Genomic DNA, 72,089 nt, shown 5'->3' with positions numbered 1-72,089 from the left:
GGGGATCAATACAATATTAATAGAACGCTGGCAAAGATCAAGGCATTCTCAGAGTTAGGAGGGTATAAAATTAACCATTCTAAATCAGAGGCTTTGCTGTATAATATGGAATCATCGGTCCTGCCGCAAGGTATTCGTGTTGCATCCCCATTGTCCCATCCCATTAGATATCTGGGTATATACGTGTCCCCGAGCTTGGCAGATTTGTTCCAGTTGAATTACATGAATGTTTTCAAAACACTTAAAGGATTACTACGTAAGTGGCAGGAGACTACCATTACTATAATTGGGAGGGTAACATTGATTCAAATGACGATCCTTCCCTTACTAGTATTTGTTTTTTCATGCGTGATTTTACAAGTTCCAAAAAAGTTATTTGACAACCTGGACGCATTAATTAGACAATTCATTTGGAATCGCAAGAAGCCCAGGTTTCAGCTGGCAAAGTTATCTTTGGCAGTGGAAGATGGGGAATTATCTCTCCCCAATATATTGGGGTACTATGAAGCAGCAGTGCTGGATTGGGCGTTAAGAGCAGCGCAAAAGCCAAAACATAATTTCTATTTCAATCAGATGCTGCTAGAATTCAACATTCAATTTTCACGCTTCTTGAAATTCCCTCACTTACCGAAAAGGGTCAGATATAAACTACCGGTTATGATTCAATTAACCATATTACAGATAAAGGACAAGTACCAAATTGACAAAGCACATCCGTTTTTAAGAGTAAGGGATTTTTGGCTTTTAGGAGTGGAATTAACTCAAAGTAACATACAGCAATGGAAAGCGCTGGGCTTTATGACTTTAGAGGATTTTTATCTGGCAGATCGGCTGAAAACATGGGCACAGTGTGTAAAAGGGGTGTGCAATATTACAGTTTATTTAACATTTTTATATTGTCAAATTATGCAATCCCTATATTCAGTGAAACAACCATCGAACGGCGCGAATAAAGCTATAGCTCAAGCTTTTTATGAGAACCAACTAGGTATTGGTATGAACTACTTCTGGATGCCAAGTCGAGCAAGGTAACTTCCCAGCTTTTGAAGCAAATAGCCAAAATGACAGGATATAAGATAGAGATGCAGCAAGAAAATTACAAAAATTTTAAAAAAATTGTGCAATGCATGCATTACGCCACTTTGTAACCCTTTGCACTACATTGTTTACAATGGGCCTCAATGGTCTTTGCAGGATTAGGGTCACCATTTGTTAGGCTAATCCTGCAAAGCTCCGAACTAGTGTCACAAATGTTGACGCTAATTCCTTAACTACCACCATGGTGCGCTGTATCTTAGATGCCCAGATTCACAGGATATTGAACGGACACCATGGGGCATATTTATACTTTCTTTGCTCCGCATTAGCGTCTTTTTTTAACACTAATTAATCATAACCGTAACCCCATATTTATATTTTGATGCCAGACCCGTCTAGCTTCAAAATATAAGAGTTAACGTCATTTTTTGGTTGCATAAAACCACCTTGTGTCAATGAGATGCAAGATAGGCGTTCCCGTCCAAAAAAGGACTTTAAGGGGCATATTTATACTCTGTTTGTGCTGAATTTGCGTCAAAATGTTTGACGCAAATTCGGCGCAAATCTAACACCATATTTATACTTTGACGCCCGACCCGGCGAAAGTCAAAATTCTGCAGTGTGCGTCATTTTCTGGATGCGTGAAACCACCTTGCGTTAATGACTTGCAAGGTAGGAGTTCCCATCCAATAAATGACTGTAAGGTATGTGCGCCTTATTTATACTCCAGCGTCATCTTGATGCACAGGAGGGGGCAGGCCTTAAAAAATGGTGCCCAGCCTGATTTGCGCCTTTTTTTAACGACTGGGTGAGGGCAGGTGTTAAGGGACCTGTGGGCTCATTTCCATGGTCTCTGACCATGGAAGCAGTGCACAGGTGCCCTTCCCTGCCCCCAGGGACACGCCCTGCCAGCCTCGCCCACCCCTGGAGGACACCCATGGATGGGGGGACCCATCCCAGGTAAGTACAGGTAAGTAGAGGTAAGTATTTTTTTAATTGTTTTTTAAGTTCTAACTTGGGCCCCCCTACATGCCACTGTGCCCAGTGACCATGCCCATGGGACAGAAGTCCCCTGGGCTTGGCCATTGGCCATTGGGCAGAGGGGCATGACTCCTGTCTTTCCTAAGACAGGAGTAATTTCAATGAGGGTTGTGCGTCACAAAATGGCCCAAGTCTGGTTAGAGCCATGATTTTTTACTCTAACCTGACTTGCACCATTTTTGGACGCACAATCCCCATTCTTCCCTATGCCTGTGTTGCCCGGTTAGAGTCATTGTTTTTTACTCTGACCAGGCCGCAGCACAGGCTAACGTAAATCCATTAATAAGGCGTCTGCTGGCATGTTGGAATGGCTTTAGCGGGTGGTAAAGTTCTTGACGCAAACCAGCGCTGGCGCTGATTTATATCAAAAAGTATAAATATGGGCCTAAGTCCCTAGCACCATGTTTATCCACCCGTGCCAAAGTTACGCACAGGTGGGAGCAGACACAAAAAATTATGTTAACCCCATTTTGCGTCAAATTTTAACACCTGGGTCAGACCAGGCATTAAAATGAGGCCCACAAACCACTACTTAAGGAAAACTCACAGAAGCAACATTGGCAACCCACAGGACAAGATGGAAGTGTTACTGCTCCAGCTTGGGACACAACTGTAGGAGGCTGGCCTGGCTTATAGTGGGTTCCAATGGCACTTACACCTTGTGCCTGGTCCAGTTATCCCTTATTAGTAGAGTGTGGTAGTGTTCTAGCAGCTTAGGCTGATAGAGGTAGCTATAGCAGAGCAGCCAAGGCTGAACTAGGAGACATGCAAAGCTCATGCAATACCACTTATATCATATAGGTACTATATCATAAGAAAGACAATACTCAGAGTTACTAAAAATAAAGGTACTTTATTTTAGTGATAATGTGCCAAAAATATCTCAGAGGATATACTCCCTTAGGAGGTAAGTAACATACACAAAATATACACAAACCAAATCAAGTAAGTAAAACAGTCAGAAAGTATTGCAAACACTGTAGAACACTATAGGATGCAATAGGCCTAGGGGCAACACAATCCATATGCTAAGAAAGTGGAATGCGAACCACGAATGGACCCCTAGGCTAGTGTAGTGTGTAGAGCAGAGGTCTTCAAACTGGGGGGCCTCAGGTGATCCCAGGGGGGGCCCCCAGACTCTGGCCAAAATAAATATTATACAGATAACAGGCCTTTGTTTTAAGCAGAAGCATGTTATTGTAGTTTTAAAAAGGTAACAGTACTTAACTGCAATGTTTAAATAGGTTTAGACATATTTAAACATTGCCATGTTTATAAAATAATTGTGAATAAATCTGAGGGGGGGGCCCAATGATTTTTATTTTTCAACTGGGGGGATGCGGCATTAAAAAGTTTGGAGACCCCTGGTGTAGAGGGTCACTGGGAGTGTAAGAAAACACTAAGGGTGTAAAAGATACCCCACCCAAGACCCTGGAAAGTAGGAGTAAAGTACTACTATTTCCCCAGAAATACACTAAAGTTGTGAAAAAGGATTTCACAAGGACCATAACAGACTGCAAAGCACTGAAGACAGAACCCTGGACCTGAAGGCCTGCAAAGTAAGGGGACCAAGTCTAAGAGTCGCTAAAATGTCCAGGGGGGGGCAGGAACCCACTAAACCCCGGATGAAGGTGCAAATGGCTGCCTCTGGTTGGAAGAAGCTGCAGGTTTTGCAACAACGAAAAGAGTTAGGAAGATCTTCACACAGAAGATGCCCCATGGTGTTCTGGAGGACGCAGAGTTGTTTCCTTGGCAAAATACCACAAAAAACCCATGGAAGCTGCAAGAGTCACGGATGGAGAAAAAGGGTGCTGCTCGGGCCCAGGAAGGACAAGGATGTGACCACTTGAGAGAGGAGACAAAGGGGGCCCCCAGCAATGTAGAGAGCCCTGGGACAAAAAGTAAGCTCAGGCAGAAGTCCTTGAACACGGGTTCAAGAAGTCTGAACACAGTGGTCGGCTCAACACTGCAAAGGGAGGTCCCACGACACCGGAGATCAACTCAGGGAGCTGAGCATCGCAGGACAGAGTGCTGGGGACCTAGGCTCAGCTGTGCATGCAGGATTTCGTGGATGGAAATGTGCATAGAAGCTCTTGTAGCTGCAGTTCATGTGGTGCACAGGATTACTGTCTGGAGAGTGGAGGCTAGGACTTGCCTCCTCCAAATTTGGACAGTTGGACCACTGGACAGTCTGGGTCACTTGGGTCCACCACCTGTGTTCCAGGGGCCATTCTCGTCAGGATGAGAGGGGATCCAGAGTACTGGTGAAGCTGAAGTTAGGTGCCTGCTGAAGCAGGGGAAAGATTCCAGCAACAGACTGGAGATTTCTTCGTGGCGTCCCGTGCAGGGTGAAGGCAGACAGCCCCCAGAGCATGCACCACCAGGAAACAGTTGAGAAAGCTGGCAGGATTAGGCGCTACAATGTCGCTCGTGGTCTTCTGGCTACTTTGTTGCACTTTTCAGGCGTCCTGGAGCAGTCAGCGGTCGATCCTTGGCAGAAGTCGAAGAGAGAAGTGCAGAGGAATCCTTCTGGATTCTTTCAAGTCGTTATCTGAGGAAAAGCCCACTGGAGAGACGCAAAATAGCCCTCAGAGGAGGATTGGCCACCTAGTCAGGAAAGCACCTATCAGGAGGGGTCTCTGACGTCACGTGCTGGCACTGGCCACTCAGAAGCCTCCAGAGTGCACTCACACCTCTGGAAACAAGATGCCAGAGGTCTGGGACACACTGGATGTGCTCTGGGCACCACCCCTGGGGTGGTGATGAGCAGGGGAGTGGTCACTCCCCTTTCCTTTGTCCAGTTTCGCGCCAGAGCAGGGGCTGGGGGTTCCCCAAACCGGTGTGGACTGGCTTATGCAAGGAGGGCACCATCTGTGCCCTTCAAAGCATTTCCAGATGCTGGGAGAGGCCACCCCTCCCCAGCCTTTAATGCCTATTTCCAAAGAGAGAGGGTGTAACACCCTGCTCTCAGAGGAAATGCTTTGTTCTGCCTTCCTGGGACTGGACTGCCCAGACCCCAGGAGGGCAGAACCCTGTCTGTGGGGTAGCAGCAGCAGTAGCTGCAGAGAAAACCCCAGAGAGCTGGTTTGGCAGTACCGGGGGTCCATAGTGGAGTCCCTGGGATGCATGGAATTGGCTCCCCAATACCAGATTTGGCATGGGGGACAATTCCATGATCTTAGACATGTTACATGGCCATATTCGGAGTTACCATTGTGAAGGTACATATAGGTATTGATCTATATGTGGTGCATGCGTGTAATGGTGTCCCTGCACTCACAAAGTCCGGGGAAATGGCCCTGAACTATGTGGGGGCACCTTTGCTAGTGCAAGGGTGCCCTCACACTTAGTAACTTTGCACCTAACCTTCAGCAAGTGAAGGTTAGACATATAGGCGACTTATAAGTTACTTAAGTGCAGTGAACATCGCTGTGAAATAATGTGTGCATTATTTCACTCAGGCTGCAATGGCAGTCCTGTATAAAGGTTTGTCTGAGCTCCATGGGTGGCAAACGAAATGCTGCAGCCCATAGGGATCTCCTAGAACCCCAATACCCCGGGTACCTAGGTACCATATACTAGGGAATTATAAGGGTGTTCCAGTATGCCAATTGAAATTGGTAAAAGTGGTTACTAGCCTATAGTGACAAATTTAAAGGCAGAGGGAGCATGAGCACTGAGGTTCTGATTAGCACAGCCTAAGTGACACAGTTAGTCACTACACAGGTATACACATTCAGGCCACAAACTATGAGCACTGGGGTCCTGGCTAGCAGGATCCCAGTGAGACAGGCAAACACATACTGACATACATGTAAAAATGGGGGTAACATGCCAAGAAAGATGGTACTGTCCTATAACGACGCAGAGGACAACAACCCCCACCACTACCGCATTAACCACAACCACCACTACGAAACCCGCAAAGGCAATGCAGAAGGCAGGAGAGGATATTCCGGAACAGGAAAACCCTCCTTGGTCTCTGGGAACAAGACCTCATTAGGATTACCTCTCAACCGGCAATCCACGCTATGTCTGCTGCACCACATTGAGCCATAGATTACAGCGAGCCTGCAGACACCACATAACATACCACCTATCTCAAAGCTGCCAGCTGTCCTGCATATGGTGGCAAATGGCTCATTCCAGACAACGGGTGCACTGGCTGCTGGTGTGTCACAGTCGTCTTTCTCAATCTTCCTGCCAAAGGTATTAGATACAATCATCTCCTTGACACCCCGCCACATCTGCTTCCCCAACACCCAGCAAATGCAGCAGGAGAGAAAACAAGGCCTTTACCAATTTTCTGGCTTTCCACATGTGCTGGGTGCAATGGACTGCACCCATGTCCGACTTGTTCCACCTGCAGCAACAGAACATTTATACAGGAACCGGAAACAGACGCATTCCGTAAATGTGCAGCCAATAGTGGGCCACCATGGACTATTTACGAACACTGTAGCCAAGTATCCTGGTAGTGTCCATGACGCCTACATATTCAGGCACAGAAGGATCAACGAACACACAGCCCCCTTAAATTATGATGTGTAAGTTTCTGCCAAAACATACATCAAGTGCCAGACAACTGGTGCCAATACCAACTACATCTCAACAAAACATACTGTAGTGTGCATGTACATCTGCCTGATACATTGGGTCTCACACATGGAACACCAAATTAACAGCCATTACATACCATGTGCAAATTTGTGAGAAGTGGCACTACACCTACTGTAGTGCCAACTCACATGCACCATTTACTGACCCCCTGCACCATCATGTCTGTACTGTAAACAATAAATAGCCCACCACAAATGGAAGAGTCACTGTTAGACAGTGCAGATCATGGATGCCATAGTGGGACCCTGTAGGAGTATTTAGGACATCACTGACCTTACCTGCACTGTGCTAAGGGACACATTTGTAAAGTAGCTGTGCCCCTTCCCATAGTCTGCACTGTGCATGTGTTGACAGTATAAATGCTGATTCATGTATTGGAAAATAGGAGTAACACTGGTAGTAATATTGATCATCCTGAAACAATGGGATACACACCCTTGGACACTTAATGGCTGGCATAAACATCAGCTGCCACTCAAGATCACTAAGGCACATATGTAAGAGCCCCTAGTGCCATCATCATGCCCTGCACTGTATGACAAGTTGGCGGATCATCACTCTTTTGTGACTTGATGCCACATTGTAAAAAGGGCTCCCTCCTTCGCAGCAGTTTGCGTGGAAGGAGCGTGCAATGTGTATTGCCGTAGGTGTGCCACCGCAAGACACATAGCATGATGACGCTGACTCAGATGTAGGTGTCACCTAAATCCTGAGGCAGTGCCAATATCAAACAGCACTCCAGAGGTGGCGTTGGCAATAAGGAAATAGACTGTGATTTGACTTCATATGAATGTGCCACCTAGCGTACTGCTGCACACACAGAAAGAGCAAATTGCCCATTAAAATAGTATAGGTATAGGAAGGTGTCCCTTCCTGCACAGATGTATCCACCTCCATAGGGCAGCCCTCCAAGCACCCTGGTGCCAGGTTGGCAGTGTTGGTGCACGGCTGGATATTTGGCCCAGGCTCATGGGACAACAAAGGGTTGCCTTGCAATATATTACACATTGTGCATTCCTTTAAAATGAGCCTAAGTGTTACACTTCATCTGTACTGCCACAAGTCAAAATGGCTGGGATGTCCAGGCTTTGTATGGCTACCATGTTTCACAACATCTGACCCCATTGTGTTGCAAGGATGTGTCATATCCCCTCTAGTAATAGCACACTGCTACAAAGATGCACTACACAACAGATGGTACATACATACTGAGCATCAATTAGGAATCCAAATTATTGCCCTTATTACTCCGGCGATGGTGGTAGTACCAACACCGGGCTGGTGGTAAACACCACCAAACTATGACCATGGTGGTGATCCCTCTCATAGACAGCCAAAGTATCACTTGAACCGCCAGTGCAGTCCGCCCATGGCCACGGCGGTTGCCATCTACGGGCTGGCGGAACACCATTCCCCACCCACCATATTATGACATAGCAGACTGGCAGGATTTCCAGGGCGGGACCACCACCATGAAAAGCCTGGTGGAAACGAATCATATAAAAGGAGACACGTCCAGGGACACAGTGGAGTCCGCGGCCGCCATGGGCCCCGAATTTGAAGCTCTGCCGATGCTGTACCACGCAATGGCAGTCCAAGAGCAGCAACGCCGGTGACGATGGTGAGTACAGCCGCCTGGCACACAAGGAAGTGAGGGGAGAGTGACACACCCCCACGCACAAAACACGCCATACACACATACCACACACAGATAACAATCGGCTGAGAAATCCAACAACAACATAAGCCAGACGTAAATTATTTTAAGTATATAGATGTAAGTATATATTCTTGTGGGAATAGCAACCACATTAAAAAAATATATAAACAAAGGGCCATTGGCCAGTCCAATGTTCTGTTCAACCCACAAGACAACATACAAGGCCCAACTTGACTCCTGACAGCCCAAGACACTCCACTGGGAAGGGGCATCATGATGGAAGGCAGGCACCTCAGGGGCTGGGGGGGTTCTTGAAGGGGGTCTTTGGACTTGTGTTTGGAAGGGGGTGGCTCCTTGCTCTTCTGTTTAGGGGGTGGAAGATTGGGCTTGTAGCAGGGAGTCGGAGTGGTAGACTTGTCCCACTTACTGTTAGGTTTTGTTGCAGGGGAAGGGATATAAAAGGACTGGGAGCTGGAGGTACTGGGCTGGGGGAGCGGGACCTTCCTTTTCCAGGCGGAACGGGGGGAGAAGGAGGGAAGAGGTCAAGGCGGGCAAAAATGTGTGATTAAAGCATATTCTGGGTGAAATGTAGGCAGCGTGTGTCACACACACTATGTACCAAAAATGTACACATGTCAGACAAATATGCTGTCTTCAAAAGTCTCCAGAAAATCTGCATCTAAATACGGAGACAGATGTGTGTTTTTATTTCCTATGTAGCAACAGTTTGCCCATCATCAACAACGACAGACCTGTGTATGCGGCTTTAAATAGTATGCTTTGTATGACAACATCACACATCACATATCAAAACACAATACAGAATCACAATGTAGCACAATTGCATTGTACCAAATGTTAAATTGTGTCCCATACATGTTACGGACTCCAAAAGCACAATCCGGAGTGGGTGCGCTACTATGTGTTGCAATGTCTAATACGATCAGATATGCAACATCACACTGAGTCGGAGTACACCTAGCCAGGTAGGTAGGTTGTTCCAAGAGAAGAATACAGACCTGAGATTAATTCTAACCGTTACATCATACGGTCATGGTTAGAGTCATCTAGGTTGTGGGATGCCGGAAGAATTGCATGACCATGTTCCATGGAGGGTGTAGATGGACAGTTCAGAGATTCCCACTGATAGTTCAAAATAGTACAGGCCATGTCAACTGGAGACTACACAAGTGCTGTGTCATAAGTCATGATATGTGTGCGTGACACTCATTACATCTCACAAATACCACTAATGGTATGGGAACTAACAAGTTGTCTATAGGAGGAGGCAAGATCCTAACATCACCCAAGTCATATGTTGTATTCTGTCCCCACTTCACCAACCAATGTAGTTGTAGAAGATGCATACAAAGCAGTAGCTGCCAAATATCTGTGATTGATGGAGGACATAATATATAACTTAACAGTAATGCCAGAAAATAAGAGGGAAATGAACAGAGATACTCCATAACAGACAGTGCAACGCATCAATGATTTGAGGTCTATCCTTCACATTTGTATATTGAGGCTCGCCAGGTACGTACGTCACCCAGACATCTTTGGCACTCCCATAACATGACAATTGGCCTACATGTGCAAGGATCCAAGCTCTGTACCTGATAGGGGAAGGCCTGATATCAAGTTCTGCATAGCAAAGCAGCACATCCTGATACGTATGAACACATTTGTGCATGTGCAGAACCACTGGGGAGTCATTATAGGCTGCTGAGTTCCAATCATTAATGGCCGTGACCCCAGCTTTCTTAAACCATGGCAACTGTCCTGACTACATCAACATATGACATAGTCAGGTGCCTGTTATAGCTGCACAGGGGCAAGAACAAAGTAGAGCAACAGGAACCTGCTGCCTCCCAAACAAACATGTGTTTCTGTTGCCATTCATACCCACACAGTGATGAGGAGAGTAGCCCTGCAAACTGTGCATACTGCAACAGTGGTACCCCATGGTACAACAGAGTATGTGACAGTAATGACAAACGTGAACGAGACAAATCTGATAGTCCATTGGAGGCTAGCACACATATACAACATATCACTGCACACTTTCAACCACAATGGCCCTGGCATTGTAATATGTCAGGAATCAGGACAGTAAACAACCTAGAAGTACAATGATGGCATTGGTAGCAAAACACCTGTGACATCCATATATGATCTCCACATGTGTACTCACATGCATATTGAATAGCTGCCAGTGATGTGACTGCATGTGCAATAGTCAAATTCCAATATCTGCCTATGCTGTAAGATTGTATTGTGACCGTGAACATCCCCTTCAGACACCAATCTCACAATGTGTTACCAAAATGCACTTACACTTATTTCTACACACACAGGGCTTATAACATATATCACAAACACTGGTGTACATGACATCACAAGCAACTGAGATGCATGGGTAACCACATGACACATGTGTACCTGAGCAACAAGACAGAACATACAACTACAAACCACAGAGTCAACACACAATGCCACGTAACTCATTAGTGGGAATGTGATGTTAAAACAGCTCAAGTACACTGCATACTCTGAGACAAATTCTAATGGGTGGCACGTGACAGAGCATGTGTTGGAGTCAGGCCATTTCATATCATCAGTCATGGGTATGTCTAAACACTATTGTTACAGAGTTTACTATGTGGTACATCCACACATTCAGATACCTACACATATCTACACATAGGGGACACACGTGCCAAACATATGTGGTCACACCGTGTTGGTACACATGCATATATATGCACAACGTGCAAATGATTGCATGCTGTTGACTCCATAACACACTTATTGGTGAAACCGACCAATCACACCCTTACCACATGGCTGCATGGACTTCCACATGTGGCCATACCCCATATTCCACTTTGCAGCACAGCCCATTTCACATGTATGGTGAATCAGGGTGCACACAAGCACAATGCAAAAAAAGACGCAAACAGGAACTAAGTCAACAAATATGACGCAAATGCGTCAAAAACATCCTTAAACGTGAAGAAAATGACATAGTGGCCCTTAGCATAAATTCTACGTTCATACACCTCTTAATGCAGCCTTCTGTGAAATTGATGCGGAACCGTTGTGCATTACTGTAATCAATGCATGTGCATTGTGCGTCTAATAAAACTACGCATAAGCCTAATGCATCAAATAAAAACATGCATAACTGAAAAAAGTGACGCCCAGGAAGTGATGTAATAGGAAATCCTGCCTACAAGCATGGTACAGTGGTTGTAGTTTCCCTTTCTCTTTACTGTCTATTCCTTTGTGACTGTGTGTGGTTGTGTATTGGAGCTGGTGGTCGATTGCTGAGTGTGATTGCAAGTTTGTGGTGTCATTTGTGCTGTGTCCTGTTATTTTGTGTGCATTTAGTCCTAGAAGTTGTAATTTTGTGTTCTTAGCGTCCAGTTTTGTAATTGTACTGTGGGGTGTCTGTCCGGAGTTGAAAATTAGTTGGGATATGTGGGTTAAGTTAGTGGGATTAAGTTTACTTTGATTTCGTATAAAAATGTATTGGTGTGAACTCAACACATCTATCGACAATAGAGCAATAGAGACAATGAGCAGAATGTCTGCGGATGAGCTGGGAGGATTCATGAGAGGTTAGCACCACACTTGCATCATTGTGTGACGCATGAGCAGCACAAAATTAACATCAAAAACATGATTTTAAATTTAGCTTTGCTTTTGCGTTGGAAAATGATGCAAAGGCTGCGCTCACTTTTCATTACTCACATCCCAGGTGCTGCCCCACTGTTGTCCTATTGGCCCCATTGTGTCAATAGGCAAGGCCATGTAATGGAGATTAAACATGAATTGGGAAGAGAATACTGGCAGTTCCATGTTCCAGTTCATATTCGCTCACAGACAGCCTCTACCACCCCCATACCACACACATGTACAGAGTCTGTTCCACTGGCCTACAACTCCTCACTGACAGTATGAGGCTGCACTGCATCAGCTCCATCTCTGCCACATCACTCACTAACCTGCAACACCAGATGTATCCTCTGACCACAGAGCAAATGTGTCTGTGTTGAGCGCTAATTCTATGCCCACGTACTTCTACCTCACTGGATTGACAATAGTGTACAATGGCAGGCCACCCACTATTTGCAATACATGTGTCACAAAACAGTCAATATGCAGATAGGTAAACCAACTACACATGAGCCCGCAGCCATAGCAATTCCTTAAGTGTGTCTCCTTGTGAGGGTACACAAATTTAACACTGTTCATTGCAGGGTGTGTAATACCCACACAATCCAAGGGTAGTAGCATGTCTGTGAGCTATTATGATGACATAGGTGTTTCCTACACCTGCTTCAGGCAGAAAGGCCATGGGTGTGACAATGGTCCTGTGTAGTAGGCTGGCCTGGTTTGTAGTGGGTACCTTGGGTACTTACACCAGGTCCAGTTATCCTTTGTTAGTGAATGTAGTAGTGTTCTAGCAGCTTAGGCTGATAGAGGTAGCTAAGGCAGAGCAGCTTAGGCTGAACTAGGAGCCATGCAAAGCTCAGGCAATACCACTTATAGTTACGCATAACTTCTACACAAGTAAAGACAATACTCAGTGTTACCAAAAATAAAGGTATATATTTGGGTGACACAATACCAAAAATATCTTAGAGACAATACTCCTTCTGGAGGTAAGGATTATACACAATATATACACTAGACACCAAACTTAGACAAGTAAATAGTCATACAACAATGCAAACAGTAGGACATCCTATGGATTGCAATGGGAGAAAATAGGTCTAGGGGCAACACAAACCATATACTAAAAAAGTGCAATTTGGACCTGATGTATTGCATTTCATGATCTTTAATTGTAATCTTATTTCTCAAGCCCCTTGATGGACCAACTTAGGGGCTCATTATGAACCCGGCGGTTCAGACCGCCATACCTGCGGCAGAGGAAAAGACCAGCATGGCGGTCTGAACCGACATATAATAAACACAGGGAGGGCTGCCTGTGGCGACCCTTTGTTACTGACAGGCTACCACCCACAGGCAGCCTGACGATGGCGGATTACATTATCCGACAGGGCAGCGCTGCCCTTCGGATAATGAACCCTGTTTCCCCCACCAGAACCCTTCAGGGAAAGGCTGGCAGAAGGGGTGCTCCAGGGCCCCTCTGGGGGCCCCTGAACTGCCCAAGCACTTGGCATGGGCAGTGCAGGGACCCCTGTGCAGTGCCCGTCGCACACGGCAGTGATCTAAACAACGGGTGCTCCTGCACCAGCCGCACTGAGGCATTGACGACGGCTCCCATGTGGAGCCGTGGCATTGTCCTGGCCCAGCAGAATGTTTGTAATGCGGCCGGCGGGGTCTCAAGGGGGCTGGTGGTCTATGGAAAGACTGCCAGCATGAACACAGCAGGGTTTCCCGACGTGTTCATAATGCGCCCCTCAGGCTCCCTTTTTTTGTAAGCATGCATACTCACTTCACTGTGAAATTGCTTGGGATAGCATGAGGTGCATAAAGTCATAGGGAACTCTAACTCACTGATATCAGTAATTCACTTTGGAGACAGGAGGACAGAGAAGTTGGCATTGCAAAGGCTTCTTAAATAATCAGCCAAAGCAAGTGCCTACCTTCGAGTATGATGATGTAGCACCGAGCACTGGCCTAGCTCTGACTGGATCACATAATAAATAATAATCATAATGTAAACTAAACGTAACTTATCTCTGAGTGGGTGCTGCATGTTATTCGAAAAAAAAGTTAGCACTGTAGAACACAAACACAATAAAAATATAATACACACACCAAGCCCCGGGATCTCGATGCCTAGCTGGTCGAGCAGGTCCTGATTGTGGTCGATTATATCTGCCCAGCGGTGCGTCAGCTGCTGGGTGGTGCGCTGGACCGGGGTGGCAGCCCTGAACAACTGGCTCACCCTTGCCCAGCGCTGCTGACGCTCCTGCATGGGTAACTACTCCCATGCTTTCCACATGCTGCCAGCATGGAGGGGAGGTGGCGCTGAATATAAAAAAATAAGCTGCCACCTCCTCCTTTCTGAAGATCATCTGAGGCTGTATCCCTTGTCGGCGGCACTGCCCACAGGCGGCTGTTGTTCCCCTGCTCTGCCATGGTGCTAGGTGGGGTACTGGGGTAGGGTGCAGAAGAGAAGAAAAGAAACAGGAGGAAAAGGAAGTATAAAATAAGGGAAAAATAAACAAAAATAAAAAAGTCACAAAAAATTAAAACAACCTAAAAATATGATCATACGCAAAAAGGCTCGCTAATGCAATAGATAAAAAATAGGGGTAGATCAAGTGTAAGGGTGGCGCTTTACAAAGATTGGGGTCAAAATGAAATTTGAAGGCCCAGAACCATAAACAGAGTGAAAAATTAAGATGGCCGTGCCCATGCGCATGATTTTGAACAGGATTACACACTTTGCGTTACATTTGGTGCCAAATGCAATGCAAACAGGTGCAACAGAGAACTCCACCTGCTTGCGGAACTCCTTTAAGCATGGTGGAGTTTTTTAAGCCACTTCTTGGAGTTTCACATAGCACAACTCCATCCACTCTGTCCAGGCCAATTCATGTGTCAACAAATCCTATTCTGCTGTATATGCTTATTGATCTCCAGATCTCAAACCGAGAACAAACTGCAAAATTAAAAATCTCATATCATTTTGCTCAAGATGAGTTTACCTGCATGTTGCTGAAATGTCTTTAACAACTTCTCATAATATTCATGCACAGATTCCTTTATCTCTTGCTGGATCCTATTCAGTCAAACATAATCCAAATCTTTAAGAAGAAGTCTGCATTTCAGAAAGGTAATCACTTCATTATGTTTTTCCTTTACACTTGGTGAAGGTGCACCAGTGGGAGAATCTCTTGGCGGTTCTGTATGTAGCCAATGGACAGTAAGTTTACACTCAGACCAAACACTGTATGGGCCACAATGTCAAGGAACGTATTCAAATCAATGCACACCATTGAAATCTTCACAAACCTTTTGTACACACCAATGCATAGATTTTTACCTTAATTTTGGAAAATTGTCAGTAAATGATACAAGGTCTCCCCTACTTCATAGTACATGTACGTATCCTTCACCTTTTATTTCTCTGAATGGAAAAGCCCAAGCTTCTCTTTCTTCCAGATTATCTTAAGGTGGCTTTCATTTTACTTCAGACACCTCTATCGGTTTCTTTTTCTTTTCATGTTTCTTTCCCTACTTACATTCTCATTTTTTTAAATCACCCCATCTGCAAACACATTTCAATAATTCAATAATATGAAGTTGCATTCCCAAAGAATGCCTCATTTCAATTGATTCATAATCTATCTGTGTTCTAAAACGTTGCTTCAATGGTATTATTCTTGAAATATCAACATCATATGTATTTGCCAATTCAGTTAGGGGCATATTTACACAAAAGTGGTGCAGTATGGCGCTGTGACAAAAATGGCAGCACCCTTGAAAAACAGGAAAGCACCATGTTTGCCCAAATATGGTGCACACCTGGTTTCCCCTAACACTGACACTAAATTTAGCTGCCAGTGCCAACACAGGCATCATTGTATCATAATACAAGGGTGTCTGCGTTGAAGGGAACGATTGTTTATCTGCAGGACGGTGTCTCTATAATAAACAGTCTACAGTGGTGATTTGTTACTTCTATGTGTGTTGCAAAAATGCAGCACACATAGAAGTAGCAAATCGTCATTACTGGATGTTTGCAGGAAGGAGCACATAAACAATCATTCATAGCGATGCAGGATGCAGCAGACACGATGCAGCACACAAAGAAAAAACAAAAACAAGGAGAAAGGAAAGTATTTTTCCTTGTTGCAGAATGCTAATACCAACCCTGGGGAGGCATATGTTTTTAGCGCTGCCACAGATTTACAATTCCTTGTAAATTTGGGGCAGTGGCAAAAGCAATGGGTGCCACCCCTCTGCCACAGAAAACTACATCGGAGAGGCCCATATTTACAAGGAAAAAAAAGTAGCTTAGCGCTGCCCTGTAAATATGGTGCAGGGCACACCACCACGGGAGCGTCATAAAAAGTGACGCTACAGTGGCGCTAGGGGCATGTAAATATGCACCTTAATCTTTCATGCATAGTAACAGCTTGTCTTGTAATTTATTTGAATAAATAAATGAGTGTTTTTTCTTGATACTGATTTACATGTTCCAAATCCATTAATTATTTCTTCCAATTCCACGTTTAGTTTTGTAATATTTGATGGTTTTTCCCTTTCTACACCTCGACTGGTACCTGGACTCCGCCCTTTCTGTTTTAGCATTTTCCCTGACAGTCTCAATATGTACTGATAACCCAATTCAAATTTGTCCCACCTTACATTGGTTATGTCATAAAGACAATTCTCCATCCTCCCTCAAGTGCCTGAATAGTCTGTGGTGGTATCCTTACAGCAACCTCAGAATATAGTGAAGTCGGAAAAAATCTGGTCACTGTTGCTCTTTCAGCTGTTCCTTGAGCTACTATATGTGTCACAATAGAAGCGCACACCTCTACTGGTTGTGCCTTTACAACCCTAGAAATAAGTGCTGGTACAGCCACAATGGATGCAGTCACATTTGCAAGCATGACTGTTTGTACAGCATCAACTAGAACATGTATGCTGTTTGGAATAACAGAGTGAATGACAGGGTATGTCATAACAGGATGCCCTACACTGGATTGAGCTACAACAGGCTGTGCTGTTTGTTCTGGTCTCTCAATTTGATATGCATTTGGATGGACAGGAGTTGTAGCTACTATTACATTACCAGCTGTCATCCCACTAGTATTTGTCTCACCCATATCCGTGCCAGGTCATACTTACGGTGGTGGACATGCTATCAATAATTCTTCTAAAATATCATTACCCGAATCAGTGTCAGTATCTGATTTTGTTTCATCCTTTACCTCTGATTCCCCTTTTATCTTTTTCTTTGTAGACTTTTTGGGTTTCTCAGTGTTAGAAATGGGGTCTTTGGTTGACAGTCAGGTTACCCCCTGTTCAAGCAAGGACCCTCACTCTAGTCAGGGTAAAAGAGAATCACCCTCAGCTAACCCCTGCTTACCCCCTTGGTAGCTTGGCAGAGCAGTAGGCTTAACTTCAGAGCGCTAGGTGTAAAGTATTTGTACCAACACACAGAAACTTAATGAAAACACTACAAAATGACACAACACCAGTTTAGAAAAATAGGAAATATTTATCTAAACAAAACAAGACCAGAAACGACAAAAATCCGACATACACAAGTCAAGTTATGAATTTTTAGAGATTAAACTCAAAAATAGCGCTTAGAAACAAAAATGCTTCGATGAGATGTTAACACGGTGTCGTGACGGAGTCATTCCCAACAAGCCGACACCAGCGGCGCCGGACACGGAGTAGTGTAGACCCCCAAGTACAGTACCTTTTGGTGAAGAGTGAAAACAAGCCGATGCGCGAAGTCGGGGATCGCGGCATCTGTGCGAAACGTTGAATCCGTGCACTTCGAGCGGCGTCGGTCACGACGTGGTGCGGCGACTTCCACGGAGTTGCGGACTTCAGCGGGGCTGCTGCGTTGTCGGGCCTGCAAAGAGCATCGCGTTCCAGCGAAGGTCACGGCGTCGGGTGCAGACGGCGATACCGGATTCAGCAGCGGCATCGGACCGGAGTCATCCGAAGTCGATTTTCTTGGATTTCCACCAGTTTTCCTTTCAAGGGCCCAGGGACTGGATAGGGCACCACTTGTCAGAGCAGGAGTCTCTCCAGAGACTCCAGGTGCTGGCAGAGAGAAGTCTTTGCTGTCCCTGAGACTTCAAACAACAGGAGGCAAGCTCTAACTCAAGCCCTTGGAGATTTCTTCACAAGGTGGAAGGCACACAAAGTCCAGTCTTTGCCCTCTTACTCTGGCAGAAGCAGCACTGCAGGAAAGCTCCACAAAGCACAGTCACAGGCAGGGCAGCACTTCTTCCTCAGCTATCAGCTCTTCTCCAGGCAGAGGTTCCTCTTGGTTCCAGAAGTGTTTCTAAAGTCTGTGGTTTTGGGTGCCCTTCTTATACCAAATTTCTCCTTTGAAGTAGGCCTACTTCAAAGTAAAGTCTCTTGTGAATGTGAAATCCTGCCTTGCCCAGGCCAGGCCCCAGACACTCACCAGGGGGTCGGAGACTGCATTGTGTGAGGACAGGCACAGCCCTTTCAGGTGTAAGTGACCACTCCTCCCCTCCCTCCTAACACAGATGGCTCATCAGGAAATGCAGACTACACCCCAGCTCCTTTTGTGTCACTGTCTAGTATTAGGTGCAACCAGCCCAACTGTCAAACTGACCCAGACAGGAAATCCACAAACAGGCAGAGTCACAGAAATGGTATAAGCAAGAAAATGTTCACTTTCTAAAAGTGGCATTTTCAAACGCACAATCTTAAAATCAACTTTACTAAAAGATGTATTTTTAAATTGTGAGCTCAGAGACCCCAAACTCCACATGTCCATCCACTCCCAAAGGGAATCTACACTTTAATCAGATTTAAAGGTAGCCCCCATGTTAACCTATGAGAGGGACAGGCCTTGCAACAGTGAAAAACAAATTTTGCAATCTTTCACTGTCAGGACATATAAAACACACTACTATATGTCCTACCTTAACCATACACTACACCCTGCCCTTTGGGCTACCTAGGGCCTACCTTAGGGGTGTCTGACATGTATGAAAAGGGAAGGTTTGGGCCTGGCAAGTGGGTACACTTGCCAAGACGAATTTACAGGTAAAACTGCACACACAGACACTGCAGTGGCAGGTCTGAGACATGATTACAGAGCTACTTATGTGGGTGGCACAACCAGTGCTGCAGACCCACTAGTAGCATTTGATTTACAGGCCCTGGCACCTCTAGTGCACTTTTCTAGGGACTTACTAATAAATCAAATATGCCAATCATGGATAAACCAATCAACAATACAATTTACACAGAGAACATATGCACTTTAGCACTGGTTAGCAGTGGTAAAGTGCTCAGAGTACAAAATCCAACAGCAACAGATCAGAAAAAATAGGAGGCAGGAGGCAAAAAGATTGGGGATGACCCTGCATGAGCAAAAAAGTCCAACACGACCCCCTACCAGCCTAAAGCCAGGGGAGAACAATCAATACCTTGGTGTACTTCCCTAATTGGGGCGATAGAACAAGGACCCAGGCCCACAACAGCAGGGGCATGTTCCAGTTCTACGCCTTCCTGACTCCAGTTGGATCCCTCTGTCCATACTCTCTGGGCCCACTAAGCTAACCCATGGGGAACCCTTCTCCACATCTGCAGATACCATCTGTGCAGCACCTAACTTTACTTTGCTCACAGATGTATCCCAGTGGGCAGATAGCACCACCAGGGCCAACACAGTGGTGTTGCCCACTCCACCCCTGGGGTGTGACTCTCGTTCCCCCCCCCCCCCCAGAGGCAACTCTGTCCACCAGGACAGCAAGTCACAGTGACCCCTGACGACTGTCCGGGATGAGAGCCTGACCTCAGGCCTCTCCAACCACTGTGACTGTGGAGAGTGGGGGGCATTAGCCCCAGGTGCCTGACACCCTTTGACCACTCTCCCTTCGACCAGGTCAGGGACGACAACCTGACCCTGGTCCTCCCCTCTGGGGCTCTGTACCCTCCCTGCAGGAGCGGCACCCCCAGAGTCCAAAATGGTCAGGGTGCTTGTAGAAGCAGTCCGGCACAATTCTTCTACCAGTGCAGGGATGTTAACCTGCAACTGGTCCTCCAACCTGGGGTCTGTACCTTCAGGTTGGACCAGGGCCATGGGTGAGGCTTCCCTCACCCTGCCCTCTCTTCTGGGGTCCTGCCACCCCCAACTAGGAGTGGCACCCTCAGAAGACAACATGGGATGGGCACTGTTAGCAGTAGCCCCTTCCTCCAGGTCAGGGGGGACACCCTGAACCTGATCCTCCAGTCCAGGGTCTGTACCCACAGACTGAACCACCGCCTGCAACCCAGGACTTTCTGGGGGCATACCTACCCCCCACCAGGTCAGAGTTTACCCTCTGAACCTGGTCATCCAACCTAGAGTCACCACCCTGCAGTTGAACCACTGCCTGGCGCACCAGGACGTCCTTGGGAGCACACCTTCCCCCCATCAGGTCAGAGTTTACCCCTGAACCTGATCATTCAACCCAGAGTCACCACCCTGCAGTTGAACCATTGCCTGGCACACCAGGACTTCTAGGGCGCACACTTACCCCCCTTAAGGGACACACCGTCCTCAAGGGCCACACAAGAGTCTGGCTGGCGCAGGTCTCCTGACCTCTGCCCATCTGACAGAGTCTGGATTCCCCCCAACCCAGAAATGGTCGCACCAAGGTCATTCATGGGGGCTCTGCTCTCAGAGCTGACCCCTGACCCTCCAGGTTCTCCACTGGGGTCCGCAACCCCCTCTCAACCCTCTGTCTGGACTTCTGCACCCCCTCACTAGGAGTGGTACTGCCAGACACCTGAACTGGTGGGACTCTGGCTACAGCCGCTCCCCCAAGTTCTCCTGACACTGTGGGGTCTCTGTCAACAGATGGCCCTATGGTACAGGCTAGGCTCCCCTCCTGGTGTTCCCTCATGGAACCCTCCAGGACCTGGGACCGGATCTCGGGCACCTTGGGCCTCAACCCACCCCCATTCCCTCTCCTCTGAGACTGGACATGGGGTCCCTCACCCATCCCACTACACTGGGACCTACCTGGGACACTACAATCCTTCACTACCTCACCTGGTTGGGAACTACCCAGACCACTCCTCTCAGGAGCACCCCCAAATGCCTCTTCAGACTCTCTGGTACTCACCCAGAAGTCTGCCTCCATTGTAAGCTCCCTGGGGTCAGAGAACTCACACTCCACCTGGTGTTGGTGTAGCTCTGGAAAATAAGGACTAGACATATGCTCTCCAGCAATTACATCACTCAGCCCCTCACATGAATTAACCAAAGCACCCTTCACCCAACCATCCAGTGACTCTGCTTTGAAAAAGCACCACACATCACCCTCCTGAGACTGGTGAGACGGTACCTGACTGTCCCTGACACTCAACCCACACTCTTCTGGGATGTCTTCACACTCCATAACCAGGACTTCTACCTGGGGGGAACCCCTCTCCCTGTCACTCTCACCTACAGTCAGTAGAGTGTCCCTCCCACCAGTAGGAATATGACTCCCCATGCCAGTTCCCCAATCCACCTCAGGGACCCTGTGCATCACTGGAGCTACCTCATACCCCTGAACCTCCTGGTGTGTGTTAACTCCCTCCTTCAAGTAGGGCACCACATATCTGGGCATGTGCACTTCTTCAGCAGCACTAGATATGAAATTGTTGCTGCCACCATTCCAGCTGGAATCAGCCCTTATGACTTCCAGCTCCTTCATTTTGAGCTCATAAGCCCAAATCCTCTTTTTGATCTCTAAGTCCCTTCTCCTTTCTTCCCACTCCTTCTCCTTTTGCATCCTCAACTCCTTGAACTTCAACAGGCGAGCCCTCTCTGCCTGTCTGTCCTGTAACTCTTCAGGAGTCAGACCCTTGGATGACACCCTGCTACCCCTGCTGGGGACCCTCCCCCAGGTGTAACTGGTACCTCCACTACACCACTGTGTATCCTCTGCACTTCCCCACCCACATTCTCCTCCTCTGTGTGCCCTCCAGCCTTCTTGACTATCACCCAGGCCGTCTGTGCCTTTTGCAGCTCCCCCTCCCTGGTGGAGCTCTCAGTGGGACAGTCAAGATCTTTAAGGAACTGTTTCAATTGAGCAACTGAGTATTCCTTCAGTTTCTCTATTTCAAACACAGCTCCAGCTGTTGCATCTCCAGATTGAGACATGATGGTCACAAGTGCAAAGTTCCAAAGGCAGAAAATAAGTTCCCAATGAAGTAAAAATAATCAGTCAAGGGATCAGCAAAATCATGGAAGTAGAACAAAAAGGAGTCCTTAAGAGAAAAAGCAAAAGATCACCAAACAAGTAGTATGTGGTCACGTAGTGGTCTGAACTCAAACAGTAGTGTACACTTAATCACTGTATGTCAAGTACAAATACAAGTCCAAATCCCAACCGCTGATCACCAATGTTAGAAATGGGGTCTTTGGTTGACAGTCAGGTTACCCCCTGTTCAAGCAAGGACCCTCACTCTAGTCAGGGTAAAAGAGAATCACCCTCAGCTAACCCCTGCTTACCCCCTTGGTAGCTTGGCAGAGCAGTAGGCTTAACTTCAGAGCGCTAGGTGTAAAGTATTTGTACCAACACACACAGTAACTTAATGACAACACTACAAAATGACACAACACCAGTTTAGAAAAATAGGAAATATTTATCTAAACAAAACAAGACCAAAACGACAAAAATCCGACATGCACAAGTCAAGTTATGAATTTTTAGAGATTAAACTCAAAAATAGCGCTTAGAAACAAAAATGCTTCAATGAGATGTTAACACGGCATCGTGACGGAGTCGTTCCCAACAAGCCGACACCAGCGGCACCGGACACGGAGTCGTGTAGACCCCCAAGTACAGTACCTTTGGTGAAGAGTGAAAACAAGCCGATGCGCGAAGTCGGGGATCGCGGCATCTGTGCGAAACGTTGAATCCATGCACTTCGAGCGGCGTCGGTCACGACGTGGTGGGCCAACTTCCACGGAGTCGCGGACTTCAGGGGGGCTGCTGCGGCGTCGGGCCTGCGAAGAGCATCGCGTTCCAGCCAAGGTCACGGCGTCGGGTGCAGACGGCGTTACCGGATTCAGCAGCGGCGTCGGTCCGGAGTCGTCCAAAGTCGATTTTCTTGGATTTCCACCAGTTTTCCTTTCAAGGGCCCAGGGACTGGATAGGGCACCACTTGTCAGAGCAGGAGTCTCTCCAGAGACTCCAGGTGCTGGCAGAGAGAAGTCTTTGCTGTCCCTGAGACTTCAAACAACAGGAGGCAAGCTCTAACTCAAGCCCTTGGAGATTTCTTCACAAGATGGAAGGCACAGAAAGTGCAGTCTTTGCCCTCTTACTCTGGCAGAAGCAGCACTGCAGGAAAGCTCCACAAAACACAGTCACAGGCAGGGCAGCACTTCTTCCTCAGCTATCAGCTCTTCTCCAGGCAGGGGTTCCTCTTGGTTCCAGAAGTGTTTCTAAAGTCTGTGGTTTTGAGTGCCCTTCTTATACCAAATTTCTCCTTTGAAGTAGGCCTACTTCAAAGTAAAGTCTCTTGTGAATGTGAAATCCTGCCTTGCCCAGGCCAGGCCCCCAGACACTCACCAGGGGGTCGGAGACTGCATTGTGTGAGGACAGGCACAGCCCTTTCAGGTGTAAGTGACCACTCCTCCCCTCCCTCCTAGCACAGATGGCTCATCAGGAAATGCAGACTACACCCCAGCTCCTTTTGTGTCACTGTCTAGTGTGAGGTGCAACCAGCCCAACTGTCAAACTGACCCAGACAGGGAATCCACAAACAGGCAGAGTCACAGAAATGGTATAAGCAGGAAAATGCTCACTTTCTAAAAGTGGCATTTTCAAACGCACAATCTTAAAATCAACTTTATTAATAGATGTGTTTTTAAATTGTGAGCTCAGAGACCCCAAACTCCACATGTCCATCCGATCCCAAAGGGAATCTACACTTTAATCAGATTTCAAGGTAGCCCCCATGTTAACCTATGAGAGGGACAGGCCTTGCAACAGTGAAAAACAAATTTAGCAATATTTCACTGTCAGGACATAAAAAACAGATTACTATATGTCCTACCTTAACCATACACTGCACCCTGCCCTTGGGGCTACCTAGGGCCTACCTCAGGGGTGTCTGACATGTATGAAAAGGGAAGGTTTAGGCCTGGCAAGTGGGTACACTTGCCAAGGCGAATTTACATTTACAACTGCACACACAGACACTGCAGTGGCAGGTCTGAGACATGATTACAGAGCTACTTATGTGGGTGGCACAACCAGTGCTGCAGGCCCACTAGTGGCATTTGATTTACAGGCCCTGGCACCTCTAGTGCACTTTACTAGGGACTTACTAATAAATCAAATATGCTAATTATGAATAAACCAATCAACAAGACAATTTACACAGAGAGCATATGCATTTTAGCACTGGTTAGCAGTGGTAAAGTGCTCTGAGTTCAAAAACCAACAGCAACAGATCAGAAAAAATAGGAGGCAGGAGGCAAAAGATTGGGGATGACCCTGCATAAGCAAAAAAGTCCAACACTCAGACTGCTTGTTTTTCCAATTTGTAATTGCTGAGTATAGTCTAGCTCCTTCTGCTGTGTTTTTCGCCATCTTTGTTGCTGATCCTCCCAAATTGCATCTGTATAACTTGTCATTGCCCTTTTTGTTTGTCTCTGATACTTTTCTTTATCCCTGTTACGAGCCATCTTTTCCCATGCACTTAGGGGCATATTTATACTTTGTTTGAGCCAAATTTCCGTCCTTTTTTTTACATAAATTTGGTGTAAACGTAACTCCATATCTATATTTTGATGCTAGAGATCTTGAGGTTTCTGTCACCTCATATCATATCACATGCAAGCACACCTGTGAGGCTGAGGTACAGACGTCAAACGCACTGCATGAGCCATTTGCACACACTCTGCTCATTCTCACATCAGAAACATCTCTGAAACATCACACTGATATAATATATCACTGATAGTAACACGCAAGAATACTTAACTTAGTAGGCAATGATAAGAAAACCAGCCTGGCCACAAAAGGAATTGCCCTTGATATACTTATACTGTTCGCAACAGACTTCAAATGAAGCCTAATCTGTGAAAACAGTGATTTTAGTTTGTTCTGTCATCACCAGACACTGCCATCGCCTGCCCATTTGTTGTTAGATCACACACATACAATATAGTGTATACTAATAAAGCATCATATCATATTGGTGTGGGCGAAACTCTGCAGAATATCGCAGAGTTTTTCTGTAACTCTGCGGAATTCCGCAGAGTACTAGTCTGCAAGTTCCGCCCACACTTACTTCTGATAGCTTTAAAAAATTCATAATTCTAAATTTAAATTAACAAATTGCAATGAAACGAAATACAATTATTTAATGTTTTGATTCAGTTCTGTAACATTAAATTTCAGTAAGCCCTTTTTCCAATCCCAGCACGGCTCAAAATATCAACAATCAAATTTGACGCATAGCCCTCTTGATACTCACACCTCCAACTCTGCAACTGCTTCAGTAAACTGCACTCCATCAATCTCCAGACTCAGGCTTTTGACATTAGTACCTGGGCATTTATCTTAGTTCAGGACACTTTTTAATTTATGCTGTCCCACTATTCTATTGCCTACCCATCCTCTGCTACCAACTCTGCTGCTGGGGGGACTATTGGGAACTCCAATTGTCATTGACTAAACTGTATCGGGACCCCTTTTGGCCCAAGAGATTGGACTTTTGAGGCCGAAAGAATTCATCAGGAAGCTGCAAATTAACAATTTATCAACATTTAAAGTCATTCGATGGGAGTCAATGATGGGAGTTTGATTACCTGTGTAAGACTTTATTAAATAATTTAGTAAATTGAGTTCTCCATTAGCAATTCATTAATTCTCAATACAATTACAGAACAAAGCGTGAGATACATTCCATAAAATCTAATCCCTATTCTAAACTAATTTTGAGTGAAAAGAAAACATCAACAGAACCCATAAAGAGCTCTGGTCTCAGGATGTGAAAGCACAAGAGCAATAACAGAACTTTCCATGAAGAGAGGTTAAAAAAAACTCAGTAGAGTCTCACACTGCACTTGAAGAAGAATATGAATTAGCTCCAAGAGTGAATCTGAGATGCATCAGCAAAAAGTATGAGTCAGAATGAATCTAAGTTAGAATGCTTTCAAGGCAGTCTGTGATAGGGACTCTCTCTCAGGAAAAGAGTCTAGTCTTGTCTCGTATGTCCTCACTTTCTAGTCTGGGAACACATATTTTTACATTTTCAAAATAAAACAAGTTGTGAGTCTCATGTATACAATTTTTGGTTTCAATCAATGAGATGATGATGTCTTCTTGGGAACAGGATAACTTCTGTCAGTTTAGCCAGTTTAACAAAGAGTGTCCCAAACAGAAGATACATTTAACTATTCTCTGCAGCATATTCAAAATTCCTCTCTTTTCTTCCAACATTGTACTCTATAAGACAAAAACGAGTCAAGGTAAGTAGAATACATTCCACAATGAGATCACTCCTGTTCTCATGCACCTTCAGAGAAAGAGTCTATTCATAAAGAAACAACTTTTTAAGATTAATTTAACATTGCAGTAATTTTACAAAGTTCAAATGGGTAAGAAAGGTAATATCTAACTCTCTTAACACTCATTCTAGTGTTGCAAAAAGACATTTGTGTCATAAAAAGTTATACACTTATGACCATGGTACAGGTTAGAACTAACACAGAAAAGGAAGAGGAGAGAAACTGGAAAGTATGTGTTTGTCAGCAGTTTAAACTAAATACATGTCTCTGTGCAAGCTTCAAATGAAAAAACATGTTATATACAGTATTTGATTGAGGCCTGCAAAACATCTTCTATAGGTAAATGATTATTAAACTTAACTTTGTAAAAAGGCTTCCACTTCCCCCTGCCCTAATGTGGCCAATGCACATGGAATGACCTTTTCATTCCCTTGCTCATGATCAAAGGGCGTTGCTGTCTATATCATTTGTTTTAATGGTTTTCCTCTGCTTACTGTTGTGTTTGTCATGCGCAGGAGTGTATAGGTCTCACACTGTGTTCTGAGTGGTTGACTTTTAGATTTCCACTGCTGACATTGCTTTCGTTCGAAATAGTACTATGTGCCGCCACTCCCCACTTTCATTTACCCTCACACCCGTTTGGTCTCTTGTTGCTCTGATGGAATGTTACTGATGCATACCTCCAGTAGACCCTATTCAGGCGGGAGACTCACGATATTTTAAGCCGAACATGGATTTATTTTGGTTGTCTTCCGCCTGAAATTGACTCTGCCTAAATAGATGTCAGTTGGGAAAATACATTCCCCCCTATTTTTCCCCAAAGAACCCAGTTTCCCATTCCAAAATGTTACAGAGCATGCTGATGAAAGGGGTTCAATTCGGGAAGTAATTACGCTGCAGATAGAACTGGCATTCACTTTTTCAGTTTTAAAGTCTGTTTAGTTTAGGTATATTTGTGGATCAAAATTGTAAATACATGACCTTGATGTTGAACGTTCTGCGGTGTGAGGCTAACATTGTGATTGAACAACCAGGATCCATAAGAAATAATTAAGCGGAACTCGAACTTTTTTATTTTAAATAGTATTGTCCTGTATTGCCATCTGGTGGAATAATGCAAAATAACAAAGATGCCTGCAGAATGTGACAAAGGCTCATGAGACACCCACAATGCGCAGAAATTCATCGGCTTTTGTTTTATTTATTTTCGGATTTATATAGCGCGAGCTCGCATCTAAAATACTGCAGCACTTTTTGCAGCACTTTATGTATATTATACAAGAATACATTCATTTTTAGTAGACAGAGAACGATTAAGGGACATATTTAACAGCTCCTCCTTGTGCCACCTTAGCGTCATTTTTTAAATGCTAATGTGGCCCAACAAGGTCGCCAAATTTACAATGTTGTGCAATGCGGAGGGTCACGTGAGCTCCCGTCATGCTCTGTGGCTAGGAGCCTGGAGGAACTCGCATGATGGCGGAGGTGGCGGTAGCCGAGTGGCTGAGGGATCTCTGTGGTCCCTAGTTTGAAGTCAACAGTGGAATTTCCCCCTTTTATTTTGGCTGGCGGGGAGGAAGAGACGAGGAGCAAGTAAAGGACGGGATACCGAGGTCTTATGTGGTGCCCATGCGATGAGGAACGGCTGCGAGGTTGGAGAGCCGACGGCACCACTTTGGAGTTAGCGAGGTGAGACGGCATTTGTTTTTCATGTACGTCTCTCCTCGTCTTAGGAGAGAGGCGCACCTCCTTCAACCCCCCTCGCTTACAGCCTCGATCACGGCGGGGGGGGCCAGGAACCAAGCATTGTGACGACTGAAGAAAAGTTGGAAGGAGACGAAAGTCATGGTTTATTTACTCCTCCGTTCTGCGATTGGTGAAGTGTATATCGGATTTAAAAAAGACCTGTGACACGTGTCTCATTTACGATTCGGTTAAATCAGAGAAGAAGCTGTAGAAAAACGAAGGCAGTGACGGGTCTTCAGTGCAAAGCCAGCCAAGGAAGGAAGGGGCAAGAAGGGAAGGAGGAGGAAAGGGGGGGGAGAAGAGAGAGAAAAAAAAAGAGAAAAGAAAAGTATAAAGTAGTCAAGATGGACAGCAGAAGGCACCGATGTACGGTGGAAGCCAAGCATTGCAGAGTATCGTTCTTCTACCTCTAACTAAGCAAAGGAAAGCAAGGGAGAAAGGGGGATGAATACAAGTGAAGGAAGCAAAAGGAATTAAGCAAAAAAGAAAGCTAAAAAGCAAGCAGGAAGAATAAGGGGGGAAAGGAGAGGAAGCGACAAGAAGGAAAAGTGTGGAGCAACACAAAAGGGGGCAGGAGAGAAAGGAAAAATGAAGAGAAAAGGTGGAACAGTGCTTAAGCAATATATATATATTTTTTTGGTCTTACCACAACAAGATAAGTCTGTCCACATAATGAAGCGTATGACCCGTGATGGAACAGGGAGGACAAGAATGATTGAAAAAAATATGAAGGGGTCCAAGTCAAAGACTTCGTCATCTGTTCTAAATAGACTAACCCCAGGCTCTGGTCATACGACTTCAGGAGAGATACAGAGAGATGGTATCTCAGAACAGGACATTTTTCAATATACTTCCTCCCTCCAATTAACTTCTAATGAATTTCAGTGGACTAACTGGAGAAAAATTTGTGGTCCCCCCCCCCCGGTTTATACAGCGTTAGAAATGGAAAGGGCAACAGATCCCCACATAATGGATAGAAGCATCTCCCCTGGTAGCTTTAATAATTCCGATAACATTTCTCACATAGTCCTGGAGGATACCCTCCCGAATAAAGAAAAGACCATATATCCTCTATTTTTAACCAGCAATCATGCTCATCTTAGGTCAACTACAAAGGACAACGATAAGGGCCTCGCGCAAGTCTTGATTCCTTCAGGAGACAAAAGGGGCATGCTGCCCACCTTTATGGCTGCTATTTCTGACAGTGCTCTGATAAACAATTATGGTGTGGTATCCGACCCTACATCTTTAAAGAAAGGGACAGCTAAAGATCCTATTCTTGCCACTTCTAACTCCAGCAGCGCGATTACATTTAATCCACCTTGTACAAATTCAATGGAGGACTGGATGCGACAAATTCTAGAAGAGCTGCGGGCAATTAAGCTATCTCAGGAGGTAGCTCACAAGGAGACCAAGGATCAGCTTAGTCAGTTATATACCAATTTGACCCATCTATCCACAAGGCTATCTTTGGTTGAGCAGCGGGTATCCAACCTGGAGGATTCGGGACACCAATCTGAGTTGATTATACCATGGATTCAGACAGAACTAGAAGAGCTACAGATGAAACTAGAAGATTTAGAAATTAGATCACGATGTTTGAATCTTAGATTCACAGGGGTTCCGGAGGACTTGGAGGCAACATGATCAGTCACTAAGGTGATCTCTGTCCTCATACTATTCTTCTGGAGACTGCCAACTCAGATCTGGACCTCTCCATAATGCAAGCACATAGGGTACTTTTTGTGTGCTCCACTAATTCAAAATATCCTCATACTGTTTTAGTAAATTTTGGGGATTCCAGGATTAAAGATCAAATCCTCTCACAAGCAATCAAAAAGAAGATCTTTAGGTCAGGAGACCTATTTAGTTTTCGTGTGTTCTCAGATATGTCGGTCTCAGCAGCCAAGCGACGACGTGAACTTGTGAGACTGATTGACAACTTCAAAAAACTTGGGACACAAGCAAGGATCGTTCTAGTAGCTAAGTTGAAAATTCTGAGTAAAGGCAAAATACATATTTTTCAACGAGTTCAAGATGCTAAAGACTTTTTAACTTCCTTGAAATTAGATATACCCATAAAGGATAGGAAATAGACTATGTGGGGAAAGCAGCGACCATATAGGGGTTTATGCTCCCCCTTTTTTTCTCTCTTTTTCTCTTTCGCAATCGCCACCACTCACAGTAATGCGTATCCTTGGGGGTCAGGCTCCCGGGGTGCTAAGCCAGTGCACTCAATTCAGGGCTGTCGGGGGTGCGATAGTTGGGGCACCGGGGTGGGCACTAGGGGGGTAGGAGGGTGGCAGATGCCAAGACAGGGAAGGACCTCGCCAAGTATTAGGGAGAGGGGCAAGAGAGGAGGGTGCACGGGGGCAAGGGAGGGGCAAGAGGGGGGATCGCCTAGGGATGGTGGGGGGACTAAGAAGGAGATTGTAAAAAACCAGCAGGTGACACTTAACCAGATCAACTATTTATTTGAAGAGAAAACACAAGTCAAAAACATAGTTAAAATCAAAGCATCAGGACAATGGGGCAAGGTAACAAAGATCAGCATCTTGCGAGAGGATGGGAGTTAAATTAAGAATAGCCTCCTGTAATCTCAATGGGGCTAATAATAGCGCAAAATTCTGTGCTGTGATACGTTGGCTAGAATCTGCACAGGTGCAGGTACTTCTACAGGAAACACATTTAAACGTTAATGCTAGGCCGCCTAGACGTCCGCCATATGTAGCCAATTCTTTTTATGCTTCGGTGGATGCTGCAGTACGGGGTGGCAATTTTGTTTTCAAGGAAATTTGTAGGGTGAATTTATAGTGTCGTTCGAGATCCGCAGGCTAGATGGATAATAGTCTCCGTGACAATGGCTGGCAAAGAGGTTCACTTTGTAAGATATTATGGTCCAATAGAGGATGACATAAATCCAATGAAGTCCTTGTATACATATCTTTCTCCTCTTCAAGGGTATTTTGTAATTGGCGGAGACTTCAATGCTATACCAGATACTATGTGGGATTCATCACGTAAGAACAAAGTACAAAACAAACCTAAAACTTTGCAACTTCTTGCTAAATTGATGCAAGAGCTAGCTCTGGTAGACGTGTGGCATGCGGAGCATCTCAATGTTAAAGAGTACACATGTTATTCCAAAAGGTTCAATTCGGCATCTAGAATCGACTATATTTTAGTGTCATATAGGTTAAAATGGTACCAAGTAGGAATATTTGCCAATTCTTTCTCAGATCACTCTGTTCCATGGGTCGATTTTGATGATTTCGAGGATTTCGGTGACCAGTTTCGCCGCTCACCATGGCGTTTGGACAGATCTCTTTTGACAGATGAATCTTGGGTAGCCAGTCTTAAAGGGTTAGTGACTGACTTTTTAAGGGTAAATAAGGGATCCACTTCTATTTTTTATGTCTGGGGGGCACTAAAGCTTTCATACGCGGGGAGGCTACCTCTGTTAAAGCATATTTAGGTAAAATAGCTTGTGAAAAAAGCACTTAATTTCAAAAGGAGGTAGAACAGGCTTTAAAAAGAAAGCAAATATGTTCCAGTCCGGAGACGGTACAAGGGCTGGCAAGGGCCCAGGGTAATTTAAGAGATTTTTTTTTTTTTCTCAAAGATAATTCTAAATAGACATACTAGCATTCAACGTCAATACGAAAAGAGTGATCATGCTGGTAGATTTCTGGCCTGGTCAATTAAAAAGCGCACCAGTACTAACTTAAAAAAAAACATTTTTGATGAAGATCAGGGCAGAAAGGTTACACATTCTAAAGAGGTTGAGAAAGTGTTTTTATCACATTACTGCAAGTTATATACAGAGACATTACAAGGAAATAATTTACAAATCAAACAATATCTAGACACAGTAACTCTACCAAGACTCAATATTATTATCCCCTATTACTCTTCAAGAGGTTATTAAAGTAATAAGAGATGCTCCCAATGGCAAAACCCCAGGTGTAGATGGCCTTCCGGCAGAAATCTATAAAATCTTGCAAGATCAAATAGCGGATATATTACTGGATTTATTTAACACAACATTACAAGGAGCGGAGGTTCCCTCCGAGTTTTCAAGAGCTATAGTGGTCAGTTTTATAAAAAAAGATAAACCACCGGAATATCCGGGTTTATATTGACCAATTAGCTTGTTAAATCAGGGTTACAAACTTTTTACTAAAATACTAGCAGTTCGCATGGCTCAGGTGGCATCGGTACTGGTACATGAGGACCAGTGTGGTTTTCTGCCAGGCAGGTTACTTTCTACAAATACAAATTTTCTAGTACAGGCCATAGATTATTTACCACATTGTTCCCATCCGGCGGTAATTCTGATGCTCAATGCTGAAAAGGCATTTGATTTAGTTAGATGGCAAGTGCTATTCTCGGTAGTCGCAAAGTTTGGCTTTCCCGCAAAGTTTGTTAAGATAATACAGATTTTGTATATTGTGTCTCAAGCCAAGATTTCGGTAAAGGGTCAAACAGTAGGGTCAGTACAAATAACATGAGGTAAACGTCAGGGCTGCCCTTTCTCTCCAGGTTTATTTGCATTTTTCATTGAGCCTCTAGCCGCAGCGATTCTACAAGATGTAGCTATTAAACCCCCTTTGGCCTCAGCTCCTAAAGTAAAGCTATTTACGGAGGACATGATTCTGTATCTTCGGGGGGATCAATACAATATTAATAGAACGCTGGCAAAGATCAAGGCATTCTCAGAGTTAGGAGGGTATAAAATTAACCATTCTAAATCAGAGGCTTTGCTGTATAATATGGAATCATCGGTCCTGCCGCAAGGTATTCGTGTTGCATCCCCATTGTCCCATCCCATTAGATATCTGGGTATATACGTGTCCCCGAGCTTGGCAGATTTGTTCCAGTTGAATTACATGAATGTTTTCAAAACACTTAAAGGATTACTACGTAAGTGGCAGGAGACTACCATTACTATAATTGGGAGGGTAACATTGATTCAAATGACGATCCTTCCCTTACTAGTATTTGTTTTTTCATGCGTGATTTTACAAGTTCCAAAAAAGTTCTTTGACAACCTGGACGCATTAATTAGACAATTCATTTGGAATCGCAAGAAGCCCAGGTTTCAGCTGGCAAAGTTATCTTTGGCAGTGGAAGATGGGGAATTATCTCTCCCCAATATATTGGGGTACTATGAAGCAGCAGTGCTGGATTGGGCGTTAAGAGCAGCGCAAAAGCCAAAACATAATTTCTATTTCAATCAGATGCTGCTAGAATTCAACATTCAATTTTCACGCTTCTTGAAATTCCCTCACTTACCGAAAAGGGTCAGATATAAACTACCGGTTATGATTCAATTAACCATATTACAGATAAAGGACAAGTACCAAATTGACAAAGCACATCCGTTTTTAAGAGTAAGGGATTTTTGGCTTTTAGGAGTGGAATTAACTCAAAGTAACATACAGCAATGGAAAGCGCTGGGCTTTATGACTTTAGAGGATTTTTATCTGGCAGATCGGCTGAAAACATGGGCACAGTGTGTAAAAGGGGTGTGCAATATTACAGTTTATTTAACATTTTTATATTGTCAAATTATGCAATCCCTATATTCAGTGAAACAACCATCGAACGGCGCGAATAAAGCTATAGCTCAAGCTTTTTATGAGAACCAACTAGGTATTGGTATGAACTACTTCTGGATGCCAAGTCGAGCAAGGTAACTTCCCAGCTTTTGAAGCAAATAGCCAAAATGACAGGATATAAGATAGAGATGCAGCAAGAAAATTACAAAAATTTTAAAAAAATTGTGCAATGCATGCATTACGCCACTTTGTAACCCTTTGCACTACATTGTTTACAATGGGCCTCAATGGTCTTTGCAGGATTAGGGTCACCATTTGTTAGGCTAATCCTGCAAAGCTCCGAACTAGTGTCACAAATGTTGACGCTAATTCCTTAACTACCACCATGGTGCGCTGTATCTTAGATGCCCAGATTCACAGGATATTGAACGGACACCATGGGGCATATTTATACTTTCTTTGCTCCGCATTAGCGTCTTTTTTTAACACTAATTAATCATAACCGTAACCCCATATTTATATTTTGATGCCAGACCCGTCTAGCTTCAAAATATAAGAGTTAACGTCATTTTTTGGTTGCATAAAACCACCTTGTGTCAATGAGATGCAAGATAGGCGTTCCCGTCCAAAAAAGGACTTTAAGGGGCATATTTATACTCTGTTTGTGCTGAATTTTCGTCAAAATGTTTGACGCAAATTCGGCGCAAATCTAACACCATATTTATACTTTGACGCCCGACCCGGCGAAAGTCAAAATTCTGCAGTGTGCGTCATTTTCTGGATGCGTGAAACCACCTTGCGTTAATGACTTGCAAGGTAGGAGTTCCCATCCAATAAATGACTGTAAGGTATGTGCGCCTTATTTATACTCCAGCGTCATCTTGATGCACAGGAGGGGGCAGGCCTTAAAAAATGGTGCCCAGCCTGATTTGCGCCTTTTTTTAACGACTGGGTGAGGGCAGGTGTTAAGGGACCTGTGGGCTCATTTCCATGGTCTCTGACCATGGAAGCAGTGCACAGGTGCCCTTCCCTGCCCCCAGGGACACGCCCTGCCAGCCTCGCCCACCCCTGGAGGACACCCATGGATGGGGGGACCCATCCCAGGTAAGTACAGGTAAGTAGAGGTAAGTATTTTTTTAATTGTTTTTTAAGTTCTAACTTGGGCCCCCCTACATGCCACTGTGCCCAGTGACCATGCCCATGGGACAGAAGTCCCCTGGGCTTGGCCATTGGCCATTGGGCAGAGGGGCATGACTCCTGTCTTTCCTAAGACAGGAGTAATTTCAATGAGGGTTGTGCGTCACAAAATGGCCCAAGTCTGGTTAGAGCCATGATTTTTTACTCTAACCTGACTTGCACCATTTTTGGACGCACAATCCCCATTCTTCCCTATGCCTGTGTTGCCCGGTTAGAGTCATTGTTTTTTACTCTGACCAGGCCGCAGCACAGGCTAACGTAAATCCATTAATAAGGCGTCTGCTGGCATGTTGGAATGGCTTTAGCGGGTGGTAAAGTTCTTGACGCAAACCAGCGCTGGCGCTGATTTATATCAAAAAGTATAAATATGGGCCTAAGTCCCTAGCACCATGTTTATCCACCCGTGCCAAAGTTACGCACAGGTGGGAGCAGACACAAAAAATTATGTTAACCCCATTTTGCGTCAAATTTTAACACCTGGGTCAGACCAGGCATTAAAATGAGGCCCACAAACCACTACTTAAGGAAAACTCACAGAAGCAACATTGGCAACCCACAGGACAAGATGGAAGTGTTACTGCTCCAGCTTGGGACACAACTGTAGGAGGCTGGCCTGGCTTATAGTGGGTTCCAATGGCACTTACACCTTGTGCCTGGTCCAGTTATCCCTTATTAGTAGAGTGTGGTAGTGTTCTAGCAGCTTAGGCTGATAGAGGTAGCTATAGCAGAGCAGCCAAGGCTGAACTAGGAGACATGCAAAGCTCATGCAATACCACTTATATCATATAGGTACTATATCATAAGAAAGACAATACTCAGAGTTACTAAAAATAAAGGTACTTTATTTTAGTGATAATGTGCCAAAAATATCTCAGAGGATATACTCCCTTAGGAGGTAAGTAACATACACAAAATATACACAAACCAAATCAAGTAAGTAAAACAGTCAGAAAGTATTGCAAACACTGTAGAACACTATAGGATGCAATAGGCCTAGGGGCAACACAATCCATATGCTAAGAAAGTGGAATGCGAACCACGAATGGACCCCTAGGCTAGTGTAGTGTGTAGAGCAGAGGTCTTCAAACTGGGGGGCCTCAGGTGATCCCAGGGGGGGCCCCCAGACTCTGGCCAAAATAAATATTATACAGATAACAGGCCTTTGTTTTAAGCAGAAGCATGTTATTGTAGTTTTAAAAAGGTAACAGTACTTAACTGCAATGTTTAAATAGGTTTAGACATATTTAAACATTGCCATGTTTATAAAATAATTGTGAATAAATCTGAGGGGGGGGCCCAATGATTTTTATTTTTCAACTGGGGGGATGCGGCATTAAAAAGTTTGGAGACCCCTGGTGTAGAGGGTCACTGGGAGTGTAAGAAAACACTAAGGGTGTAAAAGATACCCCACCCAAGACCCTGGAAAGTAGGAGTAAAGTACTACTATTTCCCCAGAAATACACTAAAGTTGTGAAAAAGGATTTCACAAGGACCATAACAGACTGCAAAGCACTGAAGACAGAACCCTGGACCTGAAGGCCTGCAAAGTAAGGGGACCAAGTCTAAGAGTCGCTAAAATGTCCAGGGGGGGGCAGGAACCCACTAAACCCCGGATGAAGGTGCAAATGGCTGCCTCTGGTTGGAAGAAGCTGCAGGTTTTGCAACAACGAAAAGAGTTAGGAAGATCTTCACACAGAAGATGCCCCATGGTGTTCTGGAGGACGCAGAGTTGTTTCCTTGGCAAAATACCACAAAAAACCCATGGAAGCTGCAAGAGTCACGGATGGAGAAAAAGGGTGCTGCTCGGGCCCAGGAAGGACAAGGATGTGACCACTTGAGAGAGGAGACAAAGGGGGCCCCCAGCAATGTAGAGAGCCCTGGGACAAAAAGTAAGCTCAGGCAGAAGTCCTTGAACACGGGTTCAAGAAGTCTGAACACAGTGGTCGGCTCAACACTGCAAAGGGAGGTCCCACGACACCGGAGATCAACTCAGGGAGCTGAGCATCGCAGGACAGAGTGCTGGGGACCTAGGCTCAGCTGTGCATGCAGGATTTCGTGGATGGAAATGTGCATAGAAGCTCTTGTAGCTGCAGTTCATGTGGTGCACAGGATTACTGTCTGGAGAGTGGAGGCTAGGACTTGCCTCCTCCAAATTTGGACAGTTGGACCACTGGACAGTCTGGGTCACTTGGGTCCACCACCTGTGTTCCAGGGGCCATTCTCGTCAGGATGAGAGGGGATCCAGAGTACTGGTGAAGCTGAAGTTAGGTGCCTGCTGAAGCAGGGGAAAGATTCCAGCAACAGACTGGAGATTTCTTCGTGGCGTCCCGTGCAGGGTGAAGGCAGACAGCCCCCAGAGCATGCACCACCAGGAAACAGTTGAGAAAGCTGGCAGGATTAGGCGCTACAATGTCGCTCGTGGTCTTCTGGCTACTTTGTTGCACTTTTCAGGCGTCCTGGAGCAGTCAGCGGTCGATCCTTGGCAGAAGTCGAAGAGAGAAGTGCAGAGGAATCCTTCTGGATTCTTTCAAGTCGTTATCTGAGGAAAAGCCCACTGGAGAGACGCAAAATAGCCCTCAGAGGAGGATTGGCCACCTAGTCAGGAAAGCACCTATCAGGAGGGGTCTCTGACGTCACGTGCTGGCACTGGCCACTCAGAAGCCTCCAGAGTGCACTCACACCTCTGGAAACAAGATGCCAGAGGTCTGGGACACACTGGATGTGCTCTGGGCACCACCCCTGGGGTGGTGATGAGCAGGGGAGTGGTCACTCCCCTTTCCTTTGTCCAGTTTCGCGCCAGAGCAGGGGCTGGGGGTTCCCCAAACCGGTGTGGACTGGCTTATGCAAGGAGGGCACCATCTGTGCCCTTCAAAGCATTTCCAGATGCTGGGAGAGGCCACCCCTCCCCAGCCTCTAATGCCTATTTCCAAAGAGAGAGGGTGTAACACCCTGCTCTCAGAGGAAATGCTTTGTTCTGCCTTCCTGGGACTGGACTGCCCAGACCCCAGGAGGGCAGAACCCTGTCTGTGGGGTAGCAGCAGCAGTAGCTGCAGAGAAAACCCCAGAGAGCTGGTTTGGCAGTACCGGGGGTCCATAGTGGAGTCCCTGGGATGCATGGAATTGGCTCCCCAATACCAGATTTGGCATGGGGGACAATTCCATGATCTTAGACATGTTACATGGCCATATTCGGAGTTACCATTGTGAAGGTACATATAGGTATTGATCTATATGTGGTGCATGCGTGTAATGGTGTCCCTGCACTCACAAAGTCCGGGGAAATGGCCCTGAACTATGTGGGGGCACCTTTGCTAGTGCAAGGGTGCCCTCACACTTAGTAACTTTGCACCTAACCTTCAGCAAGTGAAGGTTAGACATATAGGCGACTTATAAGTTACTTAAGTGCAGTGAACATCGCTGTGAAATAATGTGTGCATTATTTCACTCAGGCTGCAATGGCAGTCCTGTATAAAGGTTTGTCTGAGCTCCATGGGTGGCAAACGAAATGCTGCAGCCCATAGGGATCTCCTAGAACCCCAATACCCCGGGTACCTAGGTACCATATACTAGGGAATTATAAGGGTGTTCCAGTATGCCAATTGAAATTGGTAAAAGTGGTTACTAGCCTATAGTGACAAATTTAAAGGCAGAGGGAGCATGAGCACTGAGGTTCTGATTAGCACAGCCTAAGTGACACAGTTAGTCACTACACAGGTATACACATTCAGGCCACAAACTATGAGCACTGGGGTCCTGGCTAGCAGGATCCCAGTGAGACAGGCAAACACATACTGACATACATGTAAAAATGGGGGTAACATGCCAAGAAAGATGGTACTGTCCTATAACGACGCAGAGGACAACAACCCCCACCACTACCGCATTAACCACAACCACCACTACGAAACCCGCAAAGGCAATGCAGAAGGCAGGAGAGGATATTCCGGAACAGGAAAACCCTCCTTGGTCTCTGGGAACAAGACCTCATTAGGATTACCTCTCAACCGGCAATCCACGCTATGTCTGCTGCACCACATTGAGCCATAGATTACAGCGAGCCTGCAGACACCACATAACATACCACCTATCTCAAAGCTGCCAGCTGTCCTGCATATGGTGGCAAATGGCTCATTCCAGACAACGGGTGCACTGGCTGCTGGTGTGTCACAGTCGTCTTTCTCAATCTTCCTGCCAAAGGTATTAGATACAATCATCTCCTTGACACCCCGCCACATCTGCTTCCCCAACACCCAGCAAATGCAGCAGGAGAGAAAACAAGGCCTTTACCAATTTTCTGGCTTTCCACATGTGCTGGGTGCAATGGACTGCACCCATGTCCGACTTGTTCCACCTGCAGCAACAGAACATTTATACAGGAACCGGAAACAGACGCATTCCGTAAATGTGCAGCCAATAGTGGGCCACCATGGACTATTTACGAACACTGTAGCCAAGTATCCTGGTAGTGTCCATGACGCCTACATATTCAGGCACAGAAGGATCAACGAACACACAGCCCCCTTAAATTATGATGTGTAAGTTTCTGCCAAAACATACATCAAGTGCCAGACAACTGGTGCCAATACCAACTACATCTCAACAAAACATACTGTAGTGTGCATGTACATCTGCCTGATACATTGGGTCTCACACATGGAACACCAAATTAACAGCCATTACATACCATGTGCAAATTTGTGAGAAGTGGCACTACACCTACTGTAGTGCCAACTCACATGCACCATTTACTGACCCCCTGCACCATCATGTCTGTACTGTAAACAATAAATAGCCCACCACAAATGGAAGAGTCACTGTTAGACAGTGCAGATCATGGATGCCATAGTGGGACCCTGTAGGAGTATTTAGGACATCACTGACCTTACCTGCACTGTGCTAAGGGACACATTTGTAAAGTAGCTGTGCCCCTTCCCATAGTCTGCACTGTGCATGTGTTGACAGTATAAATGCTGATTCATGTATTGGAAAATAGGAGTAACACTGGTAGTAATATTGATCATCCTGAAACAATGGGATACACACCCTTGGACACTTAATGGCTGGCATAAACATCAGCTGCCACTCAAGATCACTAAGGCACATATGTAAGAGCCCCTAGTGCCATCATCATGCCCTGCACTGTATGACAAGTTGGCGGATCATCACTCTTTTGTGACTTGATGCCACATTGTAAAAAGGGCTCCCTCCTTCGCAGCAGTTTGCGTGGAAGGAGCGTGCAATGTGTATTGCCGTAGGTGTGCCACCGCAAGACACATAGCATGATGACGCTGACTCAGATGTAGGTGTCACCTAAATCCTGAGGCAGTGCCAATATCAAACAGCACTCCAGAGGTGGCGTTGGCAATAAGGAAATAGACTGTGATTTGACTTCATATGAATGTGCCACCTAGCGTACTGCTGCACACACAGAAAGAGCAAATTGCCCATTAAAATAGTATAGGTATAGGAAGGTGTCCCTTCCTGCACAGATGTATCCACCTCCATAGGGCAGCCCTCCAAGCACCCTGGTGCCAGGTTGGCAGTGTTGGTGCACGGCTGGATATTTGGCCCAGGCTCATGGGACAACAAAGGGTTGCCTTGCAATATATTACACATTGTGCATTCCTTTAAAATGAGCCTAAGTGTTACACTTCATCTGTACTGCCACAAGTCAAAATGGCTGGGATGTCCAGGCTTTGTATGGCTACCATGTTTCACAACATCTGACCCCATTGTGTTGCAAGGATGTGTCATATCCCCTCTAGTAATAGCACACTGCTACAAAGATGCACTACACAACAGATGGTACATACATACTGAGCATCAATTAGGAATCCAAATTATTGCCCTTATTACTCCGGCGATGGTGGTAGTACCAACACCGGGCTGGTGGTAAACACCACCAAACTATGACCATGGTGGTGATCCCTCTCATAGACAGCCAAAGTATCACTTGAACCGCCAGTGCAGTCCGCCCATGGCCACGGCGGTTGCCATCTACGGGCTGGCGGAACACCATTCCCCACCCACCATATTATGACATAGCAGACTGGCAGGATTTCCAGGGCGGGACCACCACCATGAAAAGCCTGGTGGAAACGAATCATATAAAAGGAGACACGTCCAGGGACACAGTGGAGTCCGCGGCCGCCATGGGCCCCGAATTTGAAGCTCTGCCGATGCTGTACCACGCAATGGCAGTCCAAGAGCAGCAACGCCGGTGACGATGGTGAGTACAGCCGCCTGGCACACAAGGAAGTGAGGGGAGAGTGACACACCCCCACGCACAAAACACGCCATACACACATACCACACACAGATAACAATCGGCTGAGAAATCCAACAACAACATAAGCCAGACGTAAATTATTTTAAGTATATAGATGTAAGTATATATTCTTGTGGGAATAGCAACCACATTAAAAAAATATATAAACAAAGGGCCATTGGCCAGTCCAATGTTCTGTTCAACCCACAAGACAACATACAAGGCCCAACTTGACTCCTGACAGCCCAAGACACTCCACTGGGAAGGGGCATCATGATGGAAGGCAGGCACCTCAGGGGCTGGGGGGGTTCTTGAAGGGGGTCTTTGGACTTGTGTTTGGAAGGGGGTGGCTCCTTGCTCTTCTGTTTAGGGGGTGGAAGATTGGGCTTGTAGCAGGGAGTCGGAGTGGTAGACTTGTCCCACTTACTGTTAGGTTTTGTTGCAGGGGAAGGGATATAAAAGGACTGGGAGCTGGAGGTACTGGGCTGGGGGAGCGGGACCTTCCTTTTCCAGGCGGAACGGGGGGAGAAGGAGGGAAGAGGTCAAGGCGGGCAAAAATGTGTGATTAAAGCATATTCTGGGTGAAATGTAGGCAGCGTGTGTCACACACACTATGTACCAAAAATGTACACATGTCAGACAAATATGCTGTCTTCAAAAGTCTCCAGAAAATCTGCATCTAAATACGGAGACAGATGTGTGTTTTTATTTCCTATGTAGCAACAGTTTGCCCATCATCAACAACGACAGACCTGTGTATGCGGCTTTAAATAGTATGCTTTGTATGACAACATCACACATCACATATCAAAACACAATACAGAATCACAATGTAGCACAATTGCATTGTACCAAATGTTAAATTGTGTCCCATACATGTTACGGACTCCAAAAGCACAATCCGGAGTGGGTGCGCTACTATGTGTTGCAATGTCTAATACGATCAGATATGCAACATCACACTGAGTCGGAGTACACCTAGCCAGGTAGGTAGGTTGTTCCAAGAGAAGAATACAGACCTGAGATTAATTCTAACCGTTACATCATACGGTCATGGTTAGAGTCATCTAGGTTGTGGGATGCCGGAAGAATTGCATGACCATGTTCCATGGAGGGTGTAGATGGACAGTTCAGAGATTCCCACTGATAGTTCAAAATAGTACAGGCCATGTCAACTGGAGACTACACAAGTGCTGTGTCATAAGTCATGATATGTGTGCGTGACACTCATTACATCTCACAAATACCACTAATGGTATGGGAACTAACAAGTTGTCTATAGGAGGAGGCAAGATCCTAACATCACCCAAGTCATATGTTGTATTCTGTCCCCACTTCACCAACCAATGTAGTTGTAGAAGATGCATACAAAGCAGTAGCTGCCAAATATCTGTGATTGATGGAGGACATAATATATAACTTAACAGTAATGCCAGAAAATAAGAGGGAAATGAACAGAGATACTCCATAACAGACAGTGCAACGCATCAATGATTTGAGGTCTATCCTTCACATTTGTATATTGAGGCTGGCCAGGTACGTACGTCACCCAGACATCTTTGGCACTCCCATAACATGACAATTGGCCTACATGTGCAAGGATCCAAGCTCTGTACCTGATAGGGGAAGGCCTGATATCAAGTTCTGCATAGCAAAGCAGCACATCCTGATACGTATGAACACATTTGTGCATGTGCAGAACCACTGGGGAGTCATTATAGGCTGCTGAGTTCCAATCATTAATGGCCGTGACCCCAGCTTTCTTAAACCATGGCAACTGTCCTGACTACATCAACATATGACATAGTCAGGTGCCTGTTATAGCTGCACAGGGGCAAGAACAAAGTAGAGCAACAGGAACCTGCTGCCTCCCAAACAAACATGTGTTTCTGTTGCCATTCATACCCACACAGTGATGAGGAGAGTAGCCCTGCAAACTGTGCATACTGCAACAGTGGTACCCCATGGTACAACAGAGTATGTGACAGTAATGACAAACGTGAACGAGACAAATCTGATAGTCCATTGGAGGCTAGCACACATATACAACATATCACTGCACACTTTCAACCACAATGGCCCTGGCATTGTAATATGTCAGGAATCAGGACAGTAAACAACCTAGAAGTACAATGATGGCATTGGTAGCAAAACACCTGTGACATCCATATATGATCTCCACATGTGTACTCACATGCATATTGAATAGCTGCCAGTGATGTGACTGCATGTGCAATAGTCAAATTCCAATATCTGCCTATGCTGTAAGATTGTATTGTGACCGTGAACATCCCCTTCAGACACCAATCTCACAATGTGTTACCAAAATGCACTTACACTTATTTCTACACACACAGGGCTTATAACATATATCACAAACACTGGTGTACATGACATCACAAGCAACTGAGATGCATGGGTAACCACATGACACATGTGTACCTGAGCAACAAGACAGAACATACAACTACAAACCACAGAGTCAACACACAATGCCACGTAACTCATTAGTGGGAATGTGATGTTAAAACAGCTCAAGTACACTGCATACTCTGAGACAAATTCTAATGGGTGGCACGTGACAGAGCATGTGTTGGAGTCAGGCCATTTCATATCATCAGTCATGGGTATGTCTAAACACTATTGTTACAGAGTTTACTATGTGGTACATCCACACATTCAGATACCTACACATAGGGGACACACGTGCCAAACATATGTGGTCACACCGTGTTGGTACACATGCATATATATGCACAACGTGCAAATGATTGCATGCTGTTGACTCCATAACACACTTATTGGTGAAACCGACCAATCACACCCTTACCACATGGCTGCATGGACTTCCACATGTGGCCATACCCCATATTCCACTTTGCAGCACAGCCCATTTCACATGTATGGTGAATCAGGGTGCACACAAGCACAATGCAAAAAAAGACGCAAACAGGAACTAAGTCAACAAATATGACGCAAATGCGTCAAAAACATCCTTAAACGTGAAGAAAATGACATAGTGGCCCTTAGCATAAATTCTACGTTCATACACCTCTTAATGCAGCCTTCTGTGAAATTGATGCGGAACCGTTGTGCATTACTGTAATCAATGCATGTGCATTGTGCGTCTAATAAAACTACGCATAAGCCTAATGCATCAAATAAAAACATGCATAACTGAAAAAAGTGACGCCCAGGAAGTGATGTAATAGGAAATCCTGCCTACAAGCATGGTACAGTGGTTGTAGTTTCCCTTTCTCTTTACTGTCTATTCCTTTGTGACTGTGTGTGGTTGTGTATTGGAGCTGGTGGTCGATTGCTGAGTGTGATTGCAAGTTTGTGGTGTCATTTGTGCTGTGTCCTGTTATTTTGTGTGCATTTAGTCCTAGAAGTTGTAATTTTGTGTTCTTAGCGTCCAGTTTTGTAATTGTACTGTGGGGTGTCTGTCCGGAGTTGAAAATTAGTTGGGATATGTGGGTTAAGTTAGTGGGATTAAGTTTACTTTGATTTCGTATAAAAATGTATTGGTGTGAACTCAACACATCTATCGACAATAGAGCAATAGAGACAATGAGCAGAATGTCTGCGGATGAGCTGGGAGGATTCATGAGAGGTTAGCACCACACTTGCATCATTGTGTGACGCATGAGCAGCACAAAATTAACATCAAAAACATGATTTTAAATTTAGCTTTGCTTTTGCGTTGGAAAATGATGCAAAGGCTGCGCTCACTTTTCATTACTCACATCCCAGGTGCTGCCCCACTGTTGTCCTATTGGCCCCATTGTGTCAATAGGCAAGGCCATGTAATGGAGATTAAACATGAATTGGGAAGAGAATACTGGCAGTTCCATGTTCCAGTTCATATTCGCTCACAGACAGCCTCTACCACCCCCATACCACACACATGTACAGAGTCTGTTCCACTGGCCTACAACTCCTCACTGACAGTATGAGGCTGCACTGCATCAGCTCCATCTCTGCCACATCACTCACTAACCTGCAACACCAGATGTATCCTCTGACCACAGAGCAAATGTGTCTGTGTTGAGCGCTAATTCTATGCCCACGTACTTCTACCTCACTGGATTGACAATAGTGTACAATGGCAGGCCACCCACTATTTGCAATACATGTGTCACAAAACAGTCAATATGCAGATAGGTAAACCAACTACACATGAGCCCGCAGCCATAGCAATTCCTTAAGTGTGTCTCCTTGTGAGGGTACACAAATTTAACACTGTTCATTGCAGGGTGTGTAATACCCACACAATCCAAGGGTAGTAGCATGTCTGTGAGCTATTATGATGACATAGGTGTTTCCTACACCTGCTTCAGGCAGAAAGGCCATGGGTGTGACAATGGTCCTGTGTAGTAGGCTGGCCTGGTTTGTAGTGGGTACCTTGGGTACTTACACCAGGTCCAGTTATCCTTTGTTAGTGAATGTAGTAGTGTTCTAGCAGCTTAGGCTGATAGAGGTAGCTAAGGCAGAGCAGCTTAGGCTGAACTAGGAGCCATGCAAAGCTCAGGCAATACCACTTATAGTTACGCATAACTTCTACACAAGTAAAGACAATACTCAGTGTTACCAAAAATAAAGGTATATATTTGGGTGACACAATACCAAAAATATCTTAGAGACAATACTCCTTCTGGAGGTAAGGATTATACACAATATATACACTAGACACCAAACTTAGACAAGTAAATAGTCATACAACAATGCAAACAGTAGGACATCCTATGGATTGCAATGGGAGAAAATAGGTCTAGGGGCAACACAAACCATATACTAAAAAAGTGCAATGTGAATCACGAATTTCCCCCTAGACAAGTGTAGTGTGTGCAGAATCGCTGGGAGAGTAAGAATACAGTAAAGCTAAGTAAATTACCCCACTCCAGAGCCCAGAAAAGCAGGAGTAAAGTACTAAAAGTGTCCTTAGGACACACTACACCGTTTTAGGGATTTTGCAGCAGCCAACCAAGTCTGCAAAGAACAACTGCTGGATTATTGGACCTGAAGACCTGCAAAGGAACGGGACTACAGTAAGTCCAGAAGTCGAAAGAAGTTCCAGGAAGGACAGGAACCCCTGCCAACCCAGAAGAGGGTGCAAAAGAAGAGTCCCTGGTTAGTTGAAGACTGCAGAAATGCACCCTAGGAAGATGCAAAAGATGTCCCATGGTGTGAAGATTGTTGCAGATGAGATTTCGTGTTGGAAGGTGCCAACAAGCCTTGGTTCCTGCAAAAGTGTGTTTTTCATCAAAATGGTGCTGGATGGACCCAGGAGGGACCTGGGGGCCTCAGCTCTGTGAGAGAAGGAATAGGGGGCTCTCAGAAATTTAGATAGCCCTCAGGATGCCAGCCAGCACCCCCAGAAGCTGCAGGATCCAGGTTCAAAGGAGGTACAAAACACAGTTGATGCAGCACAATAAAAGAAGGTCCCACGACGCCGGAGAAAAACTCAGTGAGTTGAGCATCACAGGGTGGAGTGCTGGGGATGAGGGCCAGGCTGTGCATGAAGGAATTTTGCAAGCAGTGCGCAGAGGCCTCAGGAGGCGAAGAAGACACAAAACACAGGGGTACCGTCGTTCTCGGGGAATGCAAGGTCTTACCTCCTCCAAATTGCATCAGCAGGACCTCAGGACAGTCTATGTCGATTATGTCCACCCTCCGTGTCCTTAGGAGCACGCTTGTTGCCATGAGAGGAGTCCCAGGTTACTGGTCGTTGGCTTGGAAGGTGCCTGTTTGGAGCAGGGGAAAGACTCCGTCACTCCACTGGAGATTTCTTCGGTCCTTCCAGTGCAGGATGAAGACAGAGAGTCCCCAGAGCATGCACACCATGGAAACTGTTACAGTTGCTGACTTGGAGCTGAGGTTGCTGAAGAAAAGTGTCTCTTGTAGACACTTTGTTGTACTTACAGTGTTTCTCAGAGCAGGCTGTGGTTGATCCGAGGTCAGAGGATGCTGAAGATGTTGCAGAGGATTCCTGAAGAAAACTTGCAAGCAGAATCTGAAGAGAACCCACAGGAAAGACCCTAAATATCTCAGAGAAGTGGATTGGCTACCTTATCAGATATGGACCTATCAGGAGGGGTCTCTGACGTCACCTGCTGCCACTGGCCACTCAGAGCCCTCCAGAGTGCCTCCACACCTTGCAAAGCAAGATGGCTGAAGTCTGGGACACACTGGAGGAGCTCTGGGTACCACCCCTAGGGTGGTGATGGACAGGGGAGTGGTCACTCCCCTTTCCTTTGTCCAGTTTTGTACCAGAGCAGGGGAGAAAGGGTCCCTGAACTGGTGTAGACTGGTTTATGCAAGGAGGGCACCATATGTGCCCTTCAAAGCATTTCCAGAGGCTGCGGGAGGCTACCCCCTCCCCAGCCTGTAACACCTATTTCCAAAGGGAGAGGGTGTAACATCCTGCTCTTAGAGGAAATGCTTTGTTCTGCCTTCCTGGGACTGGGCTCCAAGACCCCAGGAGGGCAGAGCCCTGTCTGTGAGGTGGGAGCAGCTGTAGCTGCAGTGCAAGCCTCAGAGAGGTGGTTTGGCAGTACTGGGGGTCCATGGTGGAGCCCCCAGGATGCATGGAATTGGCTCCCCAATACCAGATTTGGAATGGGGGGACAATTCCATGATCTAAGATATGTTACATGGCCATATTCAGAGTTACCATTGTGAAGCTACATATAGGTATTGACCTATATGTAGTGCCCGCATGTAATGGCATCCCCGCACTCACAAGTCCGGGGAAATGGCCCTGAACTATGTGTGGCCACATCTGCTAGTGCAAGGGTGCCCTCACACTTAGTAACATTGCACCTAACCTTCAGCAAGTGAAGGTTAGACATATAGGTGACTTATAAGTTACTTAAGTGCAGTGAAAGTGGCTGTGAAATAGTGTGTGCACTATTTCACGAAGGCTGCAGTGACAGTCCTGTGTGAGGGTTTGTCTGAGCCCCCTATGGGTGGCAAAAAAAATGCTGCAGCCCATGTGGATCTCCTGGAACCCCAATGCCCTGGGTACCTAGGTACCATATGCTAGGGACTAATGAGGGGGGTCCAGTATGCCAATTGAAATTGGTAAATGAAGTCAGTGGCCTACAGTGACAGATTTTAAAGCAGAGATAGCATAAACACTGAGGCTCTGGTTAGCAGAGTCTCAGTGACACAGTTGGACACTACACAGGCATACACATTAGGCCGCAAAGTATGAGCACGGGGTCCTGACCAGCAGGCAAAAACATACTGACATACGTGTGAAAAATGTGGGGTAACATGCCAGTGGAAGATGGTACTTTCCTTCATCCTGCCACTGCTACACCCATAGCATGGTCCTCAGATGGAAAAACATGATCACAAAGTCCTGTTAGACCTGACAGCCTTAGGGTGGTCACCCCAAACTTTTTGCCTGCTTCCTTCCACTTTTTGGACACTGTTTTTGCTGGTTTTAGGACTCTGCGCACCTTATCACTGCTACACAGTGCTAACGTGCATATGCTCTCTGCCTTCAAACATGTTAACATTGGTTCACACCCAATTGGCTTATTTAATCTACTTATACGTCCCCAGTAAAGTGCACTACATGTGCCAGGGCCTGTAGATTAAATGCTACTAGTGGGCCTGCAGCACTGATTGTGCCACCCACATAAGTAACCCTTAACCATGCCTCAGGCCTGCCATTGCAAGGCCTGTGTGTGCAGTTTCACTGCCACTTCGACTTAGCATTTAAAAGTACTTACCAAGCCTAAGACTCCCATTTTTCTAAAGATAAGTCACCCCTATGGTATGCCCTAGGTAACCCATAGGGCAGTGCTTTGTAGACAAAAAGCAGGACATGTACCTGTGTAGTTTATATGTCCTTGATCTTATAAACCTCCTAAATTTGTTTTACACTGCTGTGAGGCTTGCTCCCTTCATAGGCTAATATTGGGGATGCCCTCATACATTGTTTGAGTGGTAGCTGCTGATCTGAAAGGTCACATATAGTATGGCCAGCATGGTGATACAAAATCCTGCTGACTGGGGAAGTTGGATTTAATATAACTATTTTAGAAATGCCACTTTTAGAAAGTGAGCATTTCTCTGCACTTAAATCCTTCTGTGCCTTACAATCCACATCTGGCTGGGTTTAGTTGACAGCTCCATTGTGCATTCAATCAGACACAGCCCAAACAAAGGATACTCAGCCTCACTTGCATACATCTGCATTTTGAATGGGTCTTCCTGGGCTGGGAGGGTGGAGGACCTGACACTTGCATGTCAAAGGACAGTAGCCTGCCCTCACACAAAGGACTGCCACACCCCCTACTGGGACCCTGGTAGACAGGATTGAACTGAAAGGGGACCTTGTGCACTTCTAAGCCACTCTTTGGAGTGTCTCCCAAGTCAAAGGCACATTTGGGTATTCAAACAGGGTCTCTGCCCCTACCACCTCAGACATTACCTGGGAAAGAAATGCTGCACCAGAACATGCAATCTGCCAAGAAAAACTGCATGACTGCTTTCTGAGAAGGACTGCTGTCTTTCTGTTGCCTTGCTGCTCTCTTGCTGTGCTGAAGGAGTGCTCTCCAAGGGCTTGGATAGAGCTTGCCTCCTGTTCCCTGAAGTCTCAGGACCAAAAAGACTTCACTCCTGCAACCGGACTCCCCATGCGGTGAAAATTCGATGCACTGCCTGCCAAAACCGATGCACTGCCTGCATCGCGGGGAAAACTTTGACGCAGCCCGACTTCGCAATTAGAAGATCGAGGCAGTGCCAGCGCAGTGACCGGAAATTCAATGCTCAGCCCACTGGATCGACGCACAGCCGAGCAGTAACAATGCAGCCCAACTTCCAGTGAAGAATCGACGCAGCAACTGCCATGCTGGAGAAATTTCCACACAATGCCCACCGAATCAACACAGCACCTGTGACTTCGCTCCACAAGCCCAGGATTCTACGTCTTGAAGCCCCGCAACCCGAAGAGAGACCAAGGGCGCACGCCAGAGATGTATGCAACGTCTTCCCGTGCGTGAAAAATAACAGCGCAAGTCTGTGTGCAAAGGGGCAAAACTGTTTCCACGCAATGCCTGCTCTGCGGTCCCTTGCAGATATTTTGAACGCAAACCAGGTACTTTGTGCTTGCAAGATAATTTATTGTTTTTAAGAGACTAAAGACACTTTATATCACTTTTACACTGATATCTCAACATATACTTACTGCATTTTATTAGTTTTGACCTGCATCTTACCAGATAAATATTATATATTTTTCTAAACACTGTGTGGTGTATTTCTGTTATGTTATTGCATGATTTATTGCACAAATACTGTACACATTGCCTTCTAAGTTAAGCCTGACTGCTCAGTGCCAAGCTACCAGAGGGTGGGCACAGGATCATTTGGATTGTGTGTGACTTACACTGACTAGAGTGAGGGTCCTTGCTTGAACAGGGGGTAACCTGACTACCAACCAAAGACCCCATTTCTAACAAGTGCCATTTGGAAATGGAGGTGTTGTGCACACAGACAGCTGCATGACAGTGCCACATATAAATGTTGCGGGGTGTAGCACCACAGAAGCCTCTGGCCCAGTGCTAGTGTTCAGATGTGTGGCTCTACCTCATCTGAGTGTATGTGTCATCATAGTGGTGTGTCTGTTGCACTGATTTCCACTAGCATGAATAGCTCACTCCTCTTAACTAGTTCACACTGAAATTTGTTGTCCAATTACAGTGATTATGATTTGACACTAAGCATGGTTTACCATTCATGTCTTATAGGTGGACCAGCCCCCTACACAATTGGTGAAGTGGAGCGGTTTGAAGACCCTGATGCATTCAGTAAGTGTGAGAATATGTGTCCTGTGAAGTAATCTAGGGTTTGGTGTGAGTGAGTCATGTGTGTTGAATACAATTCCAGATATGATAAACTGTCCAATGATCAGATATCATAGTAGGCTGGATAGTGATATTATGGCCCATTTTTAAGAGCCCCAAGCACCACCAGATGGTCACATCTTGTGAGGCTCATGGTGCGCAAAGTCCAGCATTGTGTGTGCAATGTGGTGACAAGCCACATTTTGGGCCATATGTAACTAAGAATGAAAGTGCAACGCTGTGAGAAAATTGGCAATGGTGCACTCTGTCATTTTCACAACACATGGATGAGCCATATACAAACGTATACTGTGCATCCATGTGTTGCCCCCTGCATTGTTGCTAAATTTTCAGCCAAGCCTCAACACAGCCACCCTTGTGCCCTGGTGCACGGATGGCTGCTTTGAGATGGGGTTAGTTGTTGTGCAGGTGGGACACCCTCCTGCACAAAGTAGTATCTCCATATGTGATTTGCTCTTACTCTGTGTGTTGCTGAGTGCATCGCGCATAGAAAGAGCAACAAACAAGGGGATGTGCCACCTTTTCTCCTCATTGCACCCTGCTATTGCCACCACTGGCATGGGGTTAGCCAAATTTGCTCTGATTGAGGTGTAAGTAGACTTCAATATCTTGGACAGTGAGATAAGTTGCAATGGGTGTTGCTGTGGCACACCCACAGCAACACCCATTGGATTTAGATGCAGTCCCAGATTTACAGATTTGCTCACACCAGAGTCAGTGCCAAATTCAGTACACACCCCAAATGGGGGCCTCAGCAATGCGCAATAAGGATGAATACTCTTATGTATCCTCCAATTGGGATCTTTCAGTGGCTGATGCATTAGTCAGCACACATCTATTGTATATCCTCTTTGTCGGTTACTGTATTGTGTTGGATGGTGTCCCTTCGGGCACATATTCAAACTCCACCTCAACTCAGCCAACTATGCACCATGGGGCAAGGCTCCCTGGATTGACGTATGTAAGCAATATGTACCCAGGTATAGGTGACAACACAGGGGTGCAACATATTGATTTTAAATTGGTGCATCCCTGTATTGTCATGAAGGTGCAGGACAGGGCTGGCAATTGTCCCCAGCATGGCGCTGTCTTTTTCACTCCATGTATGTTTCACTTTTGTGGAATGTCATTGGCTTGCATGCAGGTCAAGGCCCAATGTGTGCTGGCATGGAACTGTGTGTGAATGGAATAGTTATTGCAGACACCATATTGATGGGTATCTACACCCGGACACATGAATGTAGATGTGATTGACCCATGGATATCAGCTTCCTAGTTGCAGCCCTCCTAACATATGGTCCACTCCTTGACCCCATGTATGAGTGGTCATGCCTTGGTGTATGACCAGGACTATTGAGATGATGGATAGCATGCCCACCCCCCCTTAGGCTCAGGGGGAGAGGAATGCCAAATTTGTAGGTAGATGTGATGTTCACAGTGTAGGTAACAGTTATGTTGATCAGGATTGCATGTGTACTTGTCCGCTCTGACCCCTTATAGTTACCAACAGCATCCCCTCCTCCCAATGACATGTCCAAGTTCCTGGTGATGTATGGTTAGAAATAGACACAGATGAGGAGGAAATCCGGGCCTGATTAATGAAATGTTAGCGCTGCTTTTACATTAGTTTTTGACACAAAAGCAGCGCAAACGAACAAAATATTAGTTTATTTTGTAACTTTGCATCACTTTTGCATCAAAAATATAATGCAAAGGCAGCGCTGATGTTACAGTTTTCAGGCTTGTTTGTCTTTTCTGGAATTTTAGTTGGAGTGCATGTGTAATTAGATGTAGCAATGCAAGCTAGAAATCTGTACAGACGCCACCCAATGCTGACACTGATGGTTCCTTGCCTTCATATTACAGCTGCCAACACGACAAATGAGGAGAGGCATGAGTTCCAGAAGAGGGCAGTATGGTACCGCCACATCCTGGCAGTGTAGTCAGGGTACAGATGTATGGGTCGCCGCTTCTAGGCAGAGAAGGCTACAGGGGAAGTGCAGGCATTCCCAAAAGGGGCCCCCACACTGCCTAAAAAGTCTCAGCAAGCTTCAGGCTCCTCAGCAGTGCAGGGGGGCACAGCTAGCACTACCCCAATGACATCAGCTGCAGCAGTCACCACACCAGCACAACAGCCCACACCACCCTCTGCCATTGCAACAGAGTTGCTGCAGGATCTACAGAAGAACGTGCCCCTCATTCTTACTCGTTTGGACAGATTGGAAGAAAGAGTTGCGGCAACAAGAAGATAATAAAATACATCAAAAAGAAGCTCAAATAGGCCAAACTGTGACCGCATTGTGATTTGCCACCTCCTACTTCAGTACCCTCCCTTATGAAGTTATTAGATATTTTATTGTGTGTGTTTTAGAGGGTTAGTGTTAGGTTAGTGTAGGTTTATAGATTAGTTAGGATAAGTGTAGTTGGGGGTGGGTTATTTTCTTCTTATGTGTTTATTTGTGGGTGGTTGGTTTTGGGGGTCAAGTTGGGGTATCTATGTGTTTTATTAAAAAAAATAATGTAAAAAATAAATAAATAATGTTTTTTTCACTGTCCTCTGGAAGCTTGTCCCCGGGTCCTCAGAGTCCTCAGCTGTGTTGGTGCTGGCAGGTTGTACTATTGGGGTGATGTGTGGGTCATCTAGGATGGCTGCTACATTGATTATCCTCCATGCAACTGGAGGTGGTGTCTGGAGTCATAGCAGGACATCCTTATGTGTCTCTTGGCTGATGATTGTCCGGTGGTCATCCAGGTCATCAGGGAACTCCAGGACAGGCAGAGCAGCAGGAGAGCCATCATCCTCTGCAATGAGATGGTGTAATATCAATCTTTCTATGTTGTGGCAGTTGACATGTCACGTCACTGACTTGCTATTGCAGGCTCAGTAACAATTTACAGCCCAAATATTGTTCCTGTACACCATGGGTGCAATTTATCATCCCTTTGCCCCACCTGAGTGTCACATGAAGGGAAGCTCAGGTGACACAATAGGCTGTGTCATATTTACTAGATGTGATGTATTTCCTTTTGGTGGCATGACACCATCTTGTTATTGTGGACCCTCCTTCCTATGCATCCATTTGAATGGTAGGGCCTTGCAAGGCGTATTACAATGGTCAAGCCACAGCAACAAACATTGCAATATGCCCCTGTCCCAGTTCTACATGTTTTATATACACCAGGGTCACACCAAAACCTTCCACCACTCCAGGGGTGGCATTACCAAGACGCTATCTTGTTGTTATCTTTGATTGCTCCTCATGTTAATGTATGTTTATGTGTGCTATATTGCACAGTACACATGGACCTAGCAGATTGCCTTTTCAGTTTCTGGTTGTGCTGAAAGGTGCTCCTTCCTACAAAACTCTACATTGTGGCACTGCAGCTAATTCAACACAGACCTAGGGGTGGACTCGGGGATGGCCAGCATGGGTATCATTTGTTGATGGGTACATCATTTTGTACATGACAGTGCCTGATGCCACAAAATAATGGACATAGCCAGTTGACTAATGTTGAACTTAGATCAGAGTCTCTTGCAAGTTTGATGGAGATTTTGGAGGTAGTTGTACTGGTGCATACATGGACCCTCATTACAAGTCTGGCAGTCCTATGAGCAGCAGACTGCTATTGGCAATCTGACCACTGCCAACAGTGCAGGTAAAAGTGGCACATATATTCCATGGGGAATCCCCCATGGGCCAATGGCTTGGCGCTGGCAAGTTGCCAGCAGCTTACAGACTGGCAAAGCCACCTGTCTTGTGACACCAAACCAGTATTACGATCAGCGCTACCCTTGAGGTATGTTCCCGCTTTTCTGCTAGCCTTTGCATGGTGGTCAAAGCCCCATGCAAAGGTTGGTGGGAATGTGGTGTGGTGTGTCCCTGGGTGCCCCTGCACAGCCCATGCACCTGGCATGGGCAGTGCAGGAGGCCCAATGCCCAGGCCCTTTGCGCTTTCCACTGCCTGACTTGCAGTGCTTAGAGCAGCGGGTGCTGTCACACCAATGCACCCCAGGATTGGCACTGACTCTATTTGATCCATCAGCACTGTAGTGATAACTGCCTGACAGAGCTGGCATGAGGAGACAGATTTCCACACGCCATCCCAGCATGTAACTCATACTGCCAACTGCAAAGGGTACACTACACTAGCAGTCTTACCAACGCCATACTTGCCCGTGCACCATCCCCACCCGTCAATGTAAAATTGTACACCATGATGTTCACAGACATACACCATATATTGTGTTTGTGTAGTTATTTCCCCATTTGTATGTGGCTCACATGGTTGTATCAGAGTAGTTGTGGGCTTAGCCTGTATGTGTTGTGACCTACAGATTGCAATCCGTAGTGCATATTTTCTCTAGTGGCACAGTTCTGATCAGTGTCAATATATGTGGCTCCACACTACACCAGTTTAGTTACACTGGGTAGTGCCATGTTTCTTGTGATACAGGACCACCCTGCAATTCCCCAGGGGCTGCACATATTACCTTTCCCTGCACAAAGAGAGGCATCCTTACTGCATGATGGAGAAGTGGCTGCCATATGAGGATGTGTTGTTTATGTGCAGGTGGTGGTGCTTCTGGCATATGTCTGACTAATGTTGGCTAAGGTTGCATTTTAATGTGTGCTGTAAGATGCAGCACACATGTGTTTTGGCAATGGGACAAGGCAGTTGCGAGGTGTTTCTGAAAGGGACTCCACCATGAGGTAACCCCAGGAATGATATTGACTGACTTCATAGTCTCTAATGTTTTGGTTTTGTTGGTAGGGTTTGTTTGGATATATGCAAGGGATGATGTGATGACACAACCACAGGTACAGTAATTAAACATGCCTTCCATCCTATGTGCTGCACATGTACATGTTGATATGTAGCCCTGGTGATTAACATATGTCCAGGTTGTGTATGCGTTGTGGTGCATTGCACAACCAAGCCGTGTGTGCATATGTTGCTTACGTTTGAATTATGAAACTTGATTCATGTGCAATGTGTCCCTCTGCGCTCCTTTCACATGCATTGAGTGTGTCCTATGTGCCTCCCTCCTCTTGCATTTGACAATTTTGCATTAATTTCCCCAGTGCAACTTACCCTGCATTTGTGGTGGTTCCTGGTAGTCTGCACTGTCCTGTCCTGTGATTCCAGTGACCAGTTCCTCTGGGATGACTGCTGCCTCCATCTTGTCCAGGTCCTCTTGTGGTGCTGGACTTCCACCGCCAGTTTGCATTGCTGCCTTCCTGTTCCTTGCCATTTTCTCCTTTATTCTTCGCTTACAATCATGCCAGCATTTCTTGCACTCGGTTACATTTCTCCTCACCTCTGCCACACTGTTAATATGGTCAGCTATCTGCTGCCTCATTGCCTCTCTCTCCTGCCAATGGCAATTTGGAGGTGACGAATACTTAATGTTGGTGCTCCGTCACCTCACAAGGATTTCATTCTCCTCCACACTAAAACAGCACCTGCGCTTTTTCTTCTCCCTCCCCTGGGACTTATCTGTGTCCTCCTGGCTAGTTCCTGGTTGTATGGGGTCACCCTGGGGTCTCTCCTGGCCTGCTGGTTCCATTGTGCCTCTACTTTGCAATGTTTTCTGCATTTGCGTCTAAAGTTGACGCAAATGCAGGCTTAAAATGGTGCATATCTGTTTGCAACATATTTATATGCCATAAAACAGGTTAGAGTCAATTTTTCAGCGTTAACAACAGTTTGCCTTATGACAGGTGTCAGGGGGTTAACATCAACATTTTTTACAGTTTTTAGCACCATCATGCATCATAGTATAAAAATGAGACCTGGGTGGCGTGAAAAAATGGCGCAAGCCAACGCTAAACCTTTTGACACAAAACTGCATGTGTGCAGTTTTATGTCAAAATGTATAAATATGGGCCCAAGACTCTAACCTGGTTCTTCAGCTCCAAGGTCTATAGCTCTAACCATTACATCACACCTTCTCCTACTGGGCAAGCAATGCCCGGTTGAAGGGGTGACAAAGGGGCCTTGAAGGTTTGGCCACCCCCTGCCTCAGAGGAGCTACAAGGACATGTGTTTCGCTCTTCAGACGGACTACTGCACTGAATACTAACTTGGAGAACTGTACAGAGAAGATAAAGGATTGTAATTACTCATTGCAATCACGGGCTTCCAGAAATAATGTAATCAGAAACTGCATTCGTATTTTGTGAAGCATATTACTAAACTTTGAGGAATTGTCTGGGTTGTACACCACCCTTGATAAATGATGACTTTTTTTATTGTCCTGTTTTTCTGCCTCTGCACCCCTGCCATTCACTGGTGGTGGATTAGGGCTTGGCATCAACATTCATGGACACCTACTGCCAGGGGAAAAATGCTACTTCAAATAGAAATCTATTATACTCTTTCAAAAACATTTAAATGGGATGTACAAGCAAGGAAAATATGTCTGATTCTCATATTGCATAGAAAAAGTTGATGAAAGGAATTGCACCACCATAGGCAAACATATATTATGATGCCCCTTGCGTGCTTGGTGGATTTTTAACTCAGTTGATATCACAGGAAGCATTGTTAGTAAAGTGGTTAATAATCTTTATTTCACTGCCCTGCTATTCTTCTTCTCCCCTATCTGTCTGTCTGTCTGTCTGTCTATCTATCTATCTATCTATCTATCTATCTATCTATCTATCTATCTATCTATCTAGTCTAGGCGCCTAGCTATTTATCTAGCTGTGTATCTAATATACACACACACACACCCACACACTCCATTCTCGTTCAGCTATCCTTTTCCAGTTTAGGGGAAAAGATGAAGAGGAGTCTGTGACAGAAGAGCATTTCACTGTTCATGTTCACAGTTAGAGGGCTATCCATGTCAAGAAAACTTCATATTAAACAAAAATGTCTTGGTTTAGAAAAACCTCTTTGAAAGAGCTGACTACGCTGCTCCCAGAGTCACCTTCGTGCAAGGATGTCTGCGTTGAGGGGTATGATTGTTTTTTTGTTGGAAGGTGTCCCTTTCTACAAATAAACAATCACTAATGGCGCTTTGACACTTCTTTGTGTGCTGCACAATGCATAAAATGAGGAGGAATACAAGTATTCCTCTTCGTTGTGCCGTGCTAATGCCACCTCGGATGGTGCCGTTAGATTTTGGCGCTGCCTCTGGTTTACGAAATCTCATAAATCTGAGGCAGCGTCAAAATGCAATGGGTGTTGCTGTAGCACACCCACAGCAACACTCATTGCACGTCCCTTCCACACACAGTGCAGGGTAAGACGGGCCGCATTTACAAGGTGATGTTAAGCCACAAAAAGTGGCTTAACGCGACTTTGGAAATACGGCACAGTGCTTACCGCCTTTCGTGATGCTCCTGTGGTGCTAGGGGCCTATAAATACACCCCTAAGTGCCTTCGTAAGCTCTCAGTCTCACACTAAAGTGTGTGATAGAGCAGTGCTTGACACAGCCAACTCACACAAAATAAAGTTCAGAGAGCATGTTGCTCAAACGGTGGTCTCTTGGGTGCAAACAAGTGCACAGCAGGGCCTGTATTATACATAGGGCACACTGTGCATGTTTGGGACACAACGCTCCTTCTCAATGTGCGCCTGGTATAGATTGGGACATTGCATCCTGCTATGATGAATTTGCTGCTCTGAAAACAGATGAGAACTTGCACCTGCCCTGTGGTCAGCACATTCAGTATAATACGAAGCAAATGCTTCCAAACGGTTGCATGTTTTACTTTACAGTGCAGGCAGCAACCTGCATGCACTTTAAAGAGGGTCAGAGATCCTCCTTCAGGTGTGTGCAGTAAGTGACTGCTCATGCCTGAAAGGGGATATCTGCACTAACAATGCACCAACGTTTTGTGGAGCAATTTCAATGCACCTACTAAGAGCCTATTTGCCTCTGTGCCTGCATTTGTAATAGGGATTGGGGAAGAGGTAAAGCGATTTCTTACCTGCTACATGTACACAAGCACTTTCAGAATTGCAGAAAGGGTCACACAAATATCTCGAATACCATAGTACCCAGGAAAGAAGAAAGCTGGCACACACGCCTGTTGTGTCCTAGGGCACTATGTGCAATACAGCTTTAAGAAGGTATTGCAGGCACACACATTTTGTTGCTACCCCTGCAGAGCTCATAGGGGCCCATTATAAATAATGGAAGCCCCTCTTTAACACCTGCTCTGAGCAGGCGTTAAAAGTGCCGAAACAATGGCGCAAGGAAATCTCTTAGATTTTCTTGCACCATTTTTTTTGTCCAGGAGAAAGCCCCCCTTGCATACATTATGCCTGGTGCAGGCATAATGTGGCGCAATGTTTACAAAGTGGCGCAATGCATGCATCCTTTCTTCCTCATCCTGGCTACAAATTACCAGTAAGAGGTAATCAGCCTTTTGAGTGGGGTCAGGCACTTCCCTATTCAAGAGTGAGTGTCAGCTCGCCTCCACCCTTCCTGTTCAGGAAGAGCCATCAGAATGCAGATGAATGCTCAGACACACCCAACCTTCCTGTGTTTGTGGCTGTCTTGAAGTAATGCTGAAAGTGTAGCTGTCACCCTCCCCAGAGCTGTATTGGAGGCAGGATGCAAGCCACACAGAGCAGTAAAAGCAGAGAAATGCTCACTTTCTAAAAGTGGGATTTCTAAAATACTAATGATAAATCGACTTTACCAGTAAAGATTTATCATTACCATTTCAATGATATCAAACATGATGTAACCATTCCTTTATGATCAGGAACTACAGCTTAAAAGTATATTAAGTCATTCCCAATGCTGGCCTATGAGAGGAGTAGGCCTCACAGTAGTGAAAACAGCACTGGAGGGTTTTTCCTACCAGGACATGTAAAATATAAAGGACATGTAAAATTTAAAAGTACATGTACTGTCTTTTACTTACATTGCACTCTGCCATACTGAGTACCTAGGGCCTACCTTAGGAGTAACTTCTATGTAATAAAGGATGAGATGAGTTTAAGGCTTTGCAAGATGTTTTAAATGACAAGTTCAACTCTGTGCAGTGGCATGCCTGAGACATGTTTAAGGGGCTAATTAAGTGGGTGGCACAATCGGTGCTGCAGGCCCACTAGTCCCATTTAATTTACAGGCTGTGGGTATATGGTATACCACTTTACAAGGGACCTACAAGTAAATTAATATGCCAATTGTGTATACACCAATGTTACTATGTTTTGGGGAGAAGCAGATGCACTTTAGCAGTGGTCAGCAGTGGTAAAGTGCTTAGAGTTCGAAGGCCACAAAAAAAGCGACTGCAAAAATATGAAGCAAACTGACAAAATGTTTGGAGGCTGACCGGGCCTGATGTGTCCCCCATCCCCAAGCTGAAAATGGAGAGAGCAACCCAACCTTTAGGGAGGTCTCATTACTAAGGCCGAAAATCCTGGATAGATCATCAGCATTGGTGTAGTCTACCCCTAGCCTGTGTTCCACCCTAATGACCATACCCTGTAGGTAAATGGACCACCTCAACAAATTTGGATTCTCACCCTTCATTTGCATGAGCCACCTGAGGGGTCTGTGGTCAGTCTGAATCAGGGAGTGAGTTCCAAACAGGTATGGCTTCAACGTCTTCAGGGCCCAAACCATAGCAAAAAAAAACTCTTTTTTTTAGTGCTCAGAGTCCTAAGGCCAACAAAAAGATACATAAAAAATGTGATGCAAACAGGCAAAATGTTTGGGGGAAGACCACCCCAAGGCTGACAGGTCTAACAGGGTAGATGTACGATTTCCATTTTCAGAGTTTTCAGGTATGTTATGATTAGGGCTCCTGGTTTTATGGAATTTGTTTCTTTGACATTTCCATCTGTTTTTATCCATATTTTTTTTTTGACCATTTTATTGGCATTTATCCATATTTATTTTGCGTTTTGAGAATAATTGGAGTCATAGGATGGTACATTTCCACATTTATTTAATGTATACTTTGATGTCTGTTCCATTTCCCTAGTTAAGCACTCACAGGAAAATATTACCATTATACTTCATATATGTTAGCATATGCTTATATGTAAGGAAATCTCAGCCTGTTTTTAACTTCCCATGCTGTGTACCTGCTCAGCTGTTGACCTATAATTCACAAAAGACTGCATGGCGAGTCACTCACAAGAACAATTTTCAGTATTTCTCTGCTTTTAAAAATAAATACAGTCAGGAAAGACATTGTTTTCTGTCTGTTTTTTCCTGCAAAAATCAGTAAAATCGGAAAACTGTGAGACTTAGTTATTAATATACAGAGGAAGTGTAGCAACTACCAGTGGCAACTGCCATAGGCTAGTAGTGTATGGACCTAAAGAATCCAAAAAACCTGGCCTGGAATTCTTAAAGTCCATACACTGGATTAATGTCTAAAAGATGATCTTACATTTTATATATCTTAGCCAATCCATTGATACATAGTCAGGTACAAAGTTGGCCTTTGCTCAGAGAGTGCTTTGCCACTAAATGGTAACAGTGCTGGTCACCTAGTTTGTGTAATTGCTGCTAAATTCGGTTTAGATACGTGCAGTCACATTTTGGGTGAGTGCGAACATCTTGCTCTTTGGTGTAAATACTGATCATTTATAGGACATGGGTGACCGAAGGCCTAACTCTAGACTAATGGAGTATGTGAGCACATCTGAAATAATGCAAAGGAATTATATCTGCTTCTCTTCTGACCTATTGCCTATTTGCATTGCCACTTCATAGTGTGTCATTTGCTCAAGATTTGAATGGAAATGAAGGAGGAAAGAGTGCCAACCATTTTCTACTACAGCAGCAAAGCAGTGGACATGCAATCAAAGTTGACAGGGTTAGTGCAACAACACCTTAATGAACAGAACAATTACTTACCTAAGATGTCTGAACCAGACGCAAACGCAAACTAGGTTTGACTAGAGTTCAGTGTGCTTGCTTGCATCATCATTCAGCTTGATGCAGTATGCTAATTCAGGTTTGTGGATCTGTGTTTGTACAATTATTGTAATATTGGCCCCTATGAAGGGCCCATTGGTGGATTGCCACAACTGTCATGTCCTACATTGGCAAAAACCGCTGTCACAGTGGTTAATATCAATACGTGGAAAGTTTGGCAGACAGCTCTGTCAACATGACAGGGCAACAGTGTAAATATTCAATGTTTGTATTTTGAAAATAACAAAAAGCAACGACCCACTCATCATGGGAAATGTATTCCATTGTGAAGGGGTAATTTATACGTTCTTTCTGCCCCTTACAGACAGGTTTTACTTGGTAGTGACATACAGAGGAAACTGGCCAGTTGACCATCCACCCTAATTTGGGATGACAGTCAAATGGCCAACCTCCGATGGCCCTTGCTCTGCCAGGCCTTCAGAGGTATATGTCAGCAGCAGAGACATAGGGCGTGGTCTCCTTCGCTGCCATACTGAAGGTCCCACCTGATTCAAAAGGAGGCTGATGGACCTTATGTACAGCAGAACGGATACTTCATTGCCTTTGAGATGTAGTATCCTTTCTACCGTGCTCTAAATTAGGCCCTGAGTCGTATTTTCAGGATCAGTCTAGGCTGGATTTTTCCTAGGTCCTTCCTATGTAAGGCTTATTTTTTTAGCTCACTGACCATTTTTCTTTCCAGTCAAGTGACCTGTCTCTTTCAATTGTGCAGTACATGCAGACTTCCCGCAAGGCCCGAGGGGCAAAACACTTGTCAGGAGTGTGAGAGTGATGAGTAGAAGGGGGAGGTAAATGCCTGACGGTACTGCTTGTTTACCCAAGGCTAGCTATCTGTGTGGATTTCATGCTACCTTCCTGTAAAGCACACGTTTGTTCTTCAACTGCATCCAACATTGCAACATAACCCACAACAATATGTCTTGTGAACTCTTGGGTCAAGCGCTGCATGGCTGTTCAGTAGGGTGTTCTCTTCTGCAATGTGCTGGACACAGTGCCTTTGTTCTGATCTAAAGTCCCTCTGCATCTGTATGCGGCATCTGAGTCCCACATGTGCTACACCCTGCTGTATTTTAACAAGCTCAAGAATGATTTTGTTAATTTCCACAATTGCTACTAGGTTGAGCAGATTGGTCATGCAGTTTTGAATGTTCTGTCTCCATTGCAGCAATTCTTCTGCATCTTTCCATGACACACTGCACAAAGCTAATAGGGGTTGCTGGAAGGAATGCAGGTGAAAAATACAAAAAAGTGATGGATGGATTGTTTGAATTAATCTCAGTCACTGGTTATTACTTTTGGACACATTCAGGTCTGTTGTTTTTTTTCGCCCACCATGCCACCTCAGATTAGCCCCAGGCATTGCCACCCACATTCAGGTCTAGAGACATTTGGGGACCTTTCAATATTTACTTTGTTGGATGCCTCCCTGTAGCTTCTCTACACACACAGATATCTCAGAGTATGCAAGTGCCCAGCTCGGTCGTAGACAGAAATATGAGGGATTAAACAGGCCTATTCTTATGCATATGATTGTATATGAGTGCTAGTTAATGTAATTATGTCTGCAGAATAAAACAAGTAGCTAATGGGATGAAGAATGTGTTACCAACAGCTGAAATGTAACTACTGATGGCTGTGCTATGAAAGGGTTGTTTGACAGCCTCTTTCATGATTATTACAATAGCACTGTGGTGCCACGGATGTACGTATTGGTTATTGTTCTATTGGGGAAATCAAAAAGAAAAAAAATAGACCCAGACATATGCAAATCACCCTTGGGCTTGCTCCAATAGCACAGTCTGAACTTCCAAGCCAGATCCTGCCTGAACCGGAACACAAGGGACCAAAGACCAGTTTAGGCCTAACTGGGACTCCTTGGTTGAGTGAAGATTCGTCCCACAGGCACAGTGACCAGAGGACCCACATCAGGGCATGTCCGTCTCACTTAGGACATCACAATGCAAAATACAAAAAAGTGATGGATGGAATGATTGAATTAATCTCGGCGACTGGTAAATACTTGGAGCCGCAGCCAGGGCTTCTTTTTTTGCCCACCAATCCACCTCAGATTAGACCTAGCTATAAGCAAATCAGTCCTGGATCTAGCTCCAATTGGAATAGTCTAGCTCAAACTAGAAAACCATGTCCTCTCTACACAGGAAAACAAGCAATGCTTCTTGTGAACTCTTGGATCATGAGAAGGCATGGGTGGAATTTCAATTACACCAGAGTAACCTGAGTAATTTTGGTATTTCCCTCTTACCTTTGGAAGCGGAACTACTAATAATAATGTGATAACACCCGCTTGTGTAATTAAGAGTAATTTGAAGGGAAGAAAATCCTATAGAGACACCACATTTAGCGATTGGCTCCCTGCACTGCTATTTATGTTTATTTTGATGTGAGGATGTACATTTAGCAAACATGAGCAGCTGCTTGCACTGGCTAGTCATGTTCTGTTGAATTTAGTGTTATTTCCTAACATAAAATGCATCCTCACGTCCATTGTGAATGTGAGGGGCCATTTTTGCACTAATGAAAGTGCACTCAATGAAGAATTATTCTTTTTGTGTAGTTCCATGCAATCTCACTAAATGTTTGGGTTACAGCTTCCCTTAGACATGAGACTCACGGCTCTTCAGCTGGCCCTCTTTTTCTCCTTGTACAGGGCACAATGCCTTAGGTCTGATCTTATGTCCAGCTGCACTGTTACCCATTATGGACATCGTAGACCACAGCATGTATCTGCCAAGGCCTGAAGAAATAGCAGTCCACAACCCAGCTTCCTTTCCTATTGCTCATGAACTTTATTCTTGTCTTTGACCATGTACAGCACTGCACCGCCTTTGGCTAGTTTTGCACTGTAAAAATTCCATATATCTGCCTAGATATGTAGATACATACATACATGCATATCTGTATGCACTAAGGCCCATATTCATACTTTTTTAGCGCCACATTTGCATCATTGTTTGACGCAAAAGTGTCGCAAACTTACAAAATACAATTATATTTGGTAAGTTAGCGCTACTTTTGCGTCACAAAATGCTGCAAATGCAGCCCTTAAAAAGTATAAAAATGGGCCTAAGTGCTGAACGTGCCACATACCAATTTATTTTAACAAGTTCATCAATGTTTTGATTAATTTCCACAATTATTCTTTTGAATGTCCTGTCTCGGTTGGAGCAACTCTTCTTCTTCCGTCTATGGGAGACCATGTAATTCTAGTAGGGGTGGTTGGCTGTGCTGGAGGTGGTACAGGTGGCTTTATGTTCATCCATTATCTGAGTCAAGGCCTCAATGCCTGCACTAGTCACATCTGTGGCATCTTTATGCTCCCATTCTTCCTCAACCTTCTCTCTTCTCTGTTGTGGTCGCTCTTGACCTCAGTGGCCTTCTCAGAAATGATGATCGGATACACCAAAGAATTGGTTCTTTTCACAGAAAATGAGGTCTGTGACATAGAGGTAGCCGTACCACTTGCAGCAGTACTTCGTGTAGTGGCTGTTGCAGAGCTACATGTTGCTGCTATAGTTGTATCAGTGTTGGGGTGATGCTGCTGATGCATCTTTCACCTGCCCTATTACGATGCATACAGCCTAACCTGTCGACAGTGTCAACGGAGTGTGTTCCACCTGTGAAGCGGCGGACTGCAATGCTGGCTATTCATACTCCATCACCATCAGGGCTGCTGGCACACAAAAGGGTGATAGGGATGCTAAGACTCCACCATTGTGAGCCTACAGTAGAAAGTGGTTCTGGGGATTTAGTGTGTCATAGTGGAAGGAGTCTAGTAAACAGCAAAATTGTCTATATTTTAGTTATGATGCTGTCACCTTCTTCAGGTGAACTCAGGAAAAAACTAAACAAACAATCAGGTTCCAGGAGTTACTAGACTTTTAGAATCCCTAATATCGCAAAGAACATTCCTTCATGATTTGCTAAACACGTTTTTCTATTACTTTTTATTTTCTAATCAGTTGATTTTTCCATAGTCTCCCAGAGATTAATTGGATTCCTGATTAAAAAAGAATAGGAATTAGACAGCACACCTTTGGTAAATTATGTTTTCATTATGTTCCTTGAAATTACTGAGAACATACCCAGCAGATTTCCTACCCTGCAAAAGAAAACCATAACATTTCTGGAAAAAAGAAACCTACCATATCTTTTTCATTCTCCCACTGAGTTATGATCATGTGGATAAGAGTGGTGAGAGTCAGACAAACCTGTCAGAGCTTTGCTGAATCATGTATCACCTCCAGCACATTCACATGCGAAGAGTTGAGTGCAAGTTCAAGAATCACCTCTCAGCATTCCTCTAGCAACCGCCCATCTGCATTGCCTCATCCTAAAGTATGCTATGATCTGCTCTTTAGGAAAATAGGCTTGTCTGAGAAAGATCAACCCCCTTTATAGCAACCGCTATCCCGTAACTTAGTGATTAGACCGTCTAAGTTATTTAAGGATCCACAGCCCTGAAGAATGCCTCAGACATGTTAAGGATACTTGCCATCTCCACTTATTTTTTTTAGGTATACCTGAAGTCCCCACTATGAAAGGTGACATACCGGGACAGCTCACGTTATTTTTAACCAATCTGGATCCCGCCCTTGTTCAGTAGTTTTTATATAAGAACTCCCTCCCGTCCGGAGGTCGAGTCCACCCTGGTGGCAGTATCCCACCGGGGTGCGGAGAGGTTGCCGATGATGAAGCATGACGCAAATATGTGTGTGTGGCTTCCTCTTCCCTAGGAATGATCTTCACTTATGTTCTGACAGTAGTCCTGTGGAATCCCCATTTTGGATTCGGACTGGTTTGCTCTTTAGCTACTGTACCTTTTGTGATTGAGTGAGATATATTCTACCCCACTTTACCATTGCCAAGGCTAGTTGGTGTCCACTGCACCACCTTCATCCTACATCACCTCTGGCACCATTGTTGAGTTTTTGCATCTGCTTCCTCATCCGCACCATCTCAGTGGTAAGACCATCAACCTCAGCTCCTGTTCCGGGGTAGCCAAGCACACCTCTCCAGTATTGCTCCAAGTGGATGTGGAGAGCGTTGTTATGCGAGTACTAGTTGCCTCGTGGTTGTGCGCTGCAGACAGAGAACCCTGTCATGTTTACAAAGGCCTGTCACACAGAACAGAAGTATTTTGATGCTCCCTGCTGTGTTTTTATGAAGCCCTTTGCTTATAACGCAGTACAGAAGTAATATCAGCCCTAATACACGATCCTTATATAGTCCTGAAGAGGCCTGAATTAGGAGGCAAAAAAGCGTCAGCATATTTCTTCATAAGGAGTCTTTGGAAAAATCACAGAATAACAAATTGTAATAGGAGACCGTCAGCCTGGAGTTCTCAACACTAGAGTGTATATGTGGATATTAGCGTTTGGTCCCTTTAATATGGACTACCAAAATTGACAGACCAGGACAAAAGAATGTTTTTATGATAGCTGTCATGAACTAAATAATTTCATAAAAGGGCAATGTAAAGAGAATTATATGGTATATCTTTAACCACTGACCCGATCATCAGCTTTTGAAAATATTTTTGTGTATATATGTAGATATCAGTATAATGGAACATATATTCTGCAATGTTTGAAGAGTTCAGAAGAATTTGTGGAATTTGAATAAAAAGCAATGCATGGAAGGTATTTTTCCCATAATAAATAATAATTCATGTATTATTAATTAGTGAATTGCAATTGGATCCATCCCTCAAGAGTCTACGTTGATAGCAGGATTGTTTCTTTGCCCACGACTCAAGAGGGTGATAGGTGGGCCCTATTTTTATGTCTCAGCATCTGAGACACCATGACAAAAGGCCTCATTACAAGAGTGGCAGTCCAAAGACCGCCACACTCATGTTGATGGTCGGAGCTCAGCACTCCAGGAGGTCTGATTACCCAATGACAACGCTGGCGGGCGGACTAACTGTCCCCGCCGGGAACATGGTTCCCGATGGCATGACAGCAATCAGAGTTGTACTCAGCCAAGGGGGCGCTGAAATCAGCATCGTCTAGCTGATTACAACGCTCCTTACCTCCAGCCTTTCCATCACGGTCTGACCAGCATGGAAAGGCTGGTGGTGAGGGTGTGCAGGGGGCCACAGGGGGCCCCTGCACTGCCCATGCCCAATGGCATGGACAGTTCAGGTGCCCCCTGTCCAGCACCCTCGGAATGTGCACTGTCTGCTTTGCAGACAGTGTGCATTCTGAGGCTGCTTTTCGGCCCCCTTTGTGTTAGGAGATAGTACTCAGCTCCTTTAGGAGAGCCGAGTGCTATTTTTTAGCTCTGTTCCCTCTGGTCTGACTAGCGGGAACACTCTATTGCAAAGCTCCCACCGGTCAGACCGGCAGGAACATTGTAATAGGGCAGGGGGGACGTCACTCCTATGGCGGTGGCATCCTTCCTGCGTGTGTGGCGGTCCCACTGTGGGACCGCCAAACTCCTTTTGAAGCCTTAAGTGGAGTTGTTTGGCCTGGTGAACCCTAGTCCCAGGGCACACCCAAGCTCAACCTCCAGTGGGTTCCCACAAACTTGACTTGCAAGAGACAGAGTGTCACAATTACTCTTTTCAGCACCAATGACGGCCAGGACACCTCTGCGCCCTGGCCCCACCAGCCAGGTAAAATTGGTCTGACTGTTGTAGCTTGGTCTTGGGCTCCGCACAACCTTAACCATAGTGGGTTCCTTTAAACTCACCCAGCAATTGTCCAAGTTTTACTAGTAACTTTTATCATTGTCTGCAATTTTGAGATTTGACAGCTTGTAAGGTTATACATAACTGATTAGCTTTGTTTTGGTGTCTTAAATTATATAAATGCTCTGTTTTTATAAATTGGTGTAGGATTTCTTTTGCGTTGTGTCAATTACTTGTTGTGCAATTCGGAACTCTGAAATGCTTAACACATGTTCCTCTAGTAAAGCCTTACTGCTGTTTTCAACACTACCAGGACTGTGCTAAGGATTTATTATTGTGAATCCAATGGACCATCTTTGAGGTATTGTGAAAGTATTACATAGTGAAGCCTAACCAGCCCCTCTGCAAAATACTCCAGTTTCCTGCATAGCCACCCCTAACGTGTTAGAATAAACTGCCCCCAAACCTATCCCAGATTCATCTGTCTGTAGTAAAAAAGGTGATAACGAGTCAGAGAATCTCAATTCTGGTTCAAACATGAGAGCGGTTTTCAGAAGTTGACTTGGGAAGCTTATTATGCACTAGATTTTTTAATAGATCTGTGAGGATCAACAGACAGGTTGGAACAGGAAAAGCCCATTGATAATATTTGACAAAACCTAGGAAGATATCAATCTCTTGATCAATGAGATGGGAATAGTCCTAGGAGCCTCAAGATTGCTGATTTGTGATTGAATGATTCCGCTTCCCACAGTATACCCAAAATACTTCACTTACCTGGCTTCAAGGGCACATTTAGCAGGATTAGCTTGGAAACCCACAGGAGAGACAGTACTGTTTAAAGATGATCTAAATTGGATAGCGAGGAGGGGCAGAATATGATAATGTCATCCAAATGCAGAAGTGAAGGATCCCTATTGCTTCAATAGTTTGTCCATGACCTGTTGAAAGGCAGTAGGTGCATCATGAAGACTAAAGGTTGCAACATTGAATTTGTCTGTATTTCCTAGAGAGACAGTAGTCATATGGGAGAGAATATTGGTAACGGGCATAACTGGTGACTTTGGAACTTGGGAACCAGGTTAATGTCCCTGCCTTGGCTAACATCCTGTGAATCTGGGCAAATCACTTAGGGCCTAAGACCGATGTACTTGCAGTGGCGTTCCAACTGCTTTGAGGCGGCCTCTCAACATTGTAGTGGCAGTCTGACGGTTGTACCTCCACAGTCGTAATGAGGCTCTTAATCTCCCTATGTCTCCAAAAATGTATCTGTCCTTGTGTAATGTAACCTTTCCTCACATAAAGCACACAAATACCTTTACTCGAGTTTGCACTATATAAAACTGCAAAAAGCAATGCAGTCTGCTAGCAGCATTGCACCTCCCAGTAACCGTTATACAGCTTGATTATATTGATGACCACAAGTTCATTCAAATTTTTGATCAATTCATTAACTATTAAGATTGCGTATGTCAAACACACAAAAGGTGATGGGAGAAATGCTTGCAATTTGTCTAACTACTGTCAATTGCTCGAGGTAGCATTCAAACCCATCATTCCTGCCCACAGTGCCACTTCTGTTTTGACCCAGCTATTTGCAATTTAGTCTTGATCCTGCTTCAATAGGAACAGTCCAGCCTGAACTGCCAGGCCAGCTCTAATTTGGGGTTCTTAAATTGAGTCTAGCTTAATTCCTGAGGTACAGTGAGCATGGAACCCATGTCCGAGCACACCTCCACCACTTAGGACAGTACTTTAAGCACACAAAAGGTGACAGTAGGAATGGTTGCAATTTGTCTAACCAATGGCAATCACTTCAGTTAGTATTCCGTACAATCACTTTTTTCCACCTTGGTTTAGACCCAGCCAATGTTAACATTTGTTCAATTGTTTGAAGTCAATGCAAAAGTGGACAGAAACATTCAGTTTTAGCACCCGTATTAAGGTGGTGGTCCATTCACTGTCTTAATGCTTAGTCTTAGCCATGGTGAACACTGCTTCCACAGCTTGTCTGCAAACCTCAGTAATCCTATAGGATAATTCCCCTATACAGTACCTGAGGGTTTTCAATCTCATATTCCTTTAAGCCCGTTCTTTTGGGTAGTTCTGAGGAAAACACTCCTACCATCATCATGAGATCAAACAGGTTATTTTTCTCAACTTGGATAGTTCTGCTGAGATTTGTCAGGATCCTGTTTCTTGTTTCAAGAACATTTTTTTCTGCAGTGTTCTAATAGCTTTTATGATCCAAATGAGGCAAGGGTACTCTGTTTCTTTTTTGTAATAGATTTATTTGCTAAACCTTAGTTGTAAGTTTCTTGACAGATTGGGAGACTTAGTAGGTTACAGGTCTTACTGATTCCACTATTTAATATGGTCCATATGGCTTTTTGTCCAATGTTAGCAGTAATACCAGAACTTTATCTGTCGGTGAGAACTGATGTACTCTGGCCCCCAATTGTAATGCTTTTCTTGAGTATTCTTGGCCCTTCATCATGTTTTACTGTGTCAAAGAGTACTTGCCATTTCCCTTGTTAATCAAACACATATTCAAGCAATTATGTACTGTCAACCTCCAAGATCCATTCCTCAACTTTGGATCAAAGATACCCCTACACTGTTGGGTGATTACAAGTTCAAATGAGCTGAACCTTGTAGAGGCTTGCAGGATACTACTAAGCAAAAACAGGACCGGCTGCAAGACCTTACCCCAGTTTCTTCCATCTGCAATGGTTGTTTGTCACACCATATGCTTGATTGTCTCATTGTCATGTTCAACCAAACCACTCATTGGGTGGGAGGGGTGATAAACTGTGGTACAGATGTTTTTGTTTTTTGTTTGTATGATTTATCATACATGTTTGTGGAGCTGGCACTTGAAGTTGGTGAGTGAATAGATATAGTTTCTTCTGTTAATACCAAATGTGGAAAGAAAGGAAGCAGATTGTCGGTGGGGTCTGCTCCTGTGATTCCTTACTTCTGGAAAACGTCAAGTGGTGGTGTAATCCATGATCTTGAGATTTGAATGCCAGTGGTTCTAGATATCTGAAGATGTACATCCCAATGCTTTGAAAAGGAGTTGTTAATCAAAAGGGGTTACAACAGCACTTTTCTGATCAATAATGTATTACATAAGCTAGTGCCTGTGACAACAACTACAGAATATGGAGGTCTCCACAGGTTTTTGGACAAAATATTGAATACAAAATATTGTGATACAAAAATATCATGTCAAGAACATTGGGATGTCAAGTACTGTTGACAGGAATATTGAAGGCAAGAA

At 45.0% G+C, this 72,089-nt stretch overlaps 1 long non-coding RNA gene across 1 annotated transcript; it reads left to right on the top strand.

Annotated features, from left to right (window-relative positions):
- The first annotated feature begins 27,990 nt into the window (after positions 1 to 27,990).
- LOC138261720 (uncharacterized) lies at positions 27,991 to 53,784 on the top strand. Its single transcript, XR_011199141.1, has 3 exons — positions 27,991 to 28,265; positions 51,113 to 51,172; positions 53,096 to 53,784. It is a non-coding gene; the product is annotated as an uncharacterized lncRNA (long non-coding RNA).
- Positions 53,785 to 72,089: the final 18,305 nt, after the last annotated feature.

Source organism: Pleurodeles waltl, chromosome 10, assembly GCF_031143425.1.
Source record: "Pleurodeles waltl isolate 20211129_DDA chromosome 10, aPleWal1.hap1.20221129, whole genome shotgun sequence".
Taxonomy (NCBI): domain Eukaryota; kingdom Metazoa; phylum Chordata; class Amphibia; order Caudata; family Salamandridae; genus Pleurodeles; species Pleurodeles waltl.
The sequence above is the reverse complement of the archived record's forward strand: the minus strand, read 5'-3'. Positions and strand labels throughout refer to the sequence as shown.